Source organism: Rhopalosiphum maidis, chromosome 2, assembly GCF_003676215.2.
Source record: "Rhopalosiphum maidis isolate BTI-1 chromosome 2, ASM367621v3, whole genome shotgun sequence".
NCBI lineage: Eukaryota > Metazoa > Arthropoda > Insecta > Hemiptera > Aphididae > Rhopalosiphum > Rhopalosiphum maidis.
This window is the reverse complement of record NC_040878.1, coordinates 18147208-18216197: the sequence shown is the minus strand read 5'-3', so window position 1 is coordinate 18216197 and position 68990 is coordinate 18147208. Positions and strand designations below refer to the sequence as shown.

At 28.6% G+C, this 68990-nt stretch overlaps 4 protein-coding genes and 1 long non-coding RNA gene across 6 annotated transcripts; 1 reads left to right on the top strand and 4 right to left on the bottom strand.

The window, feature by feature from the left end:
* The first annotated feature begins 19858 nt into the window (after nt 1–19858).
* Nucleotides 19859–20646, top strand: LOC113554719. Of its 2 annotated transcripts, XR_003405296.1 has the most exons (4): nt 19859–19884; nt 19954–20107; nt 20174–20403; nt 20502–20646. It is a non-coding gene; the product is annotated as an uncharacterized LOC113554719 (long non-coding RNA). The 2 variants fall into 2 exon arrangements; XR_003405295.1 differs by having other exon boundaries at nt 19870–20107.
* A 10983-nt stretch (nt 20647–31629) lies between these two features.
* LOC113552285 lies at nt 31630–32979 on the bottom strand. Its single transcript, XM_026955087.1, has one exon. The coding sequence runs from the start codon at nt 32733–32735 to the stop codon at nt 32337–32339; it is 399 nt and encodes a 132-aa protein (XP_026810888.1). The 5' UTR covers nt 32736–32979; the 3' UTR covers nt 31630–32336.
* Nucleotides 32980–37517: 4538 nt separating this feature from the next.
* Nucleotides 37518–38526, bottom strand: LOC113552092. Its single transcript, XM_026954776.1, has one exon. It carries the CDS (start codon nt 38272–38274, stop codon nt 37876–37878), a length of 399 nt encoding a protein of 132 aa, XP_026810577.1. The 5' UTR covers nt 38275–38526; the 3' UTR covers nt 37518–37875.
* A 1823-nt stretch (nt 38527–40349) lies between these two features.
* LOC113554578 lies at nt 40350–41258 on the bottom strand. The gene is made up of 2 exons (XM_026958481.1): nt 41236–41258; nt 40350–41035 (listed from the first exon to the last, which is right to left on the bottom strand). The coding sequence occupies exon 2, from the start codon at nt 41031–41033 to the stop codon at nt 40455–40457; it is 579 nt and encodes a 192-aa protein (XP_026814282.1). The 5' UTR covers nt 41034–41035; nt 41236–41258; the 3' UTR covers nt 40350–40454.
* Nucleotides 41259–50516: 9258 nt separating this feature from the next.
* LOC113554593 lies at nt 50517–51756 on the bottom strand. Its single transcript, XM_026958505.1, has one exon. It carries the CDS (start codon nt 51501–51503, stop codon nt 51105–51107), a length of 399 nt encoding a protein of 132 aa, XP_026814306.1. The 5' UTR covers nt 51504–51756; the 3' UTR covers nt 50517–51104.
* Nucleotides 51757–68990: the final 17234 nt, after the last annotated feature.

Here is a 68990-nt window from a genome sequence, read left to right as displayed (position 1 = left end):
CCGAGGCGTTTGATTTTTTTTATAATATATACATATTATAGATGTATAATATATGTACAGAGCGATATTTTAACTTGGGACATCGTTTATTCAATAAATACGCGCGCGTGTGTGTGTTTGTGTGTACGTGCGTGCTCATATGTGTTTTTTGTATATCGGATAGATAAATATATATATATATATTAAACGGGTAGTTTAGTCGTAAGTATATATTTTTTTTAATTTAGAGTGCTCACAAAAGTACATTTTTTTTTTTTTTTTGTCAGACAACAAGAACAATAAAGGATTCTGAGTCGAGTTTAAGTCATTTCGTATAATATTTTGTATGAATGTAATGTCGATACTTCTAACAGGTAAGATAGTTTTAAGCATAAAATTATATGATAGATGTCGATGTCGATCCGTAATGAATAAACTGTTGTAAAGTATTAAATTAAAAGCCAAAACTCGTTTTGATTTCGTCTACGCACCCTTGATGCGAAACTCATCGCTAGACACGCAACAATATAATAACATTATATTATAGCACGAATGTGTACGCACATCATACGGTATACTATAATATAGTATCAAACGTGTGCCGATCGTGTAATTATTTTATACATACAAATAATTGTGTGTGTATATATACGTTTTGTGGCTTTCCATAACACTGTGTAGTCGGTACTTACTTAATATAATACTACAACACAACAACGTAGGTAATATTACTATTATTATTATTATTATTACTATTACTATGGTATCGAGACATTGGGTATAATAAGGCGTGTTTGTTTATAATATATATATATATATACATATTTATTTATACAGCACGCACGTTTTGAATAGGTAGTGGATTCTGCGTCTTGTGAGGTTGTTTTTTACACATCAAGTCGGAGATTTTGGCCTTTAATCAATGAATGGGGATGACGACTACACACACGCAGTGTACCTTAATACGATAGATGGAAAAGGAACTACCCGTCATACGTTCGGTTTCATTCATGTGCGATTGTTACGCCGATATTATAGTAACGCGGCTTACTATATTATACGTTTTAATAATATATACCTACGTCACTATCGTACGGCACGTTTTAAGTACATAAAAAAATTATATTGTTGTTGTTTATTTTGTGCAGGCCTATAATATTACTACGTTCTTACTATGATACGCGCTTTCTACAGAGTACTCTATTTGACCGTCTTCACTGATTTCCCAATTCAATTTTCGTATTTTTAAAATTTATTCTAATAGTTAGATAAATTAATATCAGCATAACGTCACTACTAGAGTAATAGTATACTATACTTTTATTTATATGATAAAGTATTATTTTTACTACATTGATATTTATTGTTTAACGTTCTATTAAATTTCTTAAATGCGATTCTCACTTTGACTAGTTTGTACTCAAAAATAAAATATTTATGTGTACGTACTACATAATATTGGATAAATAGTTTTATTTTAATTTTTATTAATATTTGTTGAAAGTTTGTATTGTATGAGAAATTTTTAAAAAAGTTCCCCGTAAAAGTTTTAACTAACGAAACAAACTATTTATGCAGTGTTCTATATTTTACATAAAAACAAGTATTGAGCTTCTGTATAGGTTATGAAATAAAAATAATCGAAAAACCATAAATTAAATTATTGTATGTTTATCGATATTGTATGTAAAACCGATAAAAAATAAAAAAATGTCTTATTTTTTAAAGGAATATTATAAAAAAACATATAAACTATCTAAAACAATGCAAAGAAAAACATTTTTTTTTTTTTTTTTATACACGTTTACAAATTTACTACGGAACTAATGTAAAAATTCAATTGAACACCCTGTATATAAATATGATACATAAAAATGTGTTTTACGAAGCACAAAGACCTGACGAGGGCCACACCTGACGACTAAGCCGGCCGGACCATACTATTAATAGTAATTATACCTTACCTTTTTTGCTATTTTGATGAACGACATATAAATGAAATGCCGCCAACTACGAATAACTCGTATATAAAGTAATCATCGTCTGCTCTATATGTCACTTGCGAGTAGATTTTTAATATTCCCTTATGAGTATAAATGAATTATATACATAGATTAATACATAGCCAAATAGGTAGTATATGAATATTAGGATACATAACAACTAAATAAAAATGTTTTCATTTATAATGCTTATATTATGTATATATAAATATATGTTTATCTTTTAAAAACATTGAAATTATGAAAACTTAAAATATTTACATTAAGGTTCATATTTTAAACCAACATTTTAATTACATTTATATTTGTTCAAATTAATTTATTTTTGATACCTTTTAATGAAAATCACGGTAAGAGCAAGTAGTTAGTTGTCTATATTGACAAAGTAATAATAATAATCTATTTTTTTAAATAATCATGATTTTGCACGTTCAAGGTATTATGAATGTTGCTGTTGTTGATATTGATGAGTTATGAGTTTATGACGTATAATATAATTGATTAATATGCTGAGTATTCTTTTTAAATTATTTATACGACAATAGTTTAAGTAGAATGCCTTAAGAGGACGCCATACCCGCATGTGTTGTCTCTGTCTTACTAACGTACATCATAACAAATTTTCGTTCAGCAGAATACATTTTATGATGTTAGCTTTAATATTAGAGTAAATTTGATATTAGGTAAATTTATTTCAATATTAAAGCTAACATTACAAAATGTATTCTGCTGAACGAAAATTTGTTATGATGTAGGTACGTTAATAAGACAGAGACTACAGTACTTCACATGCGGGTATGGTGTCCTCTTAATTCAATGCTTACATGTAACAATGGTATTTTGTTCTAATAATGTATAAATAACACGTTTCAGATGAATTTTATGTGACATATATTTAATATCCTTTAGAATATAAATAATTCACTTATAATTTTTGACAAAATTAAAAATGTATATCAATATATCATACGTATTTTATTTCAATTTATTATCATAATATAATCCAAGAAATTTAATACTATCAAATTGTTCCAATATATAACAGTTTGAGTTACAATTAGTACTATCACATGGCAATGAATGTACAATTTACGAGTACATGTTTTTTATAATTGTGAATATATAATTATAATTATTATTTTATATTCTGAAAGGTCTGTATTTAGTTTTATTTAGGTTTAATGTACTTATTTATCCAAAGGAAGTAACTGCGAGATCAAAAATAAAATGAAAAAATTTGTATACATGGACTGCCATAATTTGATGACTCCTGATTATATAGCTTGTGGTATGTACGGAATACGTCCTCAATAATATTACAAGTTGGTTATTATCGTTTGTTTTCCAATTTCTTCCCGCCATATATAATATTATATCAACGCACTTTTAGCGGCTCTCGAACAGCAGGATAATGTTTTATATATTTATATATATATGTGTGTGTGTGTGTACTATGGTACATAGCTTTCTATGTGTGTGTAATGTGTATATAAAAAGCAGGAGTCAGTGGCGTCGGTGATCGTCCTGGGAATAAGTTTTAGTTAATGAAAATATAAGTGGATAAAGATTTAATCGAGGCACATGTCCCCCGTCGTTTCGTCTCTCCGTATCACCTCTCTCACTCACCGATCGGTCCATCCGCGTGTCTCTGCAGTCTGTCTCTTTATATAGCCGTTTATAATGGGATTACCCACCCTCACCCACTCGGCAGTTGATTGTCACGACTGTTGTCCGAGGGGTTTAAAACACACACACACACACACACACACACACACACACACACACACACACACAGTTTCTCGGGAGTGCGCGTCTCTAGGGCGGTCCGGAGCGCGTGCTGCACTGCTATTGCTACTGCGACCGCGGCCAATTTACGTTCTCGTTTTGTTCGTAGTTAACCCTTCTATGTTTTCCCTCGATCGACTTACTGTACGTGCACACTTACTCGGGCGTGAACACTGCGTCAGTAATAATGTTATTGTAATAATATATGATGTATCATTTGACACAGCAGTAGGTATAGGTACAGTGTTATATAACATACTTGTGTCCCGAATCGATAAGATCGGGTAACTCGTAGCGTCCGAACTCGTCAGTTTCAGACACATTGTTGTTAAATCTACGATCTCTATCACTTTACACGTATTCTATGTGTGTAACTTGACCTTCAGTTATTTACTCAACCAAATTACGCCAAACGACTTTTTTTCTTGTTTTCAACATTATAATAATTTACAGTAAGACAGGATATTAAAATGAGTTAATAGGTAGATGTATAAACTTATTACACTAATACTTTATTTCGTTTTATTTTTTCTAGTAAATAATAATAATAATAATAATAATAATAATAAATCTAAATAAAAATGTAATTGTAAAATGAAACAAAAAGTAATTTAAAATAATTGTTGAAAAAAGTAAATTTGTAAATTATGAATATAATCTGTTATTTTTTATAACAATAATAATGTTTATCATAATAAACTATAATGAATCAGACAAAATTGTATTAATTTTTATAAGTTTTTAGTTGAGATTATAAAAATAATTAATTAAAAGAAGAAGCATTCGTTTAATATGAATTATATTTTCATTAATTAACTGATTTATAATTGTATATGTGTTACATAACAATTTAATTTAGTATAATATAGCAATATATTATTTAATATAAATGTTAATATTATTCACACCGATTTATGTAATTGTTAATTTAAATAATACAAAGTTTTATGCTCTAATAATATAATGCGTACATAAAAAATTGTTTAAATGACACTGTATATTAAAGCATAAGAAGCTGTCATTTTGTTGGTACAGCATAAAAAAAACACGGCGTTATGATGACAACAATAATAATATTATTATTATATACGTAGTTGTTTAAGTCTATGTATTATACTATATACTATAGATCAGACTAGGATCGAGTCGTCATTAGTTATTGTATTATTATTATCGTTTATTATGATATTATGAAAACGAAATACAATTTATTCTGTGCGTAACCATTAGAATAATACATACCTGCCTATTATAGCTATATAGTATTATAACATACCTTATACGTGTGTAAAACACAGGCGTACATCCAATTTCCTCGTTTCCGGCCCCCGTGTGTAAAAGGTATAAACCGCAATGATATACACCTATATAATATAAAATAATGATAATACGAGAAATGAACATCCCAAATTGGCGGTTTTCTCTCCTCGAGCCTGTTATTTCGTGTTAATGACTGGCGACAAAGATCGGTCATATTATATTATTATATGTCTTTACGTGTCTTTTTCCTTTATCGGAATGACTATATTATACGGAGTAATCCGTTTAAATTCGCTCGTATTCATTTGAAGTTTCTGTATTTTTAAATGAAAAAAAGGGAAAGTAGATGGCTGCTTTGCTAATAGTAGGAGTCAAGTGTACCTCGTCAATGAACAGGCGGTAGGCACTGTATTATATCACATCAAATAGGTGTGTTAAATTTGGATTTAATGATAAATAATTGTAAATAATGAAAAAGGATTCGGAGCAAAGACGGTCCCAAATTTCAACAACCAAAATTTCTCAAAAATTATTTTTGTAATAAAATATTTAGATTTTAAGAAATATTAGAATTGTTTTCGTTTTTTAGTTTTTCCTGATCATTTTAAAAAGAACTAATAATTAAAACTACAATTATAAAACTCAATGCACGTTCTCGCTCTCTAAAAATACTAATATCAAAAAATAAATTCACTACCCAAAATAATAACAAATTAATAATATATAAAACATCCTTAAAGCTATTACGGATGTATGGGATTTAACTCTGAAGCTCGGCTAAATAACGTCCTTAAACAAAATATAATTATTCCGAAATATCACACTTCCGCAGATTACAAATTCTCCACCCTGTATCTCCGCTATGACCTGAGGATTAAAACAATTGAGGAAAAGCAGTAGTTTTCTAGAAACATTTTTTTTTTCTAGACTAAAAAACCACGTTAATCCATTAATAAAAGGGTTAAACATTCCTGCACTCCCAGAAAATCTTCACTACAGGATTAAACGGAAGTGGTGTAAAGATCTTTCCTAATTAATTTAATTAAATTAACTCAAAGCTAAGTGTCTCTAATGGGTAATTTCTTAATCATGCAACCAAATTATTTATTGTTCTTGTCTCATATATACTTATTGTGCTATATTATATAGATTCTGTGATCCTACTAGTATTACAATACATAATAATATATTAATATGTCCTGCTAAATATATTAACCGTGACGCACCATTAATAATTATACTAATACGCCTTTGGTTAAATATAGATATACATAATATAATATATATGTATATACGGTTACAATATATATTATAGATTCCTGAGAGACATTCACGCAGGAAAGTTTGCGGGCCTGTTGATAAAGTACGAAACTTTTTAACTGAAAATTCGATTAGCAGCTTAAATTTTAAGTATACCTATATTTTACATAGTATAGCAAACATTATTATATGTGTACAGTATAACTGTTAAATTTACAATGCTACCGCGTCTGGTTGTATATTACCCGCCGAAGAAATAAGCAGGCAGGCCTTGTTTCGGGGTGATTCGTAATGTTCTGCACGATCGTGTCATGGAGGAGCCGGTAGGGATATTATATCGAAATAAACCATGTTTTTAAAGTCTTAATAGCTAATATGTTATAGGTATACTAAATTATTATACTCGTTATTATCATAATATTATTTGTACACCAGGTGTGGCAGAAATGCAGAATGCTTCTTTTTTAAATAATTTTTGTTGAATCAAATTTGCGGAATATTATATTATATAATGGACTAGCAAATCGGGAGACAATAATGGTACCCGTTACGGTTTTAAACGGAAGCCAAGTAAACCATATTCATAAGGTATTCGTACATAGGGAATTCTAAATTTTATAGCCCATATGTGTAAGTTAAATGCATAAGTAAAATAAAACAAATTATTTTTAAGACAAGTATTGGAATTTAAAATATCAAATCTTGTAGAAAATAATTTAACTATAAACAATAATATGATTGGGAATAGATAACTAGTAATTATCAAATTTCCGATAAAAGTGTTAAAGTTTAATCCCACATAAATACAGCTCCGATCAAATTCGTTTCTATTACTTACTGTACCTTGGTCCACACGATCATGTTTCCACCAAAATTGTACCTTTCCTTTCTCCACCAATAATCGTTTCATTAAAATAAGATAATGACCACATTTTCACCAAAACAAATTGTTTACTACGCTTAAATTAAAAACTATAACACAGTAATAATTTTATTTAACATACTAATGTTGGGTTGTATGCATAATATGGGGCCATTAACTCACTATTGATTCAATAAATGTAAAGGTATTATACGATATATACATCATAGGTTAAAAAATGTTAAATTTTATTTAAAAAAAAGAAAGATATATTATGATACACTTTAGCTATGTATATTTTACCTATATATATATATATATATATGTGTGTCGTAGGCCATATGGAAAATTAGTTTTTTTGCAAAAAGACTAGGCTCTTTGCAATGGGGTAGCCTGTTTGCGAACTACTTATTATTTTTTCAAACAGTCTGCTGTTTTTCAAGTTCATTGTATATAGACTAACAGCAGTTAGGTCTTTTAAGAACTACAATCATTCTATGGTAAAAACCATTTTAGTTATTTTATTTTAAGGGTTATTGATAATTTCACAGTACAATATATGTAACACAAATGTAACATGTGACATTATTATTTATTACTTATAACTTATTAATTTTGTAAGGTTGTTGACTAATGAACTACTAGTTTTATTATAATATTACTCTAACAAAAAAAAAAAAAAAAAAAAATGTAAAATGTAAAATATTAAATTAAATTGAAATATTGCAAAAAATATTACATTAAAGTATAATATAATATAATATAATATAAATATAATATATAATTCTTAATATTGTAATGTAATATATTTTGTAATATTTCAATTTAATTTAATTTAATCTAATATTTTAAGATAGCATCAGGTGATACAGTTTTTAAACAACATTTAAAATCTGCTCATGAAAAAGCAGCTTATATAAGTTATACTATACAAAATGAATTAATTGAGTGTATACAAAAAGAAATAACAGCTTATATAATGAATGAAATAAATGTAACAAGATTTTATAGTATTATTTTTCATTAAACTACAGACATATCTGCCATTTTACAAATGAGTTTAAATGTTCGGTATACATAATCAGGTAAAATTTTTGAACGCTTTCTGGCTTTTGTTGACTGCCATACCAGAATATATAATAATAATAACGACTTTGGGGAAAAATATGTTACTGATGATGGTAATAGTGAAAATTGTGATGCTGATGATGATGATATGGATAATAATGACGATGAAGTGAACAAAGAAAGTGTTATAGTAGAGTCAAAACTAACTGGAGAATTACTTGGGGAAATAGTTATTAAAATTATGACTCAAGTTGGATTAAATTTTGATAACTGCATTGGTATTTCTACTGATGGTTGTTCAGTAATGGTGTCAACTTTAAAAGGAGTGATTCAATACATTCAAAAATTCACTAAACATGCAGTCTACTGTCTTTGTAATAATCACGCACTTAATTTGTCAATATCAAAATCTTTGGCAGTACAATCTATTCGGAATAGTGTAGGTATTATGCAGCAAGTAATTTCATTTTTTTAAATGTTAGCTTAACGTTATTTTGTTTTGAAAAAATACTTAAAATGCTCTTTAGTGAGGCTATGCGAAACACGGTGGGTAGAAAGGCATGACAGTGCTCTACAATTTAAAAGTTCATTAACAGAAATTATTAACGCCTTAACTGAGGTGTCAAATTGGGAAGACACAGTCCCTGCATCCAAAGTAAAAACATTAATATTGTCATTGTGCAATTGTGAATTTATAATATCAATATTTTCTTTATCATTAGTACTCTCTGTTACTTATCATGCAAGTAAAATTTTACAAGGGAAGAATCAGAATATATTATCGGCAAGTAATATGGTGGAAGATAATAGTGAAAATATTGGAAAAAAACCGTTTTGATTGTGATATTGTATTTAAAAATATTTATAGTGAATGCAAACCTATAATGGACCAATTAGATGTAGAAATAAAATTACCTTGACTCAACATTAATCAAACCCAAGTAACATCAATGACTGTGAAGATTATTATAGAATATTAGAATAACAATTTTTATTTCACTATTGGATAGCATAATTAAAGACTTAAAACGAAGATTTTTATGGCCAGGAAAACTAGACAATCCAAACATTGACCTTTTTTTGTTCTAAAAAATTTAACTAAATGGTAATATTATGGCACAGAAAACTAAAACTAGTTATACATTTCTTCAAGAAGTTAGTAATATACTATTGGTGTTGGAAATTGATTTATGGATACAAAAATGGTGTAGCTATGATTTAAAAGGTAATAAAAAGTAAATTTTATTTCAAATAACTTCAAAATATTGAATTTGAGTATTTTAGGTCAATCTGTATCGGAAAATGTGTTTCAAACATTAGATGAATGTTGTGAAACAATTTATCCAACAATAAAGTCACTACTTATTATTCTTGCTGCTTTACCCATAAGTACTGCTTCAGCAGAACGTAGTTTTTCTACTTTACGCAGGTTAGAGAATTACTTGAGAGCTTATCATAAGATATTTTTTTTTAAACTGCCACAATCATAATTTAAAGCATATTTTTAAAATTTATGTATACAAATTTAAAATTTGTATTGTGTATATTTTAGCAATTTTACTTCCTATAACTTTCCTGCCAAACTGATAACCATATTATGATTATTATGCTTATGCTTTCCTGCTTTTAGTATTTTGCTTATTATTTTGTCTATTAGATTAAAAACGTGGATGAGGTCACGCATGGGCGAGGAAAGATTAACTGGCTTAGCTTTACTCAATACATTGGGACAAAATCATTGGCAGGTTAAAAAAGAAACATAAAATTATTGCTCTAATAAAAGACCTTTGAACTTTTATACTGTTTACTTATTTTATTTTTATAACTAATGTCTATTGACTAATATGTATATATTAAAATATTTATTTTTAGGCTTTTATATTTTTAGAGAGTTTAAAAATTATTTTGTCAAACCATTTAAAGATGTATACAGAAAACTGTTAAGAATTTGGTTGTTAGAAACTAAGTTTTGTTAACTTTTATCCCTAAATGTCAATGTGAAGTATATGAAAACAAATTTTGAGCTCTCTAGTCCCTACCCCCGGAAATGTGTTTTTAGTTACGCTTTTGTTATACTGTATTCAGTGAGAGAGCACGCCGTTTCTGCGCATACACATGCACATTGAACATATACGTATGGTTGGAAAAGGCTGGATACGCGAGGGGATGCGCAGAACGAACCGATTTTCGTCGGGCCGTGGCGTGCTCCCTCGCTGAACAGAGTATAGTATCTATCAATCAATGATACAAAGTCACCCCCTCCTTAAATGAGCTTCAGATCCGCTACTTTGGATATTTATACGCATTGAAGCAATTAGATTGTACACATTCCTTACACGTATCATAAGACTCATGGATATCCGCCAAATGGATAGGTTTCAAAAAGAATAAATTCAACAGTACTGAGAAAACATACACACAGACGACGGAGTGTGACAGAAGAAACATATTGTTTTAAAGTGGACTCCATCAAGTCACTCGAAGTTGATTTCGTGGTATATTTTATTATCGCGGGCAGTAGATATTAGCACGCGGTATGTAACGAACGATATTGTTACAATAATTATAATTTGCATGTACGATGATAACTGTACGATGATATCCTGACGGACTGACACTAAAATGTAAATCTGTTGGACTGTAAATGTTTCGTATTGATATCGAAACTACTGCGGTGTATAAGTATGAACGTGGCTCAATTTAATTGGTCAGATCTATATGTAATAGGGTTGTATGGGCGGCCAAACGATCACTCATAAACAATCATATATTATTTGAACACCCATTAAACACTTGTACTGACATATAAATAACATAATTATATTACATTATATCATATTCTAATGAATGTCACATAATATTATTTTTATACTACAGAACACTTTCTCAATCATATTTTATAATAAATAACTTACGAGGTATAAAATTTGAACCAATACAAATTCAAATGTATAAATGGTGTAGTTTAAATAAACCAACCGCTAACAATAGTATTTGAATATTCAATAGTCATATAATAATTATGAAGTTATAACGTTGAAAATATACACAGAAATTTGTATGTAAAATTTGGAGTTTCCAAATCAATGTCAATCACTTGCTAAAAGCAGTAAATTATAAGTGTATTTTGTATTAAAATACTTCATATTATTCTCTATGCTATTACTTACTTTGAATGAATTAAAATTTGTATATTCTTATACTTACTGAAACAAATTGACCACCCGTGACTTTACCTTCGATAGATGTATTTTTAAAAGCAATTATAATTAATACATAATGATATTGTATATCATACAAAATAAACATCAAACCTATTGATGAATAATATAAATCAATAAAATTATTTTTTTTTTTTAATTTTAAAACTTAAAAACGCTTCCTTAAGTTATACATGAGTATTTATATAAATATATGTAATATATATTTACAACTCATCGACATAGCGCTCAATAAGAATTATAATTATCTGTAAAGAGATTAATATTATACTATAATTGACTAAATATGCACTAAAATAGAAATATTTCGGATTGTTATTGGCGGTGAAGAAGTGCTTCGTAAATATCCCATAGAATCCAGCAGTGCTAAAGAAAAATATGAGTATATATTTTTATAAACAATACATAAATAATATATATAATTCGATTACACGCCAATTTCGTTAAAAACCGACCCGATCGACAAATGCACATACACACACACACACACACACACACACCATTTTACGGTCGGATAACAATTCGATTATAGCGATTATTCTACTATGCAGTCTTATAATATAAACACAATAATATACTATACCTAATATACACACGTCTACTATATCGGACGACGTTCGTTTATCGAGTTAACCGGCCGTCGTATTGCTCGGGCGCGCGTCACTAAATTATTACGTTTCGTCATCGTTTATTGTACAATACCTAAGTATAATATGGTCGTGCCAAACGATAATTTAATAGTGAAATACAACAAAGATGTGTATATTATATGGAGATAGTTAGTCATAGCCGCCACCGCCGCCCGTTGGGATTGTTCACGTGACGTCGTTGTAATAATGGTTCGCCGACAATTTTCCTAATATCTCTTCGGCAACCGTCAAGTGTATTTTAATAAATAATATTATATAGTCATAGACTCGGTGCGTCAGAAAATATATAACATGCATAACGTATTATACATATATTTTTTTTTAATCAAATTTATTAATAGTATTTTTTTAGGTTTTTTTTTTTATCCGAATAATGTATATTTTAATTTCATGTACGAAATAAAACACCCGAATTCAATAGTTTTTATAAACGGTTTTGTAATGTGTAAGAGAAATCAAATATTGGACAAATAGTTTTTTAATTTTTTTTATTTATGAGCAAATATAAATTAATTACAGATTTTGTTGAGTTAGTTATACACCACAAATCTGTGTTATTATCACTTCATTGAAAAAGTTTTTCTTATTATTAATTCGATATATTTTAAACATTAACATTTAAAAAAATGTATTTCGCTCGACAAAGTAATAATTAATGATGAAATTTAAATTACTTAGGTAAATAGAGTATACCGTTACAAAAATTTAAAACCTTTTATATCTTTATCATATTACGATATAATAAATTAAATACATATATTACATTATATATACACACGAGTATGATTTAGCATATTAAGATTCGGAATAATGACATTATTTAGCAAAAACATTTTTATTAGGGTGCAAATATACAAACGTATGCCACCATATGCGGTATTATGTTGGATTGCGAACGCGTGTATGCGCAGCCAATTTTCGGTATAATATATTGCAATATATCAAAATTTAATTATGTTTTTTATCCAATAACTGCTGTAGAATTACTGCCACGTAATATATAAAATAAAAATGAACCAACAAGACACGCATACGCATGCAACTATTATATAATATATATTGTGCGTGTAATATATTATTATTTATTATGACGTTCCCCGTAGTATTCAAAAGCCTCCTCTAATAGTCATCGAAGTATTGTGTAGTAAGGTTATATTTAGGACGTTTAATCGGTTGATCGCGAACCATAATAATTTATAATATTCTAATATTTATTATGTGTCATGTTATTATTTCAAGATAGTTATGAGCAAATGTTTATTTCATCAAACGTGGAACATTAGATTCCTAAAAATTTTTTATTGGTTTAAATAATTTTCTTAAATATATATATAAATATTATTTTGAGAAAAATTTGATTTATTGTACATAAAAAACCATCAATATTACACTCACTGGCATAAACTTAACACCAAACTTAACAAATTAAAAAATAATATAAACCTATGGAAAAATCCCAAGCTCAATAAAAAAGAAGAAACCATAATAAACCGCCTCCGAATTGGACACACATACCTAACGCACAGCTACTTGATGAGTAAGAACGAACCTCCACTATGTGACTCATGCAGCGTTATTTTAACCGTCAACCACATCATTACCGAGTGTCACAAATACAACCAGTATCGAAACCGATTTCACATCTCCCAAAAAATCTGTCAAGCACTTGGACCAAACCCATAGGACGTAAAAAACTTAATTTTATTCTTAAAAAAACCAAAATTATATAATTAAATTTAATGTAAAAAAAAAATGTAAATACTAACAATGTAATTTATTAAAAATTCTCATACTATTGGCCTAGTTGTCGATGTACTTTAGATCAAAAAAAAAAAAAAAACATCAATACGCAGCCTTCAATTATAATAATAACATTATGATCACAAAGTTATGAAATGCTTGTTGTACTTATGATCCCTTGGATATACTTCGTGACAGCGTTTTTTATAGTAATTATTATAAATAATAAAATATTATTTGATAATAAACCAATAGAAAACATGCTCTAAATTTTAATCGAAGTTATCTTATGAATATATTTTGCTTACTAGTAATTTAATCACTAATAACCCGTTTTACCAGAAAATAAAATTCTAACCGTTTTTTACTTATATAATCTATTTAAAACACCGAATGCGATCGTATAATTACTACTGATGAAATACCGAAAAAAATGGATCCATTAACACGCCAAGACAAAAAAATGTAAAACGTGCTAAAAAGGCGCTATATACAGTAGCACTGGACGGTACACCAGTATTAAAATAAATACATTTTTTCTTCAATTTAAGATAGTCAAACAGGAACTTAAAATCTGAATTATTTTTTTATAAAAAACTACCTAGTTCATAAATTTTGTTTGATTTGTTTATTTTTTCCTTTTTGAAAAACAAACGAACAAAGACGTTCATGTTCATGTAATAATTGAAGGCGTTCAAATATCCCTTGATTGAACCAGATCATGGCTCGTTCGCGTAAAATAGAACGTGTTCTTTCCAAACACTCACTAAAACAAATTATTATCCATTCACAATTCTAACAACAGTATATACATTTTTAAAAATAATTGTTTTTAAATATGAAATGATATTGTTAAATGAGAAAAAAATATTAAATCTATACACTATAAGTACTCAATCATTTGTAACAACCTTATGATATTCAAATAGTGCTTGTCGAACAAAAAAGTTGATTCAAATATAACGTCCAAATTGCAAATACAATTAACACGCTGAACTGCTGAAGTGCAATATTATTTATAAATGTCGAGACCGACCAAATAAAAAACATTACTTTACACTTATTATCATTTAGCGATAATTAATTTTGCCGATAGTGTAATTAAATCATCTTAAATAGAAAACTGAATCGGAATGTGATTTTATTAGACAAAAGATTTTCATAAAATCGGAAAAATATAGATTTTTAGAATTAAAAAATATGAATAATTGATGAAAAATATAAATAGTAAAAGAACTAAGTGAAGACTTAGTGAAACCACTGTTGGAATATTAAAGAACTTACAATGAAAATTTTTTAATTTAATAATTTTTCTTCTATCTGTTAATTTTATGAGGTCAAATTAGACAAAAAAAGATCACGAATTCCGATAGAATGCAGCTTATTTGAGAGAATATGGCGGTTTGTTTTGTCAAATGTCTTTGAAAAATCGGTAAAAATAACAACTATTTGGTATTCGGATAAAAACGTATCAAATATAATATACTAAATATATTTTAATATTAAAAAATTAAAAGATTTGGAGTTTATTTAACATAGTTTTTTAAAAAACTATGTTAATCACCATTTATTAGCAAAGCAAAGTATATATATATATATATATAGTATTTTACATAAATATTTTTTTTAAATAAATAATTAAATTAATTAAAATAGTAGAAATACACCGATAATTAGATATATGTGTTAAATATTAACCTTTTTTAGTAGACTTTACAAAACTAATCTTCCAATTAGATAGAAAACAACTACTAGAGAAGGATAAGTTGTATACACTTAATAAAAGAACAGCTAAAACTTATTTAAAATTTATAAAGAAATAACATGAAACCGTGTCGGGACAAAAATTGTATTATTAATAATATTAAAAAGTTTAGTAATACTTAAAATACAAGAGTTAAGATTTACTTCAATAGAATTATTAAATAAAAACCAAAATAAATATGTATTACAAATAATTAATATTTATCTATAATTTTCAGTAGACTGCAGCAACATCATGTTATACCGACCGCAAAAGCAAACAAATTTAATAAGCATTCATGTATCAACAAATAGGAAATATATGCATATTACTGAATTAGGTAGATACTAAATTCATATTACATACTATATTCAATGCTACTCGTATTTATTTTTTCAATGATGAACCTTATGACTAACCTATACGATTTTATCATAATTTATGTATAGGTTATAAGTAGTGTTTATAATTTTGGACTGAAATATATAAATTGATAATTTAAAAAAAGTTATTTTAAGACAATTTAGAAATTTTACCAAAAATTAGTCATGATAAAAACTGAGGCCTTTGACTCACATTTTAAAAATGTACAACTTTATAATAAGCCATTCTTTCCTCATAAGCAAAGATCCACCACCCTCTTGTGACGAATGCTACACCAACTTTTCAGTCCAACACATCATCCTTGATTGCACCAAATATCGGGACATTAGAAACAATTTAGCAAATAAGTTAGGCTACAAGATAAGATAGGTTTCAAATAGAAGAAATATAACAGTACCCTTAAAACGTACACAGAGACGACGGCATGCGACAGAAGAAACATATTGTTTTTCGGATATCTCTAAGTGATGAATATTGAAGTAAAAATTGTATTATTTCAAATCTAAAAAGTACTCCAGGGTCGATCCGGACTGCATCATGTCACCCGAAGTTGATTTGGTGATATATATTTTTATTATCGCGAGAAATAGATATTAGAACATGGTATGTAACAGACGATATAATTATAATTTGCGTATACGATTATGGCTGTCAGATTGACACTAAAATCTAAATCTATAAAATGTTTAGTATCTATACCAAAACTCCTGCAGTGTATGCGCGTGGTTTAATTTAATTGGTCGGATCTACATGTAATAGGGATGTGTGGGCGGCCAAACGATCACTCATAAACAATCATATATTTGAATACCCGTTAAACACTTGTACTGGCATATAAATAACATGGTTATGTATAACATCATATTCGAATGTATGTAACATAATATCATTTTTATATGGCAGAGTCTAAGGGGTCATGGCCCCTATGGTCTCCCTGAATCAGCACCTGATATTAAATATTTATATAATATTATTATAACTCAATTTAAGAAAATAATAAAAAGTTGTAACAAACTCGTTAAACAATAATATGTATATACATCCTATATAATTAATTAATATTTTCAAAAATAATTATTTAAATATATATTTTATGATATACGGATTTTACTATAGAATAAAATATTAATATACTTTACATACTTAACATCGTATATAATATAAATAGGTAAATCATAAAATATATTAAAACATGGTTTAAAAAATGCCTATATACTAATTAAAAAACTAAATTACTCGAAAATTGACATTATAATTATAAAAAGCAAATATTGACCTTGATGGTAACTACAACAATTTATACCATATTTTGATTTACTGGAGCTTAGACAAAAAAATGAATTTTTATAATTATATATTTTAAGTTCCTAAATTTGTATTTATTTATTTATATTGTTGTGTAAGCAGTTACATTTTGTATTTTAAAATCATTAAAAAACTATTAATAATATTGCATGTTAAATAATGTGTTTTTTTTTGTGAATAAACATAATACGAAACATAATACATGACTGAATGAGCTAAAAAAAAAAATAAAAAGCACCCAAATGTATATTAAAAAATGACCAACTATGCACTAAAACAAAATAATGTCAAATTGTTATTGACAGTGAAGAGGATCTCAAAGCTTAGTCATACATTATTTCATAGAATTCAGAGGGCGTGCAATAATATTTAAAAAATGTTATAATAAAGACATTATTTTAAATTTTATTTGATGACCAATAGATTCATTTTGAATAACAACATAGGCAAAGCTAGGGGGCTTTGGAGCTAAACACCACTAATTTTCATTTCGCCCCAAATATAAAAAAATACTACTGATCTTTATTATACTTAAACATATTAGACGAAATGTATATCATATGAGTAAATCCATATTGCCACCTTTGTCTATAAGTATAACGAAATTCTTGATATGTTAAATTTAGTGGATATTAAAAGAAACAAACTTTGAACAATTTGTTTTATCAAATACCAATATCATTGAAAATTTAAAATTTCTTTGTTATAATAAAAAAAAAATATTATTTAATGCTATATTTAATTATTGTACAAAATATTGTCTGCAATTCTTTACTATTCATGGTTTTAAGAATCAAAATCATGTAGGTACTATTAGTTTTTTCTTTGCTTCCTGACAAAATAGCGATACTTTTTTATTATGTTAGATATATTTACTATAAGAATTTTATTTAAACTTAATCATGTAGTTTGTTGTAACAATGAGTAAAATTTTTATACAAAACAATATTTAAAAAAAATTAAGTTTCGTTTTTATTTAACGTAATATGAATAAAAAAAAAATTATAATGGGTTAAAAAACCATAAATTATGTCATAAATCAGTATTACAATATTATATTATATTTTCTATCGTGTAATGAGCTGTACAATAAGAAAACATTTTGTAAATATTGTTTGAAATAAAACTGTTATATACATGAATAATGATGTCATATTGCATTTGGTGGATTTGCAAATAAAAATCCTAAATAAACATGTATTACAAATAATTAATTTATAATTTTCAGCAGAATGCATCAACCTCAAATAATACCAACCACGGCAATACAATATTTTATTTAAAAATCAAGTCTCAAATGATAGGAAATGTAAAAACATTTTTGTAGATATTAAGTACCTACTAAGTTTTGGTTGACAAATATAATTTAAAGGTAAATCTAATTTATTCCATAAAATACATATAATATGATATTAGATTATGAATTACTGTCAGATTGAACATCATATAGTGTGAATATTAAAATATGAGAAATACAGTAAGTAAGTAGGAATTTATTGAATTAAAACAATTTTTAAAGACACAGACTTTGATTTTTAACTGCTGCTTTGTTATGTCAAATATGTTAGCAAAATAAGTATGTTAGAATTAAATTAAATAATATAAAGAGAAAAAATTAAATTAACTTACAAATTACTAAAAAAAAAAAAACCAAAATTGTTTTTCATAGATATGGCTGAAAAAACTAAAAAGAAGTTTTAGAGTCTTTTGACATGATGTAAATTCAGCATCTACCCAAACTTAGTGTAAATCATGTTTTTTTATCACCGATAAAAATGGTTTACTAATATAACTATTGTAATAAATTCAAAGGGTGTAAAATATATAAATACTTATTATACGTCTTATACGTGACTAGAAACTAAAAGCGGTAGAGGGCCAAATAAAGTAAGATCTATTCGTACATTAATTAATTTATAAATCACAATGTTTTTAACAAATAACAACTAAATTTATAAGAAGTTAATAACTTTTATGGCTTTTGAAATAATAAACACTTTATAATTAAACATAAGAAAGTCAACGCGTTTCGCAGCAGCGCTGCAGGTTGCCCGAGCTTGCTAAAACACAACTGGTTTACTCTCAACAAGTAACGACATCTATAATAACGTTACCACGTTGGTGACAACAACAGTGCCGCCCCTAGTGAGATTTTACATTTGCTCGAAAAGAAATATAAAGTCTAATCTCAAATTGTTTGATAATAATTTTAAAGTATTACTAAAAATTAGTCATGTAAAACTATAAAATTTAACACTCATTATTTTGTTAAGTATTTTAAGTCAACATTAGTCGCTACATAAATATCAAAAGTTTTCACTATTATATTTGGGGAAACAAATTCACCCATTATTTTCTATATAATGTGGATTAAGCCTAAAGTAGCTTGCAACTTGATAACACAATAATACACACATACATACACCACTGCACACTAGCACTCTCTGGTCTTGATCGGCGACCCCGTCCACTTCCTTTGATTTGTTATACGTATCTTCGTAGCGCTACGAAGTATATCGGTTACCGGGCACTCGGATTATTAATATTCATTCCCGACCCGTACAGCAATACTTCGTGCATCATTCAGGAAGTATGATGTGGAAGTATCCTCACATGATAACCTGTATGTATGCAGAATTTAATTTAACGTAATTTAAATAACTTCATTCAATTTATTTTGAGTTATATACAGATCGCCATATGAAGCCATGCTTGGTTTCCTAGTGAGATTAGGAGTTGCATCAATTACTTTTCAGATCAAGTCGCCAATTTAAATACTGAAGAAGATATCAAAAATATTATAGACAGCCAATTAGAGAAATCTCCCGATGATGACATAGATCTAGGTATATTATTTATTAAATATTGAATATTTTAATTTAATAATTTTTAATGTTTTGAATATTACTTAGTTAATCAAAAACAATAAAACATACTTAGTGCTTGTGAGGAATCGTTGAAATTTTTAGAAAACTGGTTAAAAAAATGATAAAAAGATAAAACAGGTAACTAAAATGTATAAATGTAGAACTACTGTTCGAATACCAATCTCTGATGTTGATAAGGCTAGAGGATTACCTCCGAATTTATTACTTGTTATTAGCTGTTGTCACCGATATTCAAGATGGCTTGCACAAATTATGTAAGTGATTAAATTTAAAAATAAGAAAATTATAAAAAATATAAATTTTTTATTTATACAATATAAGTTACAAAATATGGTTTCTTACACATGAACAGAAATAATTCGATGTGACGAAAACTTTCTTGATTTGAAGGAGACATCAAATTCAGCGAATGAAAAGGAAACTATTCTCCGAGAGGCTGCTGGGTGTAACCATATTGCTGGGACTAAGGGATATCATAGGTGTCGTTGTAAAACAAAATTTCAAAATAATCGATGTGCTTGTCGAGCAGATATAAAATTATGTAATTCAAAGTGTCATAATAGTTTATCATGTGAAGATAAGTAAAATACATTTGTATAATAATAATAACCATGGTTTTGTTGATTTAAGTTATTTAAAGAAATAAATAAAAATAAATCAATGAAATATTATCCAAATTGACTTTTAATTGAAGGCATTTTATATATTGCCTAGCCATTGTCAGCATTATCTTATCTAATTAGACACTGTTAATATTAACTAGTCCTTAAACAGATAATAGCTGATTTCCGACATTGATAGTAACATATATTTTTTTTTTTTATTAAATTTAAATAAAAGATTAATTGTAGGTTAGGTTAATTATATACATTATAAATACAACAATACAATATCTCTTAAATGTATACCTACCTTTTTTAAGCATAGCTTGTGATGAAGGTAGGGACTTAATATTACTTATCAATAATATACAGATTGCCTATTATAACAGAATAAACATGTTTAGTAATTACATACAAATTATACAAGTCATTTGAAATAAAATTTAGATTAGAATAAAATATAGTAATTAATATAAAGCAATAATATTATATAATATTTAATAATATATAATATACATTTTATTCAATATTTAATATAGACCAATTGTTAATAATATTTTTTGCATATTTAGGTTTTCGATTATTTTTTTTTAAAATCTAAATCTAGAGAGTTATAAAATTTGAGACCAATATAATCGACAAATTTTTGATCAAAATAAATAATCGTATAATTAATTTTAGCATCATATGCCTTATTTTCCCTAGTTTGCTTAGATTTATCTATATTATACCAATTTTCCATATTTTTTACTACCCACATAATTGCAAATTTCTTATACAGCGAATTAATAGGCAAAACTTTGAATTCTTTATAATTTTGAGACGTAGATCCTTCTAAACTGTATTTATTTAGACATATCCTAATAATTTTATTTTGTTGCAGTTGTAGAGGTTAAATAGCTTTTTGGGTAAGACCTCCCCATACTCGAATGCCATATTGAAAGACTGCTTGGTATAATGATAAATATATATTACGTACAATGTTAATAGGAAAAATGTCCTTAAGTTTACAAAATGTATACATTAATATTCTTAAACGTATAACTATGTTATCTATATGTACATTCCACCTTAAATTTTCATCGTAGGTGATACCCAGGTACCGTGTAAAAGGTACCTTTGAAATTGATTTACAAATATTATCATTATACATTGCTCTTTATATTTACAATAATGGACAGTGATTTTATAAGAAGGCACATTTTCTTTGTTTATAGTAAAAATCATAAAAACAATGTTTTTAATAATTAATAACAGTTTCTTTTAGTTAATTATCAGCGTTTTCTGTGGACGGACGTCTGTTTGTTGCATTTTCGCTTATCTTATAACAGTAGTGATATTTTTCGTTAATTGGAGTAAACAAATATGCTGTGTACCGTCTGCAACGACGACATATATGACAATGAAGATATAAAAAATGCAAAGTGCAAAAAATTTTTGTATTTCACATGCGCTGGTTTTCGGGAATCTTATTTTAGAAAATTGAGTGTTATAAACAAATGGAAATGGTGCTATTCAAACTGCAAAGATAATACAAATATGTCAATTTCTGATACAAATAATGAAAAAGAATTCATACTGGTAAAAGATTCAAATAAGATATTATTGGACTTAAAAAATACAATTAATTTCATGAGTAAGCAATTTGATGATTTTTCTATACAATTGCGAGACATTATAAAATTGGTTAAAGTTATCAGCGAAGAAAATAAATTATTAAAAGAACAGAATATTAAACTGAAAAATGGATTAACTATAGTTAATAAAAGAATAAATAACATAGAGCAGAAACTAATTGGAAACCATATTGAAATAATTGGAATTCCTGAACAAACAAATGAAGACTGTGGAAAAATAGTAGAAACAATTTCAAAGACCTTGGGTGAAACTACATCGGTGGAATATACATATCGTACCCATTTAAAGATCCAAAATAAACCTGGGAAAATTGTAGCTGTCTTATACTCAAACAAAAATAAAAAAAAAAAACACTGATGGACCTGGCAAAAAAGAAGAAATTAAAAGCAACGGATATCAATATAGAATGGAGCAATGGAGGTATATATTTAAATAACGTATTAACTCAGACAAATAGTAATTTATTCTATAAGAAAAGAATGTATGCTAAGGAATATAACTATAAATATGTCTGGTTTAGAGACTTTAAAATATTTGTAAGAAAAGACGAAAAAAATTAAATTATAGTTATAGAGGACGAGTATACTCTAAATAACATTGTTTAATATAGGAAATACAGCAATATATATATTAAATTTATTTTTATACGATTAAATACCCAGTTAATATTTCTATAAATTATTATGCATGTTATTAATATATTATATAAATTTTTAAATTATAAAACAAAATACTTTGACTCTATTACTGAATTTGTTTATACTTATAATATAGGAAATAAGTTATGTATTTATATTTTATGTTATAATATAGGAATGTAAATGCAAATTTGATGAACTACTTATGTTCATAGAAAATGATAGTCATAAAAATAATATAGATGTTATTGTGTTAACTGAGACTTGGCATAATGTTAAAAATTGTAATATTAATGTATCTGGTTACAATACGTTTTTCTCAAAAAAGAAGAGAAATTAAAACGATGAAATTATAAGCTTAATAAAAAATCGCTTTAAGTACGAATTTTTTGAATATAATTTTGATGAGGTTTATATTGTTAAATTACTTATTAAGGTAAATAAGACTCTAATTATTTTATTTTGTATATATAGGTCTCCGTCAAATGATTTTCACAAATTTTTGACTATTTTAAACGATATTTTATTAACAGAAAAAAATGAATGTGGGTTTACAGTGATTCTAGAAGATATAAATATAAACATAATTGGTATAGACAAGTCTGATAATGAATACTTAGATAAGTTGTCAATGTTTAATTATAAATCTTTTATTAATATATATATAGCAGAACTCTGACTGATTTTAATCATTCTTGTATAGATCATATTTTTGTCAAAAATAACAAAAAAATAAAAAACTTTAATGCCGGTGTCATTCAAACTAATTTTAGTGACCATTTTTCAATACCTGTATAGGTAACTACAAAAATGATAATAAGTTCTTAATATAAACGATTAAAAGACTGGATGACAATAGGTCTCTTATGCTCAGCTCGTAAAAAAACAAAAATTGTCTTTAAAAGTGAAAATGCATTCAAATATCAAAGCGTTAGTGTCTCATTACACCAAGTATAAAAATAATTTTACTAACATTTTTTGATGAGCAAAAATTAACTTTTATCATACTAAATTTTCCGTGGTAGCGTCTTATCCTAAATTAACTTGGAAATTAATTAAAGAAGTTACCGACACTGAAATCCAAAATTCTAAAATCAATGAACTGGATATTTCTCAAATAATAGATAAACTTAAAGATAAAACCTCAGCTGGTTATGATAAAATATGGGTCAAACTTTTAAAATATATAGCTAAAAGTATTTTGAAGCTACTAACATACATATGTAATTTAAGTATATGCAATTGCATATTCCCCAATAAATTTAAAACTGCAATAATAAATCCATTATATAAGAATGGAGATAAACCGAAAGGTACCGAAGAGGCTCTTTATAGTGCCACTAGCTTTATTTATAATGCACTAGAAAAGGGAAATAAAACTTTGGCAATTTTTCTAGATCTTGCTAAAGCGTTAGATATGGTAAATCATACGGAATTAAAAAGAATTTTACCTAGTTATGGTATGAAAACGAGTAGTATAAAATGGTTTACAAGTTATTTATTTAAAATAAATCAAATTGTTATGATAAATGGTTTTTAAAGTGAGGAAAGGGAAATAATTTGTGGAGTACCTCAAGGCAGTGTACTCGGTCCGATCTTTTTTTATATTATACATAATTGGTATAGGCAATCTAAAAATTGATTGGAAAATAATTACATAGGCAGATGATACATGTTAGCTTTTTTCTGGTTCCACTTGGGATTCAGAATACCAAAAATCAGAAAATGAAATGACAAGAGTTGTCAATCATTTAAGCTTAACATATACATCGAACATCTACGTATGTATAAATATTAAAAGTGAATATATCCCAATCGGAGAATAAGTAAGTAATAGACTTTTACTCGTCGAAGAAATCATATTTACCATATTTTATAAAAAGTTTTTATGGACAAGACAGTAGGAATAATTTTCGAATACATTTTTGATACATAAACCATTTTCATGTAAATATGTATTTGTTCAAATTATGGTATCCATAACCATATTTAAAATTTCTGAGAGGTTTGTACTACTAAATTAGTGTTTCCTGTATTATATATTTGGATATAAATTCATCCGTTATATTCTATATTATTTGGAATTAGCCTAAAGTAGCTTGCAACTTGACAACATCATGAAGAAAAAATGGGTTTATATGCAATACTTTGTGCACTATTTTGACTTTCTTAACTAAATCTTAATATTATATGGTATAGCTTAACACAGTTTAGGTTCGAATAAAGCGAGCGTTAGCGTTTCGGTAAGGATAAAATAAAAATTAATACAAGATAGAGTAATAGTTTAATATTTATACAATAATACAAATGATGATATATATACCGGGTGATTATTATATCATAAGACACTCATTATTTCAAAAGTATTCATGTTTTTTAAAACATTTTTTTACGTAGTATCAAGTTGTTGAAAAAACAAAGTTTTTATTAAAAAAATTATATTTTTAAATCATTTCTATCCTCATACTTTTTCGAATGAGAACATATAGTTTTGATTTCATATTCCAAAAAAGCAGAATAATTTTCTGAGTATTTTGATACATAAAAATCGAATTTAAGGTGAGCAAATTATGAGTTATAAGTATTAAGTATTAAAAGTTTTTATTCGCGGAGTAGTATGATACGGGGTTACCTGGCAAAATATTTGTCCACTACTCCGATTTGTAATGTACTAAATAATGTATCCGAACAAAATTTCAACCCGACTGCCGACGTCAGGTGGGTGTGCAGCGCTGACGGCACCTGCGCTGTCACCTAGCTGCTTCTGCAGACTTAGTCACTGAGATCAACGGACGCGGCTTCGTCTGGACTCAGGACGAAGGCTGCGCAAATACATCTATTAAAATTCCCGCAACGATTTAAATGAAAACTTCAATGCATTCCTCCGTGTCCTCTAAACCTCAGTACGCACAGCCTAACCTCACGTGCATGTCATTATAGGTGGAGACTTCAACGACTAGTCGCAGGAGTGGGGGTCGGTCGTTAAAGACTCTAGAGACAAGCGGCTTGCTGACCTTGCTTCTAGCCTAAGACTCAATATTGCAAACATCGGAAACACACCGACGTACCATTGAATTAACGCTGCTACAGTGATAGACATTACGTTCCACCGACTAACACCTGCAGTCGTTTTGCAGGATTGGAGAGTCCTGGGAGTCGAATTTGCAAGCGATCACTAGTACATGGAATACCGAGTCGAGAAAAATCCATAACCTTGTCATGCTGATCCTCCACCAGGAGGCTGGTCCTTCCGACGGCTCGACCTGGATAAAATTCTGGCGTACGTCTCCACCGTCGCACAACAAACAAATCACCACGAGACCTCAGCTGCTCAAGCAGCTGACCTGTTCATCGTCTACCTCGCGACCGCATGTAATGCCTTCATGCCCCCGAGGACAGTGCCGCCCGATGGGAAAAGGAACGTCCACCGGTGGAATGATGACATCTTGAGTCTCCGCCACCAAACTAACAGTCTTCGCAGGACCAGTCAAAAAGTTATTAACTAAAATCAGTCTTTCGAGAAGCACAAGGCCGAAACTGGGCCCAGCTGTGTTGGACTTTTGACAACGAACCTTTGGGCCTTCCTAATTTGGTGATCACAAAGAAGGGGCACATTTCTCCAGCCCCTCATATGGAAAATTGATTTTCCGAGTTGAACCGACATCATACAAATTCTGATCGTATAGTCAAACAAATACAAACAAATGACGTACTAAATATTGGCAAAAAAAAATTTGTGAAAATTGATATGGGGGGGGGGGAGATGGCTAGGAAAACGTACGTCGAAACCTTTTTTTTCCGACGGTTATTTGAACAAAATTTCAACCCGACTGCCGACGTCAGGTGGGTGTGTAGCGCTGACGGCACCTGCGCTGTCACCCTAACTGCTTCTGTAGATTTTGTCACTGAGATCAACGGGTCCGGACGCGGCTTCGTCTGGACTCAGGACGAGGGCTGCTCAAATACATCTGTTAAAATTCCTGCAACGATTCAAACGAAAACTTCAATGCATTCCTCCGTGACCTCGAAACCTCAATACGATCAGCTTAACCTCACGTGCAGGTGATTGTAGGTGAAGACTTCAACGCCTAGTCGCGAGAGTGGGGATGTGTCAGTAACAACTCTAGAGGCGAGCGACTTACTGACCTTGCTGCTAGCCTAAGACTCAATATTGCAAACATCGGAAACACACCGACGTACCATCGAATTAACGCTGCTACAGTGATAGACATTAAATTCCACCGACTAACAGACAACGGCTCAACCTGGATAAACTTCTAGGACACGTCTCCGCCGTCGCACAACCAACAAATAACCACGACACCTCAGCCGCTCAGGCAGCCGACCTGCTAATCGGCTACCTCGAAGCTACATTCAACGTCAAAAAGTGGGTTAATATGCAATACATTGTGCATCATTATTCAACATTTTCGAATGAAAATACTCATTTTTACTTTCATAACTAAATCTTAATGTGACAATCTTAATAGTATTCCAAGTTCAAATACGACTAACGTCAGCACGTCGATATAAGAATAAAATTAAAATAGAGCCTAAAATATAATATATGAGTTAGAGTAATACTTTAATATTCATGCAATAATACATAATAAAATGGTATAAGTGCACCAGTAACACAATATAATATTAAAATAGTTAATCAATTTTGGTTTTCGAATGAATACAATCGTTTTTCATACAATTATTCCACCAATGATGACATCGCGCGCTCCACCACCAAACTTACGGTCTTCGCAGGACCAGTCAAAAAGGAAATAATTAAAATCAGCCATTCGAGAAGCACAGGGCCGATACTGTTCCCAACTGTGTTAGGCCTTCAACAACGACTCTTTGGGCCTTCCTAATAGGGTGTTCACGTAGAAGGGGAACGTTTCTCCAGCCCCCCTCCCCATATGGAAAATTGATTTTCCGAGGTGAACCGACATCATACAAATTCTGATCGTATAGTCAAACAAATACAAACAAATGACGTACTAAATATTGGCAAAAAAAAATTTGCGAAAATTGATATGGGGGGGGGGGGAGATGGCTAGGAAAACGTACGTCGAAACCTTTTTTTTCCGACGGTTATTGATCCCAAAATAAAAATTTTTAAAAATTTAAAAATGTTTGTTATAACTGATATTGTATAGGCATGTATTTTCTATTCATTATGTTTTATACCTATAACTAAAATACAGCTATTCTATTCCTACACATTATAATCCGAAAACATCTTTTCCGTGCGATAAACGGTTAGTGTGACTTATAGAGATTGCTGGATTATGTTGTGTTAGTGGGCGCCCATCCATTAAATTATAAATATTTTCGATATTTTTCTATTGTATAATAATACGACTGTGCTGTTAAGCCCGTCATTTGTATGAACTATTTCTTGTTTTTATTTATATTTACCTCGAAATACCTCTGGGTCGAAAGTGAAAATTTTGCCTAGAAAATATTAAATGAAGACACTACAGCATTTATTATGTTATTATTAATTTTTATTTTTTATATGCATTATAATTTACCGTTTTTAATATCAACTCGGGTAAAAGGTGTTCGGGAAAAAAGGTTTCGGGTCTACGTACTTTCGGAAAAAATTGCCATTCGGGAAATAGTTTATTCGGTAATTTCGATTCGGGTAAAATACTGGTAACCTAATAATTATTTTATTTAGTTTTTCAGATGTATTCCTTATTTTTTTTTTTAAATTTAAGCAATAACAAATGATTCATGATTTGTATTTACTATTTTATTCTGCAATGGTATTGGGATATGATAAAACAAATTGTTCAATGTTTGTTTATTTTAATATCCACTAAATTTAACATATGATGAATTTCGTCATACTTTTAGACAAAGGTAGTAATATAGATTTACTCATATTATATATATTTCGTCTTAAATTTTTAAGTATTATTAAGATCGGTAGTATTTTTTTATAACCATTTTGAGATTTTCACTCAAAAATCGTATATCTACTCAAGTAAACATTTTTTCAGGTGAAAAGTTTCGTGATGGAGATTAGAGTATCGTTTATTTGCAAGTAAAAAGGTTATTCGTGAAGGAGTTTATATTTGGCCTTGTTTTCAACGTAATATAATTCTAAAAATATATTTTTTAAACCTATGACAATGTTGTAGTACTAAAATTATGGAAATACTTTTATTTTATTTACAAAATAAAAACAACTTTCAACAACGGTATTTTCAGTTTCAGAATAGAAGTCTAAAATATTTCTCTCTTTTATAAGCGACGATATTTTTGGTAGGTAGGTAACATCATTTATACTATACTTAAATTTGAGTTAGTTAAATCCTGTACATTTTTCATTATTATTTTATTTTTTATGGTATGTTAACGAGTTAATTTTTCCGGTATTTTATCAATAAAACAATTATGATCACATATTGTGTTTTAAATAGACTATTTAAGTACACTACAGTTTCTGGTAACATAGGTAATAAGTGATTTAAAAATTAAGGAACGTTTTTTCAATCGTTCTTATGTATAAGAACCTAATAAATGTTGTGCAACATTGATGATTAATACAAGACAGAAACACCGCAAAACCGTCCTTTTTTCGTAGTTAAATACATTTGATCTAATAAGAGAACTCCTTTTTAATTTTGTCAGCTATCTACATGAAAAACAATTTTGATTTTTTTTTAGTAATTTGTAAGTTAATTTAATTTTTTCTCTTTACTTCATAGAATTTAAATTTAACACACTAATTTTGCTGACCTACTCAACACCCAATGTACAGTAAAAAAAATTCAAAACATATTTCTTTGAAAATTGGTTTAATTCAAAAAATTCCTACTTACTTACTGTATTTTTCATATTTTAATATTTACACTATATGATATTCAATCTGGCAGTAACTCATAATATAATATCATATTATAGATATTTTATGGAATAAATTAGATTTACCTTTAAATTCTATTTGTCAACCAAAACTCAGTAGGTACTTAATATCTACAGAAATGTTTTTACATTTCCTATCATTTGAGACTTGAATGTTAAATAAAATACTGTATTTCCGCGGTTGCTATTATTTGAGGTTGATGCATTCTGCTGAAAATTATAAATTAATTATTTGTAATACATGTTAATTTAGGTTCTTATTTGCAAATCTTATAAACGCAATATAATGTTATTATGCATGTATATAAAAGTTTTAATTCAAACAACATTATCATTATGAATGATAATTTATCGTATAGGATTTACTTCTATTTGTTTTTAGAACTTCAATAAAATAGCCAATAAACGATGTTTTTGGGGTTTTTTTCTACTGTTTCATGTAGGTGGAGCTTGGAGGTTCATTTAGTTGAAGGGCTCAAGCCCCAGATCACTTAATAAAAATAATTATTAATAATTTCTTATTTAGTTAGAAATTATCTTGTTTGCGTATTGTAAAAACAAAGAAATAAATATAAAAATAAATCAGCGTTTATCGTATTGTAGCTAATTATATAATTAAATTCCAATACAAATATGAACAAATAAAATAAAATTTGCATATCAATATTGATAAATAGGTTACTACAAAATAGGCACTTTTGAAGCAATTACAATTACTTGCTAAAGAATTTGTGGTTAAGATCATCGGTGACCATCTTGCGAGACCAGTGATAAATAGTTGTGATTATGTTTTTAGGATTTATAAAACTATTCTAACTTTCTTCTACAAAAGATAGTGTGAATAATAATAATAAAAAGTATGGATATTTTGTCAAAAAACAATGCAAAACTATGAATAGTTATTACATTATTTTGTACAATAATTAAATGGACCGTCTAATAATATGTTGTCGTTAGAACAGAGACATTTGAAATTGTCTATGATATTTTTGGTATTTTAATAATTTGATAAAACGAATTGTTCAACGTGTTTTCTTTTATTATCCATTCAATTTAACACATCATGAATTATGTCATACTTTGAGACAAAGTGGGCAATTTAAATTTACGCATATTATATACCTTTTGTTTAATATAGTATAATTATAAAGATAAGTTGTATAAAGATATGATCATTTTGATCTTTTCAGTTCCAAAATCCTATATTTATGCAAATATTTTTTCCACAAAGAATAAAATTTTTTTCGAAATAGTATAATTATAATATGGAAAAATTACTTAATTTAACAAAAAAAAATTAGGAATTTGATTTTTCATTTGTGATGAAGTGAACATATATTATCAATGAGAATTAATTGTATAGGATATACTACTATTTGTTTTTAGCACTTCAATAAAATAGCCAATAGGTTTATTATTTTGGTTAATCGATTATAAATAGTTGGGCTCAATGAAAATCCTATATGTAGTATAATGTATCTATATCCTGAGTAATTTTTTAAGATTTTTACTTATTTTAGTGTATTTACACTTCAATTATATTTTTCGTTTTTTTTTCTGTTTTATATAGGTGGAGCTTGAAGGTTCTCTTAGTTGAGGGACTCAAGCCCCAGATAACATAATGAGAATAATTATTAATAATTTCTTATTTAGTTAGAAAAGAAATTTATTTAGTTTACGTATTTTAAAAAAATTAATATAAATATAAAAAATTAACCAGATTTTAGCGTATGGTATTTAATTATTTAAATATATTTCAATATAAATATGAACAATTAAATTAAAACGTATTAATGTATTGCATAGAAGATGAAGTGAACATATATTATCGGGTGTTTTGCTACATTCTTTTCAGTGCAAACTAGTAACCTATTAAATTTTATGATTCAAATATACACAAATGAAAAAGAACCTAGTAATACATTTTCAAATCTTAAATATAAAACCGACAATTTTTATGAATTTCCAACTATAAAGTAATTAACAAATTTTTGCAATTTATATGAATTTTGTCAAAATTTGAATTTATAGCATCAGCACGCCGGTAAGGAGAAAATAAAAAAAAAAAGGAATAATATACACCAGATAAGGTAATGGTTAAATATTCAAGCAATAATACACACAATGGTACATATAAGTGCACAGATTACAAAATACAATTTTACATTTAATTATGAACTTTACTAAATAAATAAAATAACAATACAAATGTAGATTAATTATACAACAGAATTGTATAATAATACAAATATAAATTAGGTACTTATTTTTTTATCGACAAACAAATATTCGGTGATCGGTTGACAAAAAGTAATTTAAGCGGTTAAAATCGTATGCAAAAGAATCGTGTGGCAAAAAACCGTGATATTCAAGTCACCGTTTTGATGATCGGATGTATAAATATTTATATATTTTTAATTATTTTTTTATCTAACCTCATTGAAGGTACGGAACCAGTTTACAATTATCATCATACACTTTTTTCAGATTGGCGCATTTCATTGCGTTCGGATTGCCTTTAAGAACGCAAACCCAACACGCATCATCACACCTGCACTTTGACGGATCCGAACATGACTTCCGGCACTCAGATTGAGTGTTGTACTGTTGGTCCGTATCAGGAGTTTTTGAATTACACTTGAAACACAACGTATAATTGCCAGCACCTGGAGCGCAAGCATATTTCCTCTGCTTGTGGCACGGCGAATTTATGCATAGCTGACATGTGTTGTATATTTCGGAGGTTTCAAACGATTGGACCGGATCAAAGTAGAAGATATTCAACAGTACCGCTACAGCAAACACAGAGACGACGGTGTGCAATAGGACAAACATAATGTTTAACGGATGTGTGTATTAAATTATTGTCCTTACAATATTATTGCAAAATGTGCGGCGTGTTCCGCTGTAGATAAGCGCTGTGCGGAAATGAGTAACTCGGAGTTTATTAAGTGGATATATTATATTTTATTACAACGATACATAGATATCAGCGCATAGTATATAAAACGAACGATTTTGATGTAATTATAATTTGTAAGTGCGACAATAGCTGATGGACTGACACTACAAATTAAATCCGTAAACCGTTCGTATTTATATCCAAACTCCTGCGGTGTGTGCGATCGTGGTGAAATTTGATTGGTCGGATGTAAGTGTGATAGGGTTCTATGGGCGGTCGAATGATTATGCAATAAATCATCATAAGTTTAAACACCCGTTCTACAGCACATCCCAAAAGTCCGTACCGCTCTGGTTATGATGTACGTGTTAAATCCATAATATATATTGATAACTCAGTGTGATTTTTTCCGATGGTGTTACATTACAGAAGCGTATAACATTAAAATAGAATATTTTTTCATAGATAATAATCTACTTTTGATAATACCAAATCTACAGATCCCATTAAGATTGACGTGGGGTGATTCATCAGAGATGTTTCAAAAAAGACACTACTTCCGTGATTTATTGGCCGCGTCCATCTTACAAACGTTCAATATAGCGAATTTTACGTTATCGACGATCCTTCTTACTCCGTTACTTTTAAAACTTAGTTCAGTGAATCGACCAGTCATAAAACTCGAATGTATGATTATTATCTGAGGAGTCTCATATATCAATTCGAACGTAACATACTTTGTAATTAAAATACCAAAAAAGCTACCCGGAGCCCTGGATAATTGTCTTACCTTTATGCTTTATACAATTTTCATTTCTAAGTTAAAAATGACAGGGTAAACTGATGGACTATTGTTAACGTAAAATTTGCCGTTTTGTGTTTGTAAGACAGATATTATATCGCATGCAGGTCGTTCTTATGATAGTACGATACTTACAGAACACACCGTAGTTGCATATCACTAATTATTTACATCATTACTATACGGCACATACAAATATTAAATTAATATTTTTGAATTTAAACATATAAATTATAATAATATGCGTATTACTTACCGAGTAATTAATTTAGTTTTGTAATAATTTATACATTTATATTTAAAATATTTGTAGATAAATGTTAATATGTAAATACAGCTAATAGGGGGTTCTATCCTTCGTATGTTTTTCCGTTTAGTAGCACAATTATGTGCAAACGAGTGCAACATGGCCAACGTGTATTACTATTAGTACTTAATATTATTAACGGTTGTTATATTTTTAAAAAAACATAATAATATAATAGTTAAGACGTTAAGTTAAAAATGTATGTGCATTCATATTATTATTCAATCATCTAGATGTAGTTAAAATAATAATAATATAATTTAAAATATTTCTATACACTAAAACTATTTAAAATAACCAATACTGTAAATTAAAATGTATGTTACGGTCAGAGTGTATAATTCGGACATTGTGCACAATGCTCGTCATATTTGGCAAACCTGAATCTGCTTTTAATTTGGGTACATTACCTAGTCATTGTTAGTTAATATAGCTGGGCATTGTGTACAGTGCTTAATTGTTTGTGGGTAATGTAAGTTTTTCGTGATTTCGCGCCAGCATGTATAGTGTACACCAATAACTTCTCTGATAGGGGCTCCAATTCATAAGCCCTCTGAAAATCAATTATAGTCCCCCCTCCCACAAATCTTTTGTATATTCCTTTCCACCTTCATATGTATTTTTCAGGGAGCGTACATACAGTACAAACATGCAAATTGTAATAGCTCCCCAAATTTTTACTGCACATACAAATATTAAATTAATATTTTTGTATATAAATATAAAAATTGTAATAACATGCTTATTACTTACTGAGTAATTGATATATTTTTGTAATATTTTATACATTTATATTTAAAATGGGATTTAGATACTTTATACTACAAATAACATTTTTATATAGCCTAGCTATTGATGAAATTAACCAAAATAAAACCTATTACCTAACCAATTGAATAATTATTTTTAGTGCTAAAAACAATTAGAAATATATCCTATATGATACGTTCACTTTATCACATTTGAAGTATGCTTATTTATACACGTGTATAATTGTTTACGTTTTAACAATACGTAAAATCAAAATATACAATGTATAATATTTTATAAGAATAAATAGTTTTGTTTTTGTTTTACGTAATTTGAATAAAATAATAATATATAATGGATTAAAAACTATAAGCTATTTTATAAATTAATATTAAAATATTAAATACCGGCTACCGTGTACTAAGCTGTAAAATAAAGGAACAAAACTGTAAATATTGTGTGAAATACAACTGTTATATAAATTAATAGAAATGTCATATTATTATTTGCATTTGGTAAATGTACAAATAAATAACTTAAATTAATATGTTTGACAAACAATTAATTTATACTTTTAATTTGAATGCATCGACCCCACATACAACATTTTATTGACCATTCAATTATCAAATGATAGGAAACGTATGAATACTATATCAATTTACTTCATAGTTCTTAGGTACCTACTGATATTTGATTCACATAGAGAAGTTAAAGGTAAATCAATTTTATTTCGTAAAACACCAATATGACATTTACAAAAGAAAAAAATTATAGGTTAAACATATTGTTATAAGGAAAGTTGATACGGAGATGTATAACAATTACTATCGATTATTACCTCTACGTGGTCGAGAATGAGCATACATACTTGGATGTATCATTGTCACTTATCACGAACACGCAACACGTGAAATCGCACACAAATATTTTATTATTACCAGGACTAAGATTATATATTATATGCAACAGCATGTTTTTTTGTGATTTCTGATTATTGAATTTGTCAGTTATGTCCACGAATCACCTCATGATGAGATAAATGGTGGTTTTTTTATTTTGCATGTTTTTGCATGTTTTAAATAAAATGCATATTTTTGCAAATGGTGAATTTTGATTATAAGAATGTAAAAAATACATGTTTTCTGCTTATAATTTATTTCGTTATTAGTATTTAAAATTTGATATTAAAATTTCGTTTTTAATCTTGGACCTGGAAATAAGATTAAAGTATAAAACAATGTTCTTTTGTCAAACATAAATTTTATTTTTTATAAATACAATTCTATAATACAATATATAGGTATGCGATAAAAGATTAAACAGATTGACGTAGAAAGATAAACACAATTAATAAAAGTATATTATGTACGTCAATATTAATACTACGATCAAATCATCGATCATTTATATACGAAAATTTAAAAAAATTATGGTCGTAGCATGTAACTAACGTATTTCCACTATTGAATATTAATTTGTTATACACTATTTTATTTTATTTTCAAATATATTATATTAAGACAAACAGCCAATCACCTATGTATATCCATGAATAAATATTTTTTTTTGTAATTATATTTTTGTGTTTATCTGCGGCAAGTCACTCGAAGTTGATTTCGTGATATATTATGCTATAGAAGGAAATAGTTATTAGCGCAAAATATATTATCAGAAATGTATTATAAAGATTTAAGACTATAAGATTCTTTATATTATATAGAATAATATTATTATATTTTTTTTTTGTACGTGTAAATATGGTTAACTTGATTGTCTCTAAAATTTAAATCTGTTATCGTTTCGTATTTACATCCAAATTACTGCGGTGTATGCGATCGGGACGTTGAGTTATTTATTAACCAGAACTACACGTTGTAGAGTTGTATGGTAGGTCTTATGAATACGCAATACGATTATTCACCTTCTTATATTTTAATACAGCCAACATAAAATAGATCACAAAAGTTCTAACTCCTATGTACATGTCGATTTGATTTAATACTAACAACTAAATGTGTTTTTCCAACAGTAATCAATTATATATTTATAAAATTAAAATATAATATTTTAATATAGGCAATAAAGATTCTATATAGGCTTATGTAGGGCAGTATCTTAGGTAGTTTAAGAGAAGACAAGTCCGAATATCATGTGTTGTCATTCAAATGATCTGATACCCTATACCAACAACCCTACACACATCATGTGTGTTTATTGTTATTTGTATTTATTTAAATTTAAACACGTAGGTAATTATTTACATAATATTAACAAAGCGTAAAATCAAATTATACAAAAAATAATATTTTATAAAAATAAATGATTTTGTGTTTATTTGACGTAATAACAATAAAGAAAAAAATTGTAAATATTAGTATTATACAGTAATTTTATTACAATATATATACATCAAATATCTACGTGAGTTTGTATAACTTATAAAATTGAGTATACCTGAGTGGGGAAAAAGTGAATAGACATTTCTTTGACAAAGACTGTATATTTACTATTTATAAAAATATTTGAATAGACAAGACTGCAGTAAGGATATATTCGAATACATTTTGGATGCATACCCTATTTTCATATAATTATGCATTTATTTTGTTCAAATTCTGGTATCCCGAATTTGAATAAATTACTTTAATAACATATTTAAAATTACTCAGATTTTTTTACTACTAAATAAGTGTTCTGTGGTGATACAAATTTCGGTTTTCTTGTGAATACAGTCTTTTTTACTTTCATAATTCAACATGTATACGACACTATACAACTTTGCAGTTTACGGCTTTTAAAATTCGAATTCACTGCATCAGAACGCCAGTAAAGATAAAATAAAAATAAATCGAATAATATACACAAGATTATGTAATGGTTAAATATTCAAGCCATAATACACACAATGGTACATATAAGTGCACCGATTACTATATATAATTTTACATTTGATTATTGACTTTACTAAATGAATAAAATAACAATAAATATGTAGATTAATTATACAACAAAATTAAATAATAATACAAATATAAATTAGGTATTAATTTTTTTATCGACAAACAAATATTCGGTGATCGGTTGACAAAAAGTAATTTAAGCGGTTAATATCGTATGCAAAAGAATCGTGTGGCAAAAAACCGTGATATTCAAGTCATCGTTTTGATGATCGTATGTATAAATATTTATATATTTTTAATTATTTTTTTATCTAACCTACGAACGGAACCAGTTGACAATTATCATTATACATCTTTTGCACATTGGCGCATTTCATTGCGTTCGGATTGCCTTTAAGAACGCAAACCCAACACGCATCATCACACCTGCACTTTGACGGATCCGAACATGAACTCATGCAATCAGATTGAGTGTTGAACTGTTGGTCCGAATCAGGAGTTTTTATACTACACTTATAACACAGCGTATAATTGCCAGCACCTGGACCGCAATAATTATTATACTGCTTGTGGCACGGCGAATTTATGCATAGCTGACATGTGTTGTATACTTCGGAGGTTTCAAACGATTGGACCGGATCAAAGTAGAAGATATTCAACAGTACCGCTACAGCAAACACAGAGACGACGGTGTGCGATAGGACAAACATAATGTTTAACGGATGTGTGTATTAAATTATTGTCCTTACAATATTATTGCAAAATGTGCGGCGTGTTCCGCTGTAGATAAGCGCTGTGCGGAAATGAGTCACTCGGAGTTTATTAAGTGGATATATTAAATTTTACTATAACGAGACGTAGATATCATCGCATAGTATATAAAACGAACGATTTTGATGTAATTATAATTTGTAAGTGCGACAATAGCTGATGGACTGACACTACAAATTAAATCCGTAAACCGTTCGTATTTATATCCAAACTCCTGCGGTGTGTGCGATCGTGGTGAAATTTGATTGGTCGGATGTAAGTGTGATAGGGTTCTATGGGCGGTCGAATGATTATGCAATAAATCATCATAAGTTTAAACACCCGTTCTACAGCACATCCCAAAAGTCCGTACCGCTCTGGTTATGATGTACGTGTTAAATCCATAATATATATTGATAACTCAGTGTGATTTTTTCCGATGGTGTTACATTACAGAAGCGTATAACATTAAAATAGAATATTTTTTCATAGATAATAATCTACTTTTGATAATACCAAATCTACAGATCCCATTAAGATTGACGTGGGGTGATTCATCAGAGATGTTTCAAAAAAGACACTACTTCCGTGATTTATTGGCCGCGTCCATCTTACAAACGTTCAATATAGCGAATTTTACGTTATCGACGATCCTTCTTACTCCGTTACTTTTAAAACTTAGTTCAGTGAATCGACCAGTCATAAAACTCGAATGTATGATTATTATCTGAGGAGTCTCATATATCAATTCGAACGTAACATACTTTGTAATTAAAATACCAAAAAAGCTACCCGGAGCCCTGGATAATTGTCTTACCTTTATGCTTTATACAATTTTCATTTCTAAGTTAAAAATGACAGGGTAAACTGATGGACTATTGTTAACGTAAAATTTGCCGTTTTGTGTTTGTAAGACAGATATTATATCGCATGCAGGTCGTTCTTATGATAGTACGATACTTACAGAACACACCGTAGTTGCATATCACTAATTATTTACATTATTACTATACGGCACATACAAATATTAAATTAATATTTTTGAATTTAAACATATAAATTATAATAATATGCGTATTAGGGTAGAGTTGCCTACGTTGGACCACTTTGGACATTTATGAGTATTACAGCTAACAATTTAAAATAATAAGTATTTAACTGCACTAAGATGATAGCTAAACATGTAAACAACATTTTGGCATGGTTGGTTTTTTTTTTAATGTTTCAACAGTAACATCTTTTTACTTTTCAAAAATGCACCAAGTGGTCCAACATAGACAACCGGTTGCCCAATTTGGACCGCCTATATCTTTAATTGGACCACCTATATCTTGTCCATATACACTCCTAATATTTAATTATACATTTTGTTCATAAATAAATTAGAAATAATTAAATCAAATTATCTCTTTTGGAATATGTAAAAATATACATACATTATATTTATTAATAAAAACAGATACTTTTATAAACAAACAAATTTTTAAAATAATAAAATAATAAGTACAATTTAAAAGTTATCAGTCATACCATACTGACTAGTAATTTTTATAAAATAAACAACATTTTTATACCTTCTTGGTTAAATTTTAAAAATAAACAACATTTTTAGAATAATATAATAAAAAACAATTTTAGAATAATAAAATAATAAGTACAATTTAAAAGTTATGAGTCATACCATACTGACAAGTAATTTTTATAAAATAAACAACATTTTTATACCTTCTTGGTTAAATTTTAAAAATAAACAACATTTTTAGAATAATATAATAAAAAACAATTTTAGAATAATAAAATAATAAGTACAATTTAAAAGTTATGAGTCATACCATACTGACTAGTAATTTTTATAAAATAAACAACATTTTTATACCTTCTTGGTTAAATTTAAAAAATAAACAACATTTTTATACCTTCTTGGTTAAATTTAAAAAATAAACAACATTTTTAGAATAATATAATAAAAAACAATTTAAAAGTTATCAGTCACTACTTTACTGACTAGTTTAAAATCAATCATTTTACAAAATTAATATTTTCAGTCTTAAGTTATAATTAAGTCTTTATACCTAATAAATTTAAAATATAGGTAATCATGGTCTTTATTTAATTTTAAATATTGAATCTGTAGTAATTTTTACTGGTCACTTTTTTCAGTACACCAATGACACTCTTCAAATGTGTCACCACGATTCAATCCTAAACACTCTTCATGAAACCATATTGAACATTTTTTGCACATGACAATATCAATTATTTTTTCTTCCTGACAGAGAGGACAGTACCAACTAACATTACCAACATTTTTTGATGTAGATGGTATATTTTTCAATTTCATAAACAAATAAAACCATTTTTTACCTGCTATTTTCTTCTCTTTATTAAATTTGTGATTTAGAGAATACTTTTCTGCTATATCGTATGCTAATTTTCTTATATCAGTAATAGTATATCCAAAAAATAAGGAGTCTAAAGCTAAAATATGACTAACCAATTCTTTTTCCATGTCTATGTTAAACGTAGTTGGTGTACCAAATTTTTTCTGTCCATTAACAAATATATTTTTATTGTCGGAGTGTCTCTTAATTGTAGCTTTTGGAACACCATATACTCTTTGGCACTGATTGAGTGTACCATAAATGTTGTTACTATATGCTCTGATAGCATGTTGTAGGTCTTCTTCTGACCATTTTCCATATTTTCCACGTTTAGCCATGTCTATAAAATAAAATATATGAACTATTTGAATGGTCCATTTTTGGAAACTATTGGTGGTTCAATACAAGCAACTTTGTTTTTTTTTAGAATAATTAATGAATACATTTCAATATCAATATAAATGTAAATTATTTTAAACGATTAGCTTCTATACAAAATTGCTTATAACACCATTTATAAATTAAGTGTAGTTTACTTACCTATTTTACTGTAAAAGCTTAAGGGATATTTAAAAAAAACAGCATGAAAATGACGGTTTTTGGATTAAGTGATATCACATTAATAGCGATGATTGATAACAATATGTGATAATTCCAAAGACGTTTTAAAACGGTTTTAAACAAATGAATGAATGTTATAATCATTAGTTATGTTTAACAGCTGATTAATTGAGGTGGTCCAATTAAAGAGCCGGTCCAATATTGGCGACTTTACCCTACTTACCGAGTAATTAATTTAGTTTTGTAATAATTTATACATTTATATTTAAAATATTTGTAGATAAATGTTAATATGTAAATACAGCTAATAGGGGGTTCTATCCTTCGTATGTTTTTCCGTTTAGTAGCACAATTATGTGCAAACGAGTGCAACATGGCCAACGTGTATTACTATTAGTACTTAATATTATTAACGGTTGTTATATTTTTAAAAAAACATAATAATATAATAGTTAAGACGTTAAGTTAAAAATGTATGTGCATTCATATTATTATTCAATCATCTAGATGTAGTTAAAATAATAATAATATAATTTAAAATATTTCTATACACTAAAACTATTTAAAATAACCAATACTGTAAATTAAAATGTATGTTACGGTCAGAGTGTATAATTCGGACATTGTGCACAATGCTCGTCATATTTGGCAAACCTGAATCTGCTTTTAATTTGGGTACATTACCTAGTCATTGTTAGTTAATATAGCTGGGCATTGTGTACAGTGCTTAATTGTTTGTGGGTAATGTAAGTTTTTCGTGATTTCGCGCCAGCATGTATAGTGTACACCAATAACTTCTCTGATAGGGGCTCCAATTCATAAGCCCTCTGAAAATCAATTATAGTCCCCCCTCCCACAAATCTTTTGTATATTCCTTTCCACCTTCATATGTATTTTTCAGGGAGCGTACATACAGTACAAACATGCAAATTGTAATAGCTCCCCAAATTTTTACTGCACATACAAATATTAAATTAATATTTTTGTATATAAATATAAAAATTGTAATAACATGCTTATTACTTACTGAGTAATTGATATATTTTTGTAATATTTTATACATTTATATTTAAAATGGGATTTAGATACTTTATACTACAAATAACATTTTTATATAGCCTAGCTATTGATGAAATTAACCAAAATAAAACCTATTACCTAACCAATTGAATAATTATTTTTAGTGCTAAAAACAATTAGAAATATATCCTATATGATACGTTCACTTTATCACATTTGAAGTATGCTTATTTATACACGTGTATAATTGTTTACGTTTTAACAATACGTAAAATCAAAATATACAATGTATAATATTTTATAAGAATAAATAGTTTTGTTTTTGTTTTACGTAATTTGAATAAAATAATAATATATAATGGATTAAAAACTATAAGCTATTTTATAAATTAATATTAAAATATTAAATACCGGCTACCGTGTACTAAGCTGTAAAATAAAGGAACAAAACTGTAAATATTGTGTGAAATACAACTGTTATATAAATTAATAGAAATGTCATATTATTATTTGCATTTGGTAAATGTACAAATAAATAACTTAAATTAATATGTTTGACAAACAATTAATTTATACTTTTAATTTGAATGCATCGACCCCACATACAACATTTTATTGAACATTCAATTATCAAATGATAGGAAACGTATGAATACTATATCAATTTACTTCATAGTTCTTAGGTACCTACTGATATTTAACATACTTTCTAATTAAAATACCAAAAAAGCCACCTGGAGCCCTGGATAATTATCTTACCTTTATGCTTTATACAATGTTCATTTCTAAGTTAAAAATGACAGGGTAAACTGATGGACTATTGTTAATGTAAAATTTTTCGTTGTCCGTTTGTAAGACAGATATCATATCGCATGCAGGTCGTTCTTATGATAGTACGATACTTTCAGAACGCACCGTAGTTGCATTCACTTATTATTTACATTATTACTATACGGCACATACAAATATTAAATTAATATTTTTGTATTTAAACATAAAAATTATAATAATATGCGTTTTGTTTGTTAAGACTGCGGTATATGTAAAAAACGTGGACTATATTATATGTTATACCTTTATATATGGCCCGTAGTAAAACAGAGAATCATATTATGGCGTAGAGATAGCGAATATCAAAGACGGTAGAGAATAGAGATTGAGCACTGAGCACAGTGTTTTGAACAATTTAATCCTTACATATTATATCATAACTCGATCAATTACATAGCAGCATTCTATTTATAGAATAAAATATTTAAATAGTTCAATGTACAACCATCGTCGTAACTAGGTGGGCGTAAGCCCCTTGTATTTGTATTTAGCCCCCTTATAAGGTTTTACTTTTTAGCCTCAATTAGCCTTCAAATTATTTTAACTTTGGTTTATATGTTTATAAAAGATTGAATAGTTTGAAGGAGAAAGATAAACACGTCAATATTAATACTACGATCAAATCGCTGATCATTTTATAAACGAAAGTTTAAAATAATTTATGGTCGTAGCATGTAACTATTTTATTTTATTTCTCAATTATATTATATTAAGACAAACAGCCAATCACCTATGTATATCGATGAATAAATATTTTTTTTGTATCTATATTTTTGTGTTTATCTGTGGCAAGTCACTCGAAGTTGATTTCGTGATATATTATGCTATAGAAGGAAATAGTTATTAGCGCAAAATATATTATCAGGAATATATTATAAAGATTTAAGACTATAAGATTCTTTATATAATATAGAATAATATTATTATCTTTGTTTTTTGTTCGTGTAAGAATGGTTAACAGGATTGACTCTAAAATTTAAATCTGTTATCGTTTCGTATTTACATCCAAATTCCTGCGGTGTATGCGATCGGGACGTTGAGTTATTTATTAACCAGAACTACACGTTGTAGAGTTGTATGGTAGGTCTTATGAACACGCAATACGATTATTCACCTTCATATATTTTAATACAGCCAATATATAGTAGATCACAAAATTTCTAACTACTATATACATGTCGATTTGATATAATACTGATAACTAAATGTGTTTTTCCAACAGTAATGGATTATACATTCATAAAATTAAAATATAATATTTTATATAGGCTATAAAAATTCTATATAAGCTGATGTTGGTAATAGTTTAATATTCATACAATAATAAAAAATGATGGTATTTTATGTGTATATTACACAATATGACTTTACAATAAATAAATACGATGACGTTACTTATGTTTATACAAACAAATACTTAGAGCATCTACGGTATAATATTGAAAATCATTACTGAAAAAAATTAGTTCCCTTAGACATGCCTTCTCTTTTACGAGTCGGTTCGTGATATGTGATTAAATTAATTTCTATAATTCGCATCACGTATGTTTTTGATGTTGCAAACTGTATTAATTATTGTCTACTAATATGAATAATAAAAACAATCACCTATGTTTTATTATAATTAATCGACATTCATAGCGATTTTATTCTTTTTTATTTTCATTGCGTGAAACCGCAAAGTACCAAATTATTTAAAATAGTTTTTTGCTTACCCTGAAAATTTATATAGCACTTTTTACTAAATTTAATGTACTATAGTATATAGTTTGAAATTATTATTATCATTTCCTTGACAATGTTTATTTATTGTATAGTTTTCACTTTTGTATTTAGTAATTTAGCCATTTATTATAGTATTATCACCTGTAGTAAATTATAATTTTCATCTTCCTATTTTGTATATTTCTATATTATACGCGATAATCAATCGTACTCAGGTAATAGTTTTCAGTCAAAAACACAACATTTTTTTTTATATTTTTTTTTCTCTTCTTACTTTTTTTGTACGGCAATATACATTTTAATTTAATATTCTGAATTTCTGAAGCTGAATGTCTACGATTCCAAAAATAAATAAAATTATTAGTTTGCACCACGAATTAAGATTCATTATTAAGGTTCATTATTTTCGTTGTGTGTCAAATTTGAACGAGAAACTTTTGTCATCAACTAATAATGTTTCGTTCCGTATCCTGTATATCTTAATCCGTGGTTTGCACATATCTATTTATCAATAACGTTTTTTTTTTTTTTTTGAGACGACATAACTTATACAAGATAACATTTTTTGTACGCAAATCTCAAAGTCCATACAAGTATAATATATATAAATATCAATATGACAATAAAATTTAATGGTTAGATAATTTAATAATTTAATGTAAACTCATGTTTTGAGTTTTGATTAAAAATACTACTGATCTTAATTATACTTAAACATATTAGAAAAAATGTAAATCATATGAGCTACTCTATATTGCCACCTTTGTCTAAAAGTATGATGAGATGCATGATATGTTAAATTTAGTGGATATTAAAAGAAACAAACATTGAACAATTTGTTTTGTCATATCCCAATACCATTGAAAATTTTAAATTTATTTGTTATAATAAAAATAATATTATTTAACACTACATTTAATTATTATACAAAATATTGTCTGCAATTATTTAATATTCATGGTTTTAAGAATTAAAATCATACACTAGTAGTTTTTGCTTTGCTTTCTGACAAAATAGCCATATTTTTTTTAATCATAATATATTTACTTTAGGAGTTCACACTATCTTTTGAAGCAGTCAACACTATTTTTTATAGTGGATAAAAAAAATTTGGATTTACAAATAATAAAAACCAAAACACCACTATTGGAACTATATTTTATCACTAGTACAATTTCTGAATTCCTTCAAAACGGTCGCCAATGATCATTAACAAGTAATTTAAAATTATGCCAAAAGTGTCTATTTTGTACTTAACAAGAATAATTACATACGCTCATATATCACATGTGTTTATTATTATTTGTATTTATTTAAACTTGAATACGTAGTTTGTTTACACAGTAACAATGACTACAATTAAAATATACATAACTTGATATTTCATAAAAAAAAACAAATAGTTTCGTTTTTATTTAACGTAATATGAATAAAAAAATAATTTATGGTTAAAAAACCATAATTATGTTATAAATCAGTAATAAAATATGAAATATCTGCTATCGTGTAATGATCTATGTACAATAAAAAAAAATTTTGAAACATTAAATTAACATAATATTTTATAAAAATAAATGGTTTTGTTTTTATTTTACGTAATAACAATAAAGCAACAAAATTGTAATTATTGTTTGTAATAAAACTGTTATATACATGAATAATAATGTCATATTACATTTGGTGGATTTACAAATAAAAAACCTAAATAAACATGTTTTACAAATAATTAATTTATAAATGTCAGTAGAATGCATCAACCTCTAATAATACCAACCGCGGATATACAATATTTTATTAACACAACTGGTTTACTCTCAATAAGTAACGGTATATTTAGGGTTGTGACAACAACAGTCAACAACAAAAACACCGCCCCTAATGAGATCTTACACTTGTTCGAAAAGAAATATTAAAGAGAAATTCTAATTTTGAATTATTTAAGAATAATTTAAAAGTATAACTAAAAATTAGTCATGTAAAACCATAAAAAAAATTAAAATGGTGTAGCTTTAGTTTATTAAATCTTTGTGTATAGCTGAAAAATGGAAAACTAATAATATTGTTCTAGATCTAGATGATCAAAATTATGAAGATGCAGTTGATCATGATAAAGATGAGTGTTAACATAATTTATTTTTTAATTGTATATATATATATATAATATGTATACAATATGTTTTTGTTTAAGGCATAAATTAAAATAATTAACCTGTTAGATTACATATTGACATTACATTAACCCTTAACTTTTAACATAAATTTATATATTTTGTAAATTTTTCAGGGCTCCAAAAAATTATCTATAACGTCATGGATTAGAACGTTTAACGAAAAAAAAATAAATACCATTAACTATATAATATATGATATATTTTTTTTTTTACATTACGAGTGAAATAGAATTTTATTTTTAATTATATGTTATTCTTCAAAAAAGTCTATTTTCGTAAATAGTACCTACTTTTTGATAAAACGTATTTACATTTCTGCAAAATTTCTTATTTCAAATAATTATTCTTGCATAATGTACTATTAATTAAATAGTTCATTTTTAACAAAATACTAAGATGGAAAGCGAAAAACAATAGTAAAAATTTAATAAAACTTAACTACTGATTTTACCAACCATTCTAATTTCAATGTTCATACTATATTAAGTTTTATTAAAAAAAGGATTTATTCTATAATAGAATTGAATAATAATAATATAATTTAGGTAAGTTTTTTTTATCCAGATAAAATTTTTCAGGAATCTGATTGTCATTATATAAATATAAGTTTTCTATTCCGAGGATTATTAAAAAAAGTATTATCTACAACAAAACGATGGTTTGGCGAAGTTGCTTTTGTGTACTCTCAGTGCTTGACTTGGAAATTTTAAAGTAGACTATATTTACTTTAAAAAAAAGAACTTCGCCATTAATTATTTAATGCTATTGAGCCATGGGGACTATGCCCCCACACCCCATACTTTTTAAATCATATAAGATATATTTATAAATAATCAATTAGGATATTAAAAAAAAATATAAGTTAATGTAAGACATATGTTATTACTGTACCTATTATGTATATTATATTTAGAAATAATAATTTATTCGGAAGGATAATAAATAAATAAAAGTAATTAAATAAAAAAAAAAACCATCAATTTATTAATATTTATTTATAGAGATACGCAGTTTTGAAATAATTCATAAGATAAATTATTATGACGATACTTTGCGCAATTTGATAAAAAATTAAATGTTTAAGTGTCCCGTGCGTTCCCCTTAAAAATAATAGTAGTGTTAAATTTTTGAAAAATTAGTTGGGGTACTCCGTCCCCCTGCGTCCCTCCCAAAGACGATACTGATACAGTATCATTGCTGCAGAATATACTTAGGAACGGTTGAAAAAAGTCATTGTAGCAATGGAGCTGGTATTACAATACAAATATATTGTGTGGCATAAAATCGAGAAAATAAACAATCTAGGCTATATTGTATGATGTCGATATAATTAATATAGATGATTAAAATTATATTTTTAAGATCACAAACTATAGATTAATCATTTTATTATGAAGGAGGTTGGTACGGAGATGTTTTACGATAATCGTTCACCTCAGCGTGGTCAAGACATGAACATACATACTTGGATGTGTCATTGTCGCTTCGCACACACATATTATTTTATTTTTACTATACCATAAAACTTTGAGTTATTTATTAACCAGAACTACACGTGATAGGGTTGTATGGTAGGACTTATGATCACACAGGACAGTAATATGCCTTCATGTATTTTAAACCGTTGTTAGTGTCGCTATGAGCTTTTCGCTCACACAATTGCCCATTTAAGAACCGCTGGTTTAAATATTATTGGATTTCGACAATATTATATACACTTCATTGAGTTATTTACAGAAATTATAATGGAAAAATATTAGAAGTTATAAATAAACTTATAAAGTTATGTTGCCGTATACGTAATAATACCGTCTATATATCTATATCATCAAATAATATGTTTATATGATAAGATGCATACAGTTTATAATAATAAATATCAAGGTAAGAGTACTATCTAAATCACCTCACAGGCGTTGATGAAAATAAAAAACTTACTAGACAACTAAAAGAAAAATGAAAATCAATAAATGTGGGTTATGTTATTTACAGAAAAATAACAGTTAGGTTATATCTATCAGCTAGTAATATAATAAACTGATTTTGTTTAAATGTAATTTTTGTACTCTGATTAGAAACTACAAATCCCTTTTATTTGGGCTCCCGAAGAAATTTATATTAATGCAATTATGTACAAATCTTGAATTCAGCACTGTCTTAGGAAATGATGGGCCAATCCGTCAGCTCACTTATATCTACACTAATACCTTACCTACTGGTGAACGAACTTGTGTGGTCATCAAGCTGCGTCCGTGATACTCGCGCATCACTCACCAATTTCACATACCAATAACGGTTGTATTGGATAATATCAGTCACTGTCGTCAGACTACACGCACGAAACAGCAGGTACATAATTATCGAAAATTCCCCCTATTATATTTGGGGATACAAATTCTCCCGTTATTTTATAAATTATGTAGATAAGGCCAAACGTAACTGTGCAACTTGATAACACCACCACAAAAAAAAAGAGGTAATATGCAATACTTGGTGCGACATAATGTATCTAAGTATAATGTGGAATTACTTACATTATATTACCAATTACTCGTAAATAACTATATCAATAATAAATCTAATGGTCATTATTTACATTAAAAATCAATACTACAGAATATCGATGAAGTATTAAACACTCTTGTTTCTCGTCTGTCTTTCAAACGGTCTAATACCCTATACCATCAAATTATATGTTTATAATATCTATAATAAGTTGCATTCATTTTATAATAAAAATTGTAGTTTCGAGGTAAGAGCACTCTCTAAATCACCTGACTGACATTGATAAAAATATAAAAACTTACAGGACATTAAATTTTCAGAAATAAATTCACCCGTTATTTTCTATATTATGTGGATTAAGCTTAAAGTGGTTTATAACTTGATAACATCATGATAAAGAAAATGGGTTTATCTGCAATACTTTGTGCACCATTAATTAACATTTTTGAATGAAAACACACATTTTGACATTCTTAACTTAATCTTAATATTAAATGGTATAGCTTAACAGCAGTTAGGTTCGAATAAAACGAGCGTCAGCATTTCGGTAAGGACAAAAAATAATAAAAATTAATTCAAGATAGAGTAATAATTTTATATTCATACAATAATAAAAAAGATGGTATTTTATGTGTATAGATAACACAATATAATTTTACAATAGTTTACCGATTTAGGTTTTCAAATGAGTACACTGGCCTTCGACAACAGCCCTTGGGGCTTCCTAATAAGGCAATAACGAAGAAGATAGATAAGTCTGTGGTGCGGAAGAAGCCATCACCGGTCACCTCTTTCCATACCCTCCGAAAACAGTCTGGTCGCACATCACAAAAAAAATGGGTTAATATGCAATACATAGTGAATCATTATTCACCATTTTCGAATGAAAATACTCATTTTTACTTTCATAACTAAATCTTAATGTGACAATCTTAATAGTATTCCAAATTCAAATACAACGAGCGTCAGCACGTCGATATAAGGATAATATAAAAATAGAGCCTAAAATATAATATATGAGTTTGATTAATACTTTAATATTCATGCAATAATACATAATGAAATGGTATGAGTGCAACAGTACATAATATAATATTACAATAGTTAAACAATTTCGGTTTTCGAATGAATACAACATTTTTCGATACCTTATTATATAACTTGTGATTGTACAACATGATACCTCTTTACAACATTTGACATTCTAAACGCGTGCATCAACATTTTGGTAAGGATAAAATAAAAATAAATATGAGAAGAGTAATAGATTAGTATTCATACAATAATACAAATGATGGAAAATGTGTATCGATTTCAAACCATAATACTACAATAATTTATAGACTTAACTATTTAAATAATATAACAATAATAATATAGATTGATTATGCAAATTAATAGAATAATTACAACAATAATAAGTTTTATTGTTAAACAAATTTTTGGTGAACTGTTGACAAAAAGTCATTAAAACGGTTAATATCGTATGCAAAAGAATTGTCGGGCATAGAACAGTGATATTGAAGTCATCGTTGTGATGATCGGATGGCTAAATATATACAAATATATAAAAGCAATTATTTTTTTTACCTAACCTCATTTAGGATGGTACGGCACCTCTTTACAATTGTCATCCAACACATATCCCAGATTATCACAAGGCATTGAAGGTGCGTTGCCTTTTAAAACGCAAACCCAACAAACACCATCACAAGTACACTTTGACGGGTCCGAACATGAACTCTTGCAGTCATTTTCAGAGTAGAACTGTTTGTCTCCGTCAAGAGTTTGTTTATCACACCTCATACATGCGAATTGGCCAGCCGTGGTGGGGCAGCACGGATGACCGGTCTTGTGGCATATAGAAACTATGCAATCCTTACACGTCCAATAGACATCGACGGTTTCCAGTGATTGGGTAGGATCGAAGTAGAAGATATTCAACAGTACAGCTACAGCAAACACAGAGAAGATGGTGTGCGACAGGACAAACATATTGTTTTACTGTTGTGTGTATTATATTATTGTCCTTATAATATTATTTCAATATGTGCGGCGTGGTCCGCTGTAGATAAGCGCTGTGCGGAAATGAGTCACTCGGAGTTTATTAAGTGGATATATTATATTTTATTATAACGAGACATAGATATCAGCGCTTAGTATACGAAACGAAAGATTTTGATGTAATTAAAATTTGTAAGTGCGACAATAGCTGATGGACTGACACTACAAATTAAATCCGTAAACCGTTCGTATTTATATCCAAACTCCTGCGGTGTGTGCGATCGTGGCGCCATTTGATTGGTCGGATGTAAGTGTGATAGGGTTCTATGGGCGGTCGAATGATTATGCAATAAATCATCATAAGTTTAAACACCCGTTCTACAGCACATCCCAAAAGTCCGTACCGCTCTGGTTATGATGTACGTGTTAAATCCATAATATATATTGATAACTCAGTGTGCTTTTTTCCGATGGTGTTACATTACAGAAGCGTATAACATTAAAATAGAATATTTTTTCATAGATAATAATCTACTTTTGATATCACCAAATCTACAGATCCCATTAAGATTGACGTGGGGTGATTCATCAGAGATGTTTCAAAAAAGACACTACTTCCGTGATTTATTGACCGTGTCCGTCTTACAAACGTTCAATATAGCGAATTTTACGTTATCGACGATCCTTCTTACTCCGTTACTTTAAAAACTTTGTGCAGTGAATCGACCAGTCATAAAACTCGAATGTATGATTATTATCTGAGGAGTCTCATATATCAATTCGAACGTAACATACTTTGTAATTAAAATACCAAAAAAGCTACCTGGAGCCCTGGATAATTGTCTTACCTTTATGCTTTATACAATTTTCATTTCTAAGTTAAAAATGACAGGGTAAACTGATGGACTATTGTTAACGTAAAATTTGCCGTTTTGTGTTTGTAAGACAGATATTATATCGCATGCAGGTCGTTCTTATGATAGTACGATACTTACAGAACACACCGTAGTTGCATATCACTAATTATTTACATCATTACTATACGGCACATACAAATATTAAATTAATATTTTTGAATTTAAACATATAAATTATTATAATATGCGTATTACTTACCGAGTAATTAATTTAGTTTTGTAATAATTTATACATTTATATTTAAAATATTTGTAGATAAATGTTAATATGTAAATACAGCTAATAGGGGGTTCTATCCTTCGTATGTTTTTCCGTTTAGTAGCACAATTATGTGCAAACGAGTGCAACATGGCCAACGTGTATTACTATTAGTACTTAGTATTATTAACGGTTGTTATATTCTAAAAAAATATAATAATATAACAGTTAAGACGTTAAGTTAAATATATGTGTGCATTCACTTTATTATTCAATTAACTTTATGTAGTAAAAATAATAATAATATAATTTATAATTTCTATGCACTAAAACTATTTAAAATAACCAATACTTTAGTAAATTAAAATATATATATATATATATATTTATATATGTTACGGTCAGAGTGTATAATTCGGATATTGTGCACAATACTCGTAATATTTGGGCAAACCTGAATCTGCTTTTAGTTTGGGTACATTACCTAGTCATTGTTATACAATAATCGGGCATTGCGTACAGTGCTAAATTTTTGTGGGCAATGTAAGATTATCGCGATTCCGCGTATGCATGTATAGTGTATACCATTAACTTCTCCGATAGGTGGCTCATATTCGTAAGCCCTCTCAAAATCAATCATAGTCCCCCCACCCAAAATATTTTTTATATTCCTTTCCACCTTTATATATTTATCTCAGGTATCATACATATAGTACATACATGCAAATTATAAAAGCTCCCCCAAATTTAAAACTAAAATTGTGCCTATGGGTGTAACTTTAATCAGCAATGCAAGATAATTATATAATTAACTGACATACTCTAAACGCTAGTTGATTAATTTTTTTTAAATATATGTTTATTTCATTGATTCTCCAGTACATAAACAAGATTATTCCCTACCCATATATTATTATATAGATTATTTCTTATAACTAAATAAGAAAGTAATAATTATTATTTTCATTAAGTAAACTGCAGTTTGACACCCCCCCCCCCCCCACACAACTACTCACTAAATGAACTCTCAAGCTCCGTCAATGTAGAACAGTCGAGAAATAAACACAAAAAGTGTAAATAATGTGCTTATAAAATAAAATAAGGAAAAATCATAAAAATTTGATCAATTTTGATTCAGATACTTTATACTACAAATAGGATTTTCATATAGCCTGACTATTGACTAAACTAACTAAAAAATAAACCTCTTGCCTAACCTATTGACTATTTAATTGCAGTACTAAAAACAAGAAGGAGTATATCTTATATGATATGTTCACTTTATCACATTATGAGGTATGCCTATTTTGTATTTAACAATTTTTATTACATAATTACACACATTACATATATTTATTATTATTTATATTTATTTAAACTTAATCACGTAGGTAATTGTTTACATATGAACAAAACGTAAAATCAAAATACACAATGTATAATATTTTATAAGAATAAATAGTTTTGTTTTTGTTTTACGTAATTTGAATAAAATAATAATATATAATGGATTAAAAACTATAAGCTATTTTATAAATTAATATTAAAATATTAAATACCGGCTACCGTGTACTAAGCTGTAAAATAAAGGAACAAAACTGTAAATATTGTGTGAAATACAACTGTTATATAAATTAATAGAAATGTCATATTATTATTTGCATTTGGTAAATGTACAAATAAATAACTTAAATTAATATGTTTGACAAACAATTAATTTATACTTTTAATTTGAATGCATCGACCCCACATACAACATTTTATTGACCATTCAATTATCAAATGATAGGAAACGTATGAATACTATATCAATTTACTTCATAGTTCTTAGGTACCTACTGATATTTGATTCACATAGAGAAGTTAAAGGTAAATCAATTTTATTTCGTAAAACACCAATATGACATTTACAAAAGAAAAAAATTATAGGTTAAACATATTGTTATAAGGAAAGTTGATACGGAGATGTATAACAATTACTATCGATTATTACCTCTACGTGGTCGAGAATGAGCATACATACTTGGATGTATCATTGTCACTTATCACGAACACGCAACACGTGAAATCGCACACAAATATTTTATTATTACCAGGACTAAGATTATATATTATATGCAACAGCATGTTTTTTTGTGATTTCTGATTATTGAATTTGTCAGTTATGTCCACGAATCACCTCATGATGAGATAAATGGTGGTTTTTTTATTTTGCATGTTTTTACATGTTTTAAATAAAATGCATATTTTTGCAAATGGTGAATTTTGATTATAAGAATGTAAAAAATACATGTTTTCTGTTTATAATTTATTTCGTTATTAGTATTTAAAATTTGATATTAAAATTTCGTTTTTAATCTTGGACCTGGAAAAAAGATTTAAGTATAAAACAAAGTTCTTTTGTCAAACATAAATTTTATTTTTTATAAATACAATTCTATAATACAATATATAGGTATGAGATAAAAGATTAAACAGATTGACGTAGAAAGATAAACACAATTAATAAAAGTATATTATGTACGTCAATATTAATACTACGATCAAATCGCTGATCATTTTATAAACGAAAGTTTAAAATAATTTATGGTCGTAGCATGTAACTATTTTATTTTATTTCTCAATTATATTATATTAAGACAAACAGCCAATCACCTATGTATATCGATGAATAAATATTTTTTTTGTATCTATATTTTTGTGTTTATCTGCGGCAAGTCACTCTAAGTTGATTTCGTGATATATTATGCTATAGAAGGAAATAGTTATTAGCGCAAAATATATTATCAGGAATATATTATAAAGATTTAAGACTATAAGATTCTTTATATAATATAGAATAATATTATTATCTTTGTTTTTTGTTCGTGTAAGAATGGTTAACAGGATTGACTCTAAAATTTAAATCTGTTATCGTTTCGTATTTACATCCAAATTACTGCGGTGTATGCGTTTGGGACGTTGAGTTATTTATTAACCAGAACTACACGTGGTAGAGTTGTATGGGAGCTCTTATGAACACACAGTACGATTATTCACCTTCATATATTTTGATACAGCCAATATATAGTAGATCACAAAATTTCTAACTACTATGTACATGTCGATTTGATATAATACTGATAACTAAATGTGTTTTCCAACAGTAATTAATTATACATTTATAAAATTAAAATATAATTTTTTATATAGGCTATAAAGATTCTATATAGGCTGATGTGGGGCAGTATCTTAGGTATGTTTAAGAGAAGACACGTCCGAATAGTATGTGTTGTCTTTCAAACGATCTAATACTCTATACCATAAAATTATATGTTTATAATATCTATAATAAGTTGCATCTCTTTTATAATAAAAATTGTAGTTTTGAGGTAAGAGTACTCTCTAAATCACCTGACAGACATTGATAAAAATATAATAACATACAAGATAAGTAAAAAAAATTTTAAATAAAATATTTTGGGTTATGTCATTAATAGAAAAATAACGGTTTGGTGATAACTATCAGTTAGTAATATAATAAATTAATTTTGATTAAATATAATTTTTATACCCTGATCAGAAACTACAAATCTCTTTTATTTGGGCTCGCGAAGAAAATTATTTTAATAGAACTATATACAAATCTTGAATTCATCACTGGCCTAGGAAATGATGGCCTAATTCGTTAACTTGCTTATATCTACACTAATACCTTATCTACTGGTGAATGAACGTGTGTGGTCATCAAGCTGCGTCCGTATATACAGTAGGTATTACTGTAGAACGCACCTGTGCGGTAATAATAATGCGTCCAAACTCGGGCATCACCCATAAATTTCACTTACCAATAACGATTGCGTTGGTTAACATCAGTCGCTGCAATAGAACATTAATATTGAGTATACAAGTTTCCCCTATTATATTTTCGGAAACAAATTCACCCATTATTTTCTATATTATGTGGATTAAGCCTAAATTAGCTTGCAACTTGATAACATCATGAAAAAAAATGGGTTTATATGCAATACTTCGTGCACCATTATTTAACATTTTCGAATGAAAATACTCATTTTGACTTTTTAAACTAAAGCTGAATATTATATGATAGAGCTTAACAGCAGTTAAGGTTCGAATAAAACGAGTGTCAGCGTTTCGGTAAGGATAAAATATAAATAATTACAAGATAGAGTAATAGTTTAATATTCATACAATAATAAAAAATGATGGTGTTTTATGTGTATAGATTACATAATATGATTTTACAATAAATAAACACGATGACGTTTTTTATGTTTATACAAACAAATACTTAGAGCACCTACAATATAATATTGAAACGTTGAACGGTTGTATAAGTGCGCTGACTTTTCGAGATTACCTAATATTTTAATTATTTTATAACAACCATTATAACTATGGACTCTAAATGGATAGCAGAAAGAGATGCAGAAGCTGTTAAAATTTTAACTGATGACTGTTCTTTAAATAAAGATAGACGATATTATCATGTCCATGAAAAATTTGAATTAATCGAGGTGGCGTTGGACGAATGCGACGAAAGCGCGATCAACGCATAATGGCAGTAGTTGAAAATTTCGCTAGTATTATTGGTGATATACATGTGGCCAGTGGACATAAAAGTGAAACAAAAACACACAAGAAAATAATGGATCACTATTCTTATATTACAATGGCTTCTGTAAAAGTTTGCATTGCTAACTGTGAAAGGTGTGCGGAAAAATAAAAAAAAAATCTACGGGAGGTGTCGTGCGACCTATTTTATCTTTTTCTTTAAATGAACGCGGTCAAGTCGATCTTGTCGACTTTCAAAGTTTACCGGACGGTGATTTTAAATTTATCCTTCATTTTAAGGAACACTCAACTAAGTTTTCAATTTTCCGGCCATTAAAATGCAAAAAGGCTTCGGAAGTGGCCAAAGAACTATTAAACATATTTTTGACGTTTGGTGCCCTTCACGTTCTGCAGTCCGATATTGGTCACGAATTCACAGCCGGTATTATAACTGAATTCGCATCATTGTGGCCCGATATAATACTAGTAAATGGTCGGCCACGTTATCCACAAAACCAAGGATCTGTAGAAAGAGGTAATTGTACATTTAAGGATTCACTGGTTACGTGCATGTGAGATAATAAAACTACGACGTGAAGTTACAGCATCGACTTTGTTCAATGGGGTGTTAATACGACATATCACGAAGCTATAAAGATGACTCCATATGAAGCAGTCTTTGGTCAAAAACCATGGATAGGACTGGCAATAAAAGTACCTCGACAGTTGGTAGAAAATATAATGACAGGTACATTGGAAGAGGATATGCTGGAAATGCTTTTAGATGAGGACAATGAGGACAATGGGGACAATGAGAACGTTCAAGTACTCAATACTAAAATGAGTAATAATTCAAAAATATTTTATTTTTTTATATTTTTATATTATAAGTTAAAAATTAGGAAAATTTAAATTAAATTTAAATATTATTATAATTTATAGTAAAGAGTAGTGGTCGGCGACTGGCGGCCCGCGCCGCTATTGTATAAGACCCGCTTTAAATTTTAGAACTACAACATTTTTTTATAATAATTTAAGAATGTAAAATTTCTATTTTTATCCGGCCCGTGAACACTTCAATTCATAAATGTAGCCCTAAAGTCTAAAAAGATTACCTACCACTAGTATAGAGCATTTCTATTTGCAGCAGAACATCGATTAATCGTATCTCGATTATCCGTATTGGCGAGACAAACGTATTTTGACGATAACAATTAAATAATTAAAACGTAATATTTTTTATAGACAATAGATTTAGAGCATACGCAAGATACAGAAGAAGTATTAGAAGTATTAGAAACCACTACTGCATGCTCGCAGCATAATATTATTCCCAAAAATAAAATACAACAAAAACTCGAGAAATTAATAAAGAGCACGCAAAAAATTTTGGATATTGAAAGTGACACCGACAAAGTAAGTCTATGCATCAAATGTAATTTAAATTATTGATTATTTATTATTTTTTATTATTTATATATTACAATTTATACATATTTTAGAGTTTTGAATCAACCAATACGAAACTTGATCATCCTGCTCTTAAACGACACAACATTGCAGCTCACAATTTAAAATGTCAAGTCGAAAGAATACTAACCAGAGGCAAAGGCATCCTGCCTCCTTTAAAATTGGTGACAATGTGCTGGTGTTAATACCGTCGGTGGATCGAGGGCGAGGAGATGCAGCCAACTTTCTTTCAGTTATCATAGAAGAAAAAGATGGCAAAATTCGTATCGGAACTAAAGAAAGGATTTTAAGCACATGGCTGGAGCGGAACAGTTTGGCAGCTACAAATTACTGTTCCCTAACGACTGCAGACGTTCAACAAAATGAATATTCATTACGGGAACTTGTTAGATTGGGATCAGTTGGAAACGGACAAGGCTATCGACGTTGTACTTGTCGTACGAATTGCACATCTAAAAAGTGCACATGTAAAAAAAATAATATGAAGTGTAATTCGGCGTACCACCTAGGCCATACTTGTCAAAATTTTTAAATATAATACAAATATTTTTTATATTTACTTTTTTTACACATTAAAATGTATATTTTATTATTTTATTATATTTTCGGTGTGTTAAGCATTTATTTAAATTAAATTATATTTATAAATTTTTTAAGAAGTCTTGCCTTTTTTTTATATATATATACATATATTATTTATTATTACAATTTGATATTATTATATTTCTGGTTTTTTATACATTTATTTAAATTGAATTATGTTTTATAATTTTTTAAGAAGGGCCTTGCCGATATCACGCAATCGACAGTATTATGCACTTTAAGTTGCCGATTTCATGTATTCTGCGACAATATTGCTGATTTAATGAATTCGGCGTAATATATATACCGAGTGATTCTTATATCATAAAACACTCGTTATTTCAAAAAGTATTCATGTTTTTTAAAACTTTTTTTCACATTGTTTCAAGTTGTTGAAAAAACAGAGTTTTTATTTAAAAAATTATATTTTTGAATCTTTTCTATCCTCACACTTTTTTAAGTTTTTTACTTTTTTGAATGACAACATAGAGTTTTGATTTCATATTCCAAAGCAGAATAATTTTCTGAGTATTTTGATACACAAAAATCGAATTTAAAGCGAAGAGTTTATGAGTTATAAGTATTAAGTATTAAAAATTTTGTGTGGTACGGGGTTACTTGGTAAAATATTTGTCCACTACTCCGATTAGTAATGTACTACATAATGTATCCGAACAAAATTTCAACCCGACTGCGACGTTAAGTGGGTGTGTAGAGCTGACGGCACCTGCGCTGTCACCTAACTGCTTCTGCAGACTTTGTCACTGAGATCAACGGATGCGGCTTCGTCTGGACTCAGGACGAAGGCTGCGCAAATACATCTATTAAAATTCCCGCAACGATTTAAACGAAAACTCCAATGCATTCCTCCGTGTCCTCTAAACCTCGGTACGCTCAGCCTAACCTCACGTGCATGTCATTGTAGGTGGAGACTTCAACGACTAGTCGCAGGAGTGGGGGTCGGTCGGTAATGACTCTAGAGACAAGCGGCTTGCTGACCTTGCTACTAGCCTTAGGCTCAATATTACAAATATCGGAAACACACCAACGTACCATCGAATTAACGCTGCAACAGTGATAGACGTTACGTCCCGCCGACTAAAAGGTGCAGTCATTTTACAGGACTGCAGAGTCCTGGAAGTCAAATTTGCAAACGACCACTAGTATGTGGAATACCGAGTCGGGAAAAATCCCTAACCCAGTCATGCTGACCCTCCACCAGGAGGCTGGTTCATCCGACGGCTCATCCTGGATAAACTTCTGGCGTACGTCTCCACCGTCGCACAACCAACAAATCACCACGAGACCTCAGCTGCTTAAGCAGCTGACCTGTTCATCGTCTACCTCGAGGCCACATGTAATGCCTTCATGCCCACGAGGACAGTGCCACCCGACGGGAAAAGGAACGTCCACTGGTGGAATGATGATATCGCGTGACTCCGCTACCAAACTAACAGTTTTTGCAGGACAAGTAAAAATTCGGCCCGATGGACGAACCTCAACCTCAGATCCAATCACATCTTGAGGTCTACACGGCTGAAACGAAATAACTAAAATCAGCCATTCGAGAAGCACAGGGCCAATACTGTGCCCAACTGTGTTAGGCCTTCGACAACGACCCTTGGTACCTTCCTAATAAGGTGGTCACGAAGAAGATTGATTATTCTGTGGTGGGGAAGAAGCCACCGCCGATCACTTCTTTCTAAACCCTCCGGAAACAGTCTGGTCACACATCACGAAAAAAAAAATGGGTTAATATGCAATATATCGTGAATCATTATTCACCATTTTTGAATGAAAATACTCATTTTTACTTTCATAACTAAATCTTAATGTGACAATCTTAATAGTATTCCAAATTCAAATACAACGAGCGTCAGCACGTCGATATAAGGATAATATAAAAATAGAGCCTAAAATATAATATATGAGTTTGATTAATACTTTAATATTCATGCAATAATACATAATGAAATGGTATGAGTGCAACAGTACATAATATAATATTACAATAGTTAAACAATTTCGGTTTTCGAATGAATACAACATTTTTCGATACCTTATTATATAACTTGTGATTGTACAACATGATACCTCTTTACAACATTTGACATTCTAAACGCGTGCATCAACATTTTGGTAAGGATAAAATAAAAATAAATATGAGAAGAGTAATAGTTTAATATTCATACAATAATACAAATGATGAAAAATGTGTATCGATTACAAACCATAATACTACAATAATTTGTAGATTTTACTATTTAAATAATATAACAATTATAATATAGATTGATTATGCAAATTAATAGAATAATTACAACAATAATAATTTTTATTGTTAAACAAATTTTTGGTAAACTTTTGACAAAAAGTCATTAAAGCGGTTAATATCGTATGCAAAAGAATTGTCGGGCATAGAACAGTGATATTGAAGTCATCGTTGTGATGATCGGATGGCTAAATATATACAAATATATAAAAGCAATTATTTTTTTCACCTAACCTCATTTAGGATTGTACGGCACATCCGTACAATTGTCATCCAACTCATATTCCAGATCAATACAACTCATTGAAGGTGCGTTGCCATTTACAACGCAAACCCAACAAAGACCATCACAAGTACAATTTGACGGGTTCGAACATGAACTATTGCAGTCTTTTTGAGAGAAGAACTGTTGGTCTCCGTCAAGAGTTTCTTTCTCACACTTCATACATGCGTAGTTGCCACTCATGGTGTAGGTGCACGGATTACCGGTCTGGTGGCATGTAGAATTTATGCATTCTTCACACGTCCAGTAAAAAAATAAAGATTCCAATGATTTGGTGGAATCGAAGTAAAAGATATTCAACAGTACAGTTACAACAATCCCAGAGAAAACTGTATTCGAAATGAAAAACATAGTGTTTTACGGTTGTGTGTATTATATTATTGTCCTTGTAATATTATTTCAATATGTGCGGCGTGGTCCGCTGTAGATAAGCGCTGTGCGGAAATGAGTCACTCGGAGTTTATTAAGTGGATATATTAAATTTTACTATAACGAGACGTAGATATCATCGCATAGCATATAAAACGAACGATTTTGATTTAATTATAATTTGTAAGTGCGACAATAGCTGATGGACTGACACTACAAATTAAATCCGTAAACCGTTCGTATTTATATCCAAACTCCTGCGGTGTGTGCGATCGTGGCGCCATTTGATTGGTCGGATGTAAGTGTGATAGGGTTCTATGGGCGGTCGAATGATTATGCAATAAATCATCATAAGTTTAAACACCCGTTCTACAGCACATCCCAAAAGTCCGTACCGCTCTGGTTATGATGTACGTGTTAAATCCATAATATATATTGATAACTCAGTGTGCTTTTTTCCGATGGTGTTACATTACAGAAGCGTATAACATTAAAATAGAATATTTTTTCATAGATAATAATCTACTTTTGATAATACCAAATCTACAGATCCCATTAAGATTGACGAGGGGTGATTCATCAGAGATGTTTCAAAAAAGACACTACTTCCGTGATTTATTGACCGTGTCCGTCTTACAAACGTTCAATATAGCGAATTTTACGTTATCGACGATCCTTCTTACTCCGTTACTTTAAAAACTTTGTGCAGTGAATCGACCAGTCATAAAACTCGAATGTATGATTATTATCTGAGGAGTCTCATATATCAATTCGAACGTAACATACTTTGTAATTAAAATACCAAAAAAGCTACCTGGAGCCCTGGATAATTGTCTTACCTTTATGCTTTATACAATTTTCATTTCTAAGTTAAAAATGACAGGGTAAACTGATGGACTATTGTTAATGTAAAATTTTTCGTTGTCCGTTTGTAAGACAGATATCATATCGCATGCAGGTCGTTCTTATGATAGTACGATACTTTCAGAACGCACCGTAGTTGCATTCACTTATTATTTACATTATTACTATACGGCACATACAAATATTAAATTAATATTTTTGTATTTAAACATAAAAATTATAATAATATGCGTTTTGTTTGTTAAGACTGCGGTATATGTAAAAAACGTGGACTATATTATATGTTATACCTTTATATATGGTCCGTAGTAAAACAGAGAATCATATTATGGCGTAGAGATAGCGAATATCAAAGACGGTAGAGAATAGAGATTGAGCACTGAGCACAGTGTTTTGAACAATTTAATCCTTACATATTATATCATAACTCGATCAACTACATAGCAGCATTCTATTTATAGAATAAAATATTTAAATAGTTCAATGTACAACCATCGTCGTAACTAGGTGGGCGTAAGCCCCTTGTATTTGTATTTAGCCCCCTTATAAGGTTTTACTTTTTAGCCTCAATTAGCCTTCAAATTATTTTAACTTTGGTTTATATGTTTATAAAAGATTGAATAGTTTGAAGGAGAAAGATAAACACGTCAATATTAATACTACGATCAAATCGCTGATCATTTTATAAACGAAAGTTTAAAATAATTTATGGTCGTAGCATGTAACTATTTTATTTTATTTCTCAATTATATTATATTAAGACAAACAGCCAATCACCTATGTATATCGATGAATAAATATTTTTTTTGTATCTATATTTTTGTGTTTATCTGCGGCAAGTCACTCGAAGTTGATTTCGTGATATATTATGCTATAGAAGGAAATAGTTATTTGCATATCACTTATTATTTACAGTATTACTAGACGGCACATACAAATATTAAATTAATATTTTTGAATTTAAACATATAAATTATAATAATATGCGTATTACTTACCGAGTAATTTATTTAGTTTTGTAATAGTTTATACATTTATATTTAAAATATTTGTAGATAATATTTAATATGTAAATACAGCTTATAGGGGGTCCATCCTTCGTATGTTTTTCCGTTTAGTAGCACAATTATGTGCAAACGAGTGCAACATGGCCAACGTGTATTACTATTAGTACTTAGTATTATTAACGGTTGTTATATTTTTAAATAAACATAATAATATAACAGTTAAGACGTTAAGTTAAAAATATATGTGCATTCACTTTATTATTCAATCAACTTTATGTAATAAAAATTATAATAATATAATTTAAAATATTTCTACACACTAAAACAATTTAAAATAACCAATACTGTAAATTAAAATATATGTTACGGTCAGAGTGTATAATTCGGGCATTGTGCACAATGCTCGTCATATATGGGCAAACCTGAATCTACTTTTAATTTGGGTAGATTGCCTAGTCATTGTTATACAATAGCCGGGCATTGCGTACGTGCTTAATTGTCTGTGGGCAATTTAAGTTTATCGCGATTCTGCGTCTGCGTGTATAGTGTATACCAATAACTTCTCCGATATCATTAAGAGTAGCGGCTAGAAAATTTTCAAATCTTGACGATCAAGAATATAACCGTAAGCGCAATTTGAGGGGGGCTCAAATTCATAAGCTCTTTCAAAATCAATCATAGTCTCTCCTCCCAAAAATGTTTTGTTTATTCCTTTCCACCTTTATATGTATATCTTAAGAAGCATACATACAGTACATAAATGCAAATTATATAATAGTCCCCTAAATTAAAACTCAAATTGAGCCTATGGGTGTAACTGTAATCAGCAATGCAAGATAATTGTATAATTAACTGACATACTCTAAACGCTAGTTGATTTTTAATGTTAAAAACATAAACAAGATTATTTCCATCTTTATAAGAAGGTGCTCATTATTATTTTCATTAAGTAACCATCAGCTTTACTCCCCCCCACCAATCACTAAATGAACTCTCGATCACCGCTTATATAGAAAAGTAGAAGAAAAAACATAACTTATGTGGTTATACATTAAAATAAGCAAAAATCATAAAAATTTGCTTGAGATTCTTATAGATACTTTATACTACAAATATTATTTTCGTTTAGTCTGACTATTGACTAAACTAACCAAAAAATAAACCTCTTGCCTAACCTATTGACTATTTAATTGCAGTGCTAAGAACAAGAAAGAGTATATCTTATATACTTTATCACATTATGAGGTATGCCTATTTTGTATTTTACAATTTTTATTACATAAGTACACACATTACATATATTTATTGTTATTAATATTTATTTAAACTTAAACTTGTAGGTAAGTGGTTACATATTAACAAAACATAAAATCAAAATATACAATGTATAATATTTTATAAGAATATATAGTTTTGTTTTTGTTTTACGTAATTTGAATAAAATAATAATTTATAATGGATTAAAAACTATAAACTATTTCATAAATTAATATTAAAATATTAAATACTGGCTACCGTTTACATAGGAAACAAATTCACCCGTTATTTTCTATATTATGCGGATTAAGCCTAAAGTAGCTTGCAACTTGACAACATCATGAAGAAAAAATGGGTTTATATGCAATACTTCGTACACTATTTTGACTTTCTTAACTAAATCTTAATATTATATGGTATAGCTTAACACAGTTTAGGTTCGAATAAAGCGAGCATTAGCGTTTCGGTAAAGATAAAATAAAAATTAATACAAGATAGAGTAATAGTTTATTTTACAATAGTTTATCGATTACGGTTTTCAAATGAATACACTGTTTTTTTCGATACTTTATTATTTAACACGTTTTTTTACATGATACAGCTTTACAACATTCGAAATTCTAAAACGAAGAGCTTCAGCATTTTGGTAAGGATAAAATCAATTTATATATATTAGATAAAGTAATTGTTTAATATTTATACAATAATACAAATGATGGTATATATACCGGATGATTCTTTTATCATAAAACACTCATTTTTTCAAAAATTATTCATGTTTTTTTAAACATTTGTTTACATAGTTTCAAGTTGTCGAAAAAAAAAGTTTTTATTAAAAAATTATAGTTTTAAATATTTTGTATCCTTTCACTTTTTAAAGTTTTTTTTACATTTTTGAATGACAACATAGAGTTTTGATTTCATAATCCAACGCAGAATAATTTTCTTGAGTATTTTGATACATAAAAATCGAATTTAAGGCGAGTAGTTTATGAGTTATAAGTATTTAAAGTTTAGATTCACGGAGTGGTGTAGTACGGGGTTACCTCGTAAAATGTTTGTCTACTCCTCCGCTTGTCAAAACTTTAAATACGTATAACTCATAAACTTCTCGCCTTAAATTCGATTTTAATGTGTCAAAATACTCAAAAAATTATTCTATGGTACAATAGGTAGGTATGCAATAAAACATTGAATAGTTTGACGAAGAATAATAAATACAATGTGATATCTTTTCGTCGTTGAAAAAATCACATTTAGTTATCAATCAAATTTGTAATTTAATAATAAATATTTATGTACTTAAATAAACGTGTATTAAGACTGATATTTTTAATAATTCTAAATATCTAAAAAAATGTTTTATTAATATCATTATTCTTAATAATTTTAGTATAAAGTTAATATAAAATCTATTAGGTACATAATGTATCCGAACAAAATTTCAACCCGACTGCCGACGTCAGGTGGGTGTGTAGCGCTGACGGCACCTGCGCTGTCACCCTAACTGCTTCTGTAGATTTTGTCACTGAGATCAACGGGTCCGGACGCGGCTTCGTCTGGACTCAGGACGAGGGCTGCTCAAATACATCTGTTAAAATTCCTGCAACGATTCAAACGAAAACTTCAATGCATTCCTCCGTGACCTCGAAACCTCAATACGATCAGCTTAACCTCACGTGCAGGTGATTGTAGGTGAAGACTTCAACGCCTAGTCGCGGGAGTGGGGATGTGTCAGTAACAACTCTAGAGGCGAGCGACTTACTGACCTTGCTGCTAGCCTAAGACTCAATATTGCAAACATCGGAAACACACCGACGTACCATCGAATTAACGCTGCTACAGTGATAGACATTAAATTCCACCGACTAACAGACAACGGCTCAACCTGGATAAACTTCTAGGACACGTCTCCGCCGTCGCACAACCAACAAATAACCACGACACCTCAGCCGCTCAGGCAGCCGACCTGCTAATCGGCTACCTCGAAGCTACATTCAACGTCAAAAAGTGGGTTAATAAGCAATACATTGTGCATCATTATTCAACATTTTCGAATGAAAATACTCATTTTTACTTTCATAACTAAATCTTAATGTGACAATCTTAATAGTATTCCAAGTTCAAATACGACTAACGTCAGCACGTCGATATAAGAATAAAATTAAAATAGAGCCTAAAATATAATATATGAGTTAGAGTAATACTTTAATATTCATGCAATAATACATAATAAAATGGTATAAGTGCACCAGTAACACAATATAATATTAAAATAGTTAATCAATTTTGGTTTTCGAATGAATACAATCGTTTTTCATACAATTATTCCACCAATGATGACATCGCGCGCTCCACCACCAAACTTACAGTCTTCGCAGGACCAGTCAAAAAGGAAATAACTAAAATCAGCCATTCGAGAAGCACAGGGCCGATACTGTTCCCAGCTGTGTTAGGCCTTCAACAATGACTCTTTGGGCCTTCCTAATAGGGTGTTCACGTAGAAGGGGAACGTTTCTCCAGCCCCCCCCCCCCATATGGAAAATTGATTTTCCGAGGTGAACCGACATCATACAAATTCTGATCGTATAGTCAAACAAATACAAACAAATGACGTACTAAATATTGGCAAAAAAAAATTTGCGAAAATTGATATGGGGGGGGGGGAGATGGCTAGGAAAACGTACGTCGAAACCTTTTTTTTCCGACGGTTATTGATCCCAAAATAAAAATTTTTAAAAATTTAAAAATGTTTGTTATAACTGATATTGTATAGGCATGTATTTTCTATTCATTATGTTTTATACCTATAACTAAAATACAGCTATTCTATTCCTACACATTATAATCCGAAAACATCTTTTCCGTGCGATAAACGGTTAGTGTGACTTATAGAGATTGCTGGATTATGTTGTGTTAGTGGGCGCCCATCCATTAAATTATAAATATTTTCGATATTTTTCTATTGTATAATAATACGACTGTGCTGTTAAGCCCGTCATTTGTATGAACTATTTCTTGTTTTTATTTATATTTACCTCGAAATACCTCTGGGTCGAAAGTGAAAATTTTGCCTAGAAAATATTAAATGAAGACACTACAGCATTTATTATGTTATTATTAATTTTTATTTTTTATATGCATTATAATTTACCGTTTTTAATATCAACTCGGGTAAAAGGTGTTCGGGAAAAAAGGTTTCGGGTCTACGTACTTTCGGAAAAAATTGCCATTCGGGAAATAGTTTATTCGGTAATTTCGATTCGGGTAAAATACTGGTAACCTAATAATTATTTTATTTAGTTTTTCAGATGTATTCCTTATTTTTTTTTTTAAATTTAAGCAATAACAAATGATTCATGATTTGTATTTACTATTTTATTCTGCAATGATTATTGTATATCTATAATAGTTGTAAATTTTTTTAAATTTTTTTACAATATTAATATTCCAGCAAATTCCACCAAATAACAACATGTAACAACAAATAATAACTGTTATATAACCTTTTTATTCATTTTTTATACTCATATCATCACATTAAATTACTAATTACTTATATATATTTATAATTTAAGCACAGTTGACGAGTTGTGTCCCAGTGATAAAAGAGGGATATACTGAGTGTCCCACGAAGATCTAACAAATGAAATAACTTTTGTTCTAATCAATATTATTAAAAAAAAATGCATTTAAATATAATT

Excerpts from the sequence above, each read along its gene's own strand:
- LOC113554593 (XM_026958505.1), bottom strand. The coding sequence starts at position 51,503 with ATGTTTGTCCTGTCGCACACCATCTTCTCTGTGTTTGCTGTAGCTGTA.
- LOC113554578 (XM_026958481.1), bottom strand. The coding sequence starts at position 41,033 with ATGGCTAAACGTGGAAAATATGGAAAATGGTCAGAAGAAGACCTACAA.
- LOC113552092 (XM_026954776.1), bottom strand. The coding sequence starts at position 38,274 with ATGTTTGTCCTATCGCACACCGTCGTCTCTGTGTTTGCTGTAGCGGTA.
- LOC113552285 (XM_026955087.1), bottom strand. The coding sequence starts at position 32,735 with ATGTTTGTCCTATTGCACACCGTCGTCTCTGTGTTTGCTGTAGCGGTA.